The sequence below is a fragment of the Panicum virgatum genome, chromosome 5N (assembly GCF_016808335.1).
Source record: "Panicum virgatum strain AP13 chromosome 5N, P.virgatum_v5, whole genome shotgun sequence".
Classification (NCBI taxonomy): domain Eukaryota; kingdom Viridiplantae; phylum Streptophyta; class Magnoliopsida; order Poales; family Poaceae; genus Panicum; species Panicum virgatum.
This window is the reverse complement of record NC_053149.1, coordinates 55,581,337-55,651,385: the sequence shown is the minus strand read 5'-3', so window position 1 is coordinate 55,651,385 and position 70,049 is coordinate 55,581,337. Positions and strand designations below refer to the sequence as shown.

Sequence of the window (70,049 nt, the reverse complement as noted above, 5' to 3'; positions counted from 1 at the left end):
GGCCTCGACGCACTGCGACATGGACCTCGAGCTGGTGTCGTCGGGGTACGTCATTGTGTTCGATCTCAATGCGGACGCCACGTAGGCTGCCATGAATGACGCTGATGCCGCCGTCGAGGAGTTCACCACCGTCTTGGCCAAGAAGTTCGAAGATGACATCCCCCCATTGCCGAATTTGACGTCGTTCAAGATCCGCATGGGGGCGAAAGCAACCTGTAAGAGGTCTGGGCCTTGAGGCCCATGTAAATAAGTTAGTACTTTGTCGTGATTGTACCTCTGGATGAAGAAACTTGTTAACATATTGATGGTGTGGCCAATCGAGGCCTTGTGCGTTTGAGCCCTCGTTTTTTTCTACTTTGCTTCCGTGTTCTCGTATGTATTTTAGATAAGTTTCGGCGAGGGAGTTCGCGTTCACAAACGGCTTAGGCGTAGGGAGGCGAGTGGGGATGCTGTATCCCGGAGGCGTAGGCGATCCCGCGGCTCGGCCGATCCCGTTCCGTAGTCGTTTATGCCTTGCATCTACCTTTCTAAGTATACGAGAAACTTGGATATGAATTTTTTTTTGAAAAAATGTTGGCGTTTTCAGGGACGTTCGGGGGTTCCCCCCGTAGTAGCCCCTGAGGGAGGCTCGGCTTTGTCGAGGGTAAAGCCGAGCGTACCTCAGTGTTCGTGCGCATCCAAGCCCCCGAGGGTTCGGAAAGTTCCCAAAGATAAATAAGTAAAGCATACTCTTTATTGCTTCGGGAAATTTTAAGTACGAGTACAAGCGATGTACAAATAGCTTGGAAATTCAAGGGTAAAAGCGACGTAGCTGCAGAATGTTCCAAGCATTGGTGAAGACTTCGCCGTTTTCGTTTGCCAGCTTGTACGTGCCGGGCTTAAGCACTTCAGCGATGATGTATGGGCCTTCCCATGGCGGTGAGAGCTTGTGGCGCTCCTTGTTGTCTTGTCGAAGCCTCTGCACCAAGTCCCCTTTGTTGAGGTCTCGGCGCCGAACTCTCTGCGCTTGATACCTTCGCAGGGATTGCTGATAACATGCAGAGTGTAGGAGCGCCACGTCTCGAGCTTCGTCCACTTGGTCCAGTGAGTCTTCACGGGCTTGCTGGTTTTGCTGTTCTTAGTAGGTATTGAGCCTCGGCGACCCGTACTCCAAGTCTGTGGGAAGCATGGCCTCGGCGCCATAGACGAGGAAGAACGGAGTGAAGCCCGTGGCTCTGCTTGGGGTCATTCTTAGGCTCCAGATAACCGAGGGTAGCTCGGTGAGCCACCTCCGGCCAAACTTGTTCAGCTTGTTGAAGATCCTTGGCTTCAGGCCTTGTAGGATCATGCCGTTGGCATGCTCTACTTGCCCATTCATCTGTGGGTGCGCCACAGCCAACCAGTCCACGCGTATGTGGTAGTTGTCGCAGAACGCCAAGAATTTCTTGCCCGTGAACTAGGTGCCGTTGTGGGTGATGATCGAATTTGGGACCCCAAACCTGAAGACAATGTCGGTGAAGAATAGAACAGCCTACTCGGACTTGATTTTGCTGATGGGTCGAGTCTCGATCCATTTGGAGAATTTGTCGATCGCCACCAGCAAGTGGGTAAAACCCCCGGGCGCCTTCTGCAGTGGGCCAACGAGGTCCAGTCCCCACACGGTGAACGGCCATGTGATGGGGATGGTCTGCAGAGCGTGGGCCGGGAGGTGTGTCTTCTGGGCGTAGAACTGACCCTCGCAGGTCCGCACGACGTCGGTGGCGTCGGCGGCCGTGGTGGGCCAGTAAAAGCCCTGCCGGAATGCGTTACCCACGAGGGTGCGCGCCGTGGCGTGGTGACCGCAGATGCCAGCGTGGATCAGCGTGGTGACCGCACTATGCTTGTATAGTTTGTCATCGATCAAGACGAAGGACTTGGCTCGCCTGGCGATGCGTTGCGCCTGAGCGCAGTCCGAGGGTAAGACCCCACGGATCATCCAGTCGAGGTACTGGGTACGCCAATCTCGCGGGGGCGGGGCCTCGTCGATCTCCATTGCTTCTGCCTCGTCCACTGAGGAGGTCTCGATTTCAGTGTCCATGGCCTCGGACTCCTCCGTCGAGGGGTCTTTGGCTGATGGCTCCGTGGTCGCAGCCCCCGAGGGTCCGGGTGCTGCTCCGATGGCTTCCGCAGAATTCTTAAAGTCGACGGACGGCTTGGTAAGGTCACAGCCGAAGACATTCGGGGGAACGGTGGTCCGCCCAGACGCGATCTTGGCCCGTTCGTTTGCTTCTTCGTTGTACTTGCGCGCGATGTGGTTAAGCTCGAGCCCGTCGGGTGATGACGTGATGAGATTGCGGATTGAGAGGAGGTGGTGACCCGGCAAGTCCTCGTACGCGCACATGCTGGTGCTGACCGACGAATCGTAGGTAGCAGCCGCATTACGCATCCCGAAGGGAAAAGGCGACGACGCAGTCCCGCCCTCCTAGGGAGGCTCCGGGGCCGCATTCGGTGGTGGTGCCGGCGCGGATAGCGCCGAAGCACGTGGTGACGATGTGGCGACTCCATTTGTCGCGGTGCCGGGCTGCAATGCGCCAGCCTCGACCCACGTGGGGGAGTTGAGGCGTGCCGCCCTGCGCCGCTCCATGCGTGCTTGCCACACACGCTGGCCCGAACGCTTGTTGCGCCGGGCTGGTGGAGTCGGAATGTTGGGGTTGGCCACGGCCGGGAGAAGCTCCATATCGTAACCGTTGCCGGTTGCGATGAAGTTGAGGCTCCCGAACCGAAGCACCGTGCCCGTCGGGAGTGGGCGTGGCTCGTCTGCCATCCAGGAAACAAGAGAGAACGAAGACAAACGTTAAGCAGCGCAGCCCCTACCTGGCGCGCCAACTGTCGGTGTCCAAACCCGGCGGTCCGGCACCCACTAGTAAAGTGCTGCGTGATCCCTCACCTGGATCATTGATGCAAGAGGTAACACAGGAACACACGGATTTATCCTAGTTCCGGCCGCGGGGTCGTACGTCCAGTAAGGGTGTGCGAGTGCACTGTACTATCTTGCACCGGGGGTGCATGTAGTAGGGGGTACAAGCGAGGCGAGAGAGGGAGGGAAGCTCCCAAGTCTCTGCTAGAGGAGGAGATGATTGAGGCAAGTGCCAATATCGAGAGAGTGAGCAAATGAAGCTAAGGGAGTTGGTCGTATGAGGGCATCTGAGCGTATGAGAGGCATGCCTCCTTTTATAGACACAAAGAGGGGCGGGGTACATATACGGTGGGAGGAGGAAGTCGTCGTCTCTCCCCGAATCAGGAGCGCACAGCGAATGTCCACTGTAGAAAGTCCACTGTGGGGTACTGGAAATCATGGCGCTGGACGTCGGCTGCCCTGGGCGTCGTCCTTGGTCTTGCAGAGATCGCGCCGGCGTCCTGACAGCTTCAGCGGGCGGCATGGTGGCTCCTGTAGAGGGTACCGTCCCCTGCGCTTGATGTGGCGGCGTTCCGAGGGTCCTGCAGGCGGGGGTCTTGATCGGGTCAAGGTTCAGTCCACGCCTGAGGGTCGTGCCCATGCCGTTCGAGGGTTCCGCAACAGAGGAGGTACACGGAGTAGGCATCACAGTTGAAGGAGCAGGCATCACGCACATTCGCATAGCGTGCCGCAGGTTCCCACAGTGCCACCACAGCGCGGGGGATGGCTGAGCAGTGACCGGAGTTGGTGGATAGGACCCCGGTCATATCCACTGTGCAGAGTGGTGTCCTGACGCCGGCTGACTCGGGTGTTGCGGTGGAGTTGTTAGCATTTAATGCCTCCGTACGGCGGGAGGGTGAGCGGACGGCCGTTTGTCCTTTACGTCGAGTAGTGGCCTCGAGCGAGGCGGAGATCCGAAGCATTGTCGAGGGTCTCGGCGGAGAGTCCTCGAGCGAGGCGGAGATTGCCTCGCGTGTTTGAGGGGGTTCAGATGGGCCACACTGCGTACTTGGGCCGTGGATTGGGCTTCTTTGATTCCTTTCCTTTCCTTCAGATCGGGAGGAAACTATTGGTCTTGGTGGGTCGGATTTTCCTGACATGTGTTTTGCGTTTTAAGGACGATTTAGTCTCCTGGTTAGGGTGCCCCTAATCATAGTACCCGACAACGGTGGTTCGGAAGGGTAGGGGATGAGGGGGGAGGTGGGATGAGCGGTATGGCGGCAAGTCGTTGCGGCCGCTGCCACCGGTGGAGGCGGGTGGCGGCTAGGTAGCAAGGTTCTCAGAGGTAGAAGAAGACTAGGAAGGAAGAAGAAAATGGATGATAAGACATCGCTTCAACTGTTGCTACTGTAAGCGGTGAATACACGTCTGATGAGAGCTCCGAGTAAGAGCAACTCATGTCCAATTACCTTTAATTTAAGGGTCTAAATAAAAAAATATTTCCAACCGAGTGTACTCTCATCGACTCATCCACATCCTATTCGTGGGCATGCAATTTCTATTATCTATGACAAGTGGGCATGTTGCATGTGACATCATGCATGACTTATTTCCTTCCCTTTCTAAGTCATCCATTGCCGGTGCATGCATGTCTGTCTATTGATTTGTTTTGCACGGCTGTCTCTTGTCCATGTTAGAAAACAACGCCCTCCATTATTTTTCTCATGCCTACAAGTTTTAGCATCAACCTTATTTCTTTCTAGTGAAATTAAACAAACGTTTTTCTCAAACAAAAAGAAGTTAAGCAAACGTTTTTGTGCTAAATTCATCGATATTTCTTTACTTATCGTCAGTGTTTCGAATGGCACTCTTCAGAACTTCATGCGCTGCTACTTCACAATAAAATGTTGTGCATATGAATACCCTTCGTGTGCGCATGCGTTTTTTTTTTTTTTTTGCCTTAGCAGTATCATGGTCAAGCAGGGTAACGAAACAGTAGAGTACACCAGGATTGACAAAAAAAAAAGTTGGAGTGCAGCAAATCCGTCTCCCAGAAGCTACTCTCTCAGGTTCTTAACATCGGACAAGAATTGGAGGAATGCCGCCCGCGACGACCCACCGTCCTCCTGCGCCTCCTCTGCTTCTTTCTTCAGCTCCATCGCTCGTTCCCTAAGCTTCCTCCCCTCCTCGCACTCCAACACCAGCCTCACCTTCGCCTCTATCTCCTCGGCCGTGATGAAACCTTCCTTGTACCCCTCCATCTCCACCCCGACCCTCATGTCGTCGGCCACGAAGACCTCGTTCATCTTCTGCTCTGCTCCGGCCAGCGGCCAGCACAGCATCGGCACCCCCGCCGCGATCGCCTCCAGCGTCGAGTTCCACCCGCAGTGGGTAACGAACGCGCCCGTTGCCGGGTGGTTGAGCACATCGACCTGCGGCGCCCATGACTTGATGACGAGGCCACGGTCCTTGGTCCGCTCCGAGAACCCCTCCGGCAGGAGCGCGTCCAGGTCCGCCTCGCCGCGTCGCTCCCAGTATCTTTTGGGGTCGTCGCTGCCCGCCGGCGTGCGCACGACCCAAAGGAACCGGTGCCCTGAGTTCTCAAGGCCGGCGGCGATCTCCTCGAGCTGCTGCTTGGGTAGCGCGCCCTTGCTCCCCCAGCAGAGGAACACGACGCTGCGCTGTGGCTGCGCGTCGAGCCACGCGAGGCACTCGTGCCCCTCTCTCTCCGTCCCGCCCTTGCCAATCATGGGCCCGATGGCGTAAACCGGGGGCGGAACCAGGCCGGGAACGCACTGGGGATCCCTGAGCGCCCGCAGGGCCCGGCTCTCCAACGACTCGAACGTGTTGACCAGAACGCCCCGCGTGCCCGCGTTGCGCCTCAAGATCTTCATCATGGCCCCGCACAGCTCGTCCTCCGGATGCTCCAGCAGCGGCTTGACGAGATGGGACGCCGGCATGGGCGGGACGCCAAGGAACTCGAGGGGCGCGTCCCCGAGTTCCTTCAAGCCCGTTTGCCTGCCGGCGAGCAGCGCCGGCAGCTGGGTGAAGACGGCCAGAGTCCCGGCGCCCGAGGCGAAGAACTTGTAGACGGGGACGCCCACCTTGGTGGCCACGTCGATGGCGTGGGTGCAGAACAGGTCGATGACAAGGGAGTGCAAGCGCGGCCGCGGGATGGAGCGGAGGAAGCTCTCGAGCTTCCCGTTGTACTGGCGCATCAGCTCCAGTATGAGGAGGAAAGGATGCTTGGGGGAGCTGGCCAGGTCAGGGGTTGGAATCGGCGGCAGGACGTGGAAGGTGATGCACGGGTTGGAGGCGGCGATGCGCTCGATGAAGCCGGCGCCGGAGTCGGTCGACTTGATCGGCGGCTCGATGAGCACCGTGGTGACGTCGTAGCCGTGGCCGAGGAAGATCTTGGCGAGCTGCGTCATGGGGTCGACGTGCCCGACGCCGCCGACGGGGTACAGAACAACGATCTGCTTCACGGATCCGTTGTCCATTTGAGCGATAGATAGTGAACTAGGAGGTAAGAACTAAGAAGAGGGAGTGTCTTGGGCATCAGCCATCAGGGCATGGCTGGCTCTGGCTACGCCATGCTGCTTCTTCTATAGTGGCGAACTGGCTTGCTGCAGGTTGGAGAATGGAGAAGCAGTTGTTGACTCGTTCTTTATACTTCTTGCCCGTCAAACGGATGGGCTGCCTGGCAACGACTTACGGTACTACATTTTTCTTGCTGGAGATGTTCTTCAATCTATAGATTGTGAATACCAGTTTATCAACCGTGCTCCCGCACAAGCTAACTAGAATTAATATAAAGATGAGGTTAATAATTATAATTATCTATGTCACGTCTTTTTTTCATCTATTAAATATTCTAACACATACTCTAAAATATATATATTTATTATCGAGTTACAATTAATTTCATTTTGCATTACAACTCCATATTTATTCGATATATATTTAGTTGAACTATTTGTTTGTAAATTGATATTCTTATCTCTTCCATCATACATGGATATATGCATGGTGACATATATCATGGTAGTATTTTTATATAAACAATAATATAAATAATATATTAATAATGATAGAAATAGTAATTTAGAATTTTATAATGGTGCATTTTAATATTTTATTATATTATATAATTTAGTTAACTTGTAATGATAATGACATAATTGGATAATTTATATACAAATTTAAGGGGTAATTGTATTTTTGTATTTTTGTATTTTAGTATAATTATAGGATTTATATTTATATTTTTAGAGTAATTTAACTTGTAATAATAATAACATAACTGGATAATTTATATGCAAATTTAGAGAGGTATTTGTATTATTTTTATAATAGCATAGGTGGGTAATTTAGGGTTACTTTAGATTTTTTAGAATGGCAGAGGTGGGTAATTTAGACACACATTTAGGGGGTAATTTAGTCTATTTTTATAATGAAAAATGTGGGTAATTTATTAAAAAAAGATAATAGATCCGATAATTATTATGATTAGAGTTGTTGGATTGATTGTTGGATGTTTCTGATTTTTGTGAAAATTTATAGAATTTCTCTATTTGTTTAGAGTTCCAGCAATTGTAAGATGGAGAGAGGTGTTATAGAAAAATAATCTGCCTTGGATAACAGTCCGTTGTGAAGGCAGATCTTCCAATCTGCTTGGCCAGTTGCGATACATGAAGTACTAGGCAAATTGCGCGCTAACGCTGCGCCCGTGTGAAGGAATGGATGAGAAACTGCAGGCCTGGTACTGGCCTTTTTCCTGAGCTGGGCCATTTTTTTCATGGTTGGAGTGTCTCCTGTGGGCTTTGATAGTATCTATGGGCTGAATTGTTTGTAAGAGGTCGGTTTTGGGTACCAATTTTCGTTGCAGCCAAGGCGGGCAGGTCGGTTCCTGCAGTTGGTTTCGTTGGAGCCAAGGCAGGCGCTGCATATTAATGGAGTCTGCTGCTCAGCTGGGCCAGCATCGCTCGCTGCCATTGTCCTTCGTGAAAACCGTAGCGCTGAAAGGCAGAGTGGTGAAGCGATGGCGATGATTCCTGGCTCGTGCAGCAGCCGGTTGGGTCAGCAATCACAAGCTGAAACACTCTGATCTTGTGCTCTGATTTGATCTATTAGCGATCTTATTCTTTATCGGTGTAGGAATTGCTGTTGCGCACGTCTCCTATCATGTGATTCTGAATGCAGTGGTGGAAGCTTTGGGAGGATCAAGTCCTTCTTATTCATTTCGCATGCTTGATGGTTTGTATGTGGCGACAGGTTTTGTGATTGTTCCGTTAGCAGGTCAGATTGATGATTTGGCTCTCCTTGAGGCCACGGGATTAGCATCGACTACGAAGAATGGGGCAGAGGAGGCTGCAGCCAATGCATTGATTGTTGCAGCAGAACGGGATTTTGGTGTCGTGGTGAAGGATTTTAATTTCAGTTCTCTAGAAGTTGTGCGCAAGGAGATGGAAGATTTGCGTAGGATCAATCATATGCTTAGGTCTGGATGGGTTCAGTTACTTGATGATCTCGAGACGCTTCAGAAGACGCTGGAAGAGATCACCATTGATGTTGTGAGCGGTTCTCCTAGGAATTCTATTGCTGTACTTGCTCATGGAGCTGCCGTCTGGGCTGAAGAGAACGTTTGGGATGGCACCGCTGCGCTGGAAAAGCTGTCAAGGGATTTCATGGATGAGAACTGAGACGGAACCTGTGGGCAGGGCCGTTTAGATTTTGTTTACGTGTGTTTGTTAGAGTGTGAGGTGGAGCAATGGCCTGTATATTTCGAAATGGGTAGGCAAGCTTGCTTGTCTCTGTAATGTCGTATAAAAACATGTGTAATGCATCTCTCTTTCTGGTTATATGAAGCAGCACTGTATGTTTTATTTGTTGTCTGTGGTGAGTGGGATGGGTATAAAGGTTACAATTCTATTTTACCAGCTGATCCATGGTCTGATGTTATAGCGTTATATGACTCGCAATTCCATTTAAGTCGATGCACAAGTATTTAACATCATATTGAATAGTAGGTTGTCACGAATTGGAAAACACACAAATAGCATAAATGGCACCTTTCATTGCTAAGGTTCAATGTGGAAGTTCATAAGCAGCATAGAAGTCAGCAACTGGTAGGCTGATCTAACAGGTACACCTGTGCTAATGCACTATATGCGGCAGGAGAAACTACACAGGCTCATTTTTTTAGCAGCAAACCAAACAACACATAGAGAGGTACGAAGCACAAACATTATCACATTTTAAGAACACTATGCGCAGGCAAAGGCATCGCCAACAATCCAGCAGGAACTATCTGTACAACACACAGAAGGGAACTGAGAGTACCGTAGAGTATGCACCTAAAGAACGGCAGCAGGAGAGCAAGAATTCCAACGCGGCTCACAGGCAGGCGGCCTACAAATATCAATCAGAACATTAATAGAGATCAATAAATTAACATGAAGCAACACCCACACAAGAACTGGCACACGGTCAAAGACACCCAAAAGGTACCAAGCAAAGAGGAAAAGAACGGCATCTCCACGCAGGCGCAGAAACGAAGAACACAGGAGGCAAAGAAAAGCCACGAACCTGATTCAGACTAAGACGAAACCGGCTCAGGCAGCAGAGGCAAGCAGGGATCCGCGGGCAACGCATGACAGGACACCGCCTCCGAGACCCCAAGAAAACACCTAGTGGCAGGCCAACTAGGGGAACGGTCAGAGACACCCAAAAGGTACCAAGCAAAGAAGAAAAGAACGACATCTCCACGCAGGCGCAGAAACGAAGAACAGAGGAGGCAAAGAAGAGGCATGAACCTGATTCAGACTAAGACGAAACCGGCTCAGGCAGCAGAGGCAAGCAGGGATCCGAGGGCAACGCACGGCAGGACACCGCCTCCGAGACCCCAAGGAAGCACCTAATGGCGGCCAACCAGGGGAACAATCGGCGGGGTATGTTAATTGGCGAGGACACGAAGGTGCAGAAGAGAGGCATTAGTCACGGAGGAAAGCAAGAATAGCCGAGACGCGCAGATCTAGAACTCACCTCAGCACAGAAGGAAGCAGAGGCAATGCAGGCGGGAGCACATCGGAAGAAGGGGTGCGTCGTCCAATCCCGCCAGCCGGCGCGCCGCCGATGGCTTCCCTCACGGGCGGTCCCCTCCAAGGAGGGTGAGATTCTCCGCTCCCCAAACCGTACACCGCCTCGGCACCGCCTCCGGGAGACGGGAAGGGAAGGGAAGAATCTGCAGCGGGCCGCGGACGAGAGGCAAACGGACCCCAGCGGGCCCCACAGGCAGCGAAGGCGGTGCGCAGCGCAGGCGGGGCCTGGGAATCCACGGGCCGCGTTGGTCCACCCCCTCCCGGGCACGTGTCACCCGCTCGGTAGCGAAGCGCTCACAAGGCTCCCCCTCTAGGGTGCATAGTAAATAGAGTACTAGACCCAGCCACCAGAACTAGAGGCCAGACAGTGCTAACTTTTAAAACAACGAAAACCAAAACTCATCTTGTGTATATATTATATGTAGATCCATATTGCCGAACCAAACGGTGGTCTCTGGTAGACTGAGTTACTGTTACTGCATGGGACCCACGTCATGTGTTGCCTGGCACCACGCCTCGGTCGTCGAATGGTTGGCTCCACGTGGTGCGGAACAAAGGTTGCGTCCGGCCTACGCGAAAGCCTATGCACGTTGTTCTTCACCGCCAAAAAAACAATTAGGTTTCCTTGGATGTTGATCTAATGGTTCATATTGAAATTTTTATAGTTTGCATATGAAAGTGATTTGCATAGCATATATTGCCAAGATCCAGAACCGGAGCCGACTGCTCGCTTGCCGTGCGCTATTTCTCCTGTGTTGATGCCGCGGCCTTCAACTTCCAGGACGCCACCAACAGCGACGCCAGGGCAAGATCCAATCCCGGAGCAGGCCGCCGCCACCAACAGCGCCGTCGGAGCAAGATCCAATTCCGGAGCAAGCCGCCGCCACCAACAGCGCCGCCGTGGCAAGATGCAATCACGGGGCCCTGCCTTCAACTCCCGGCTCCCACACCGCCGCTGCCGCTCCAGCAGTTGTAGCACCGTTGCTGCCTCATCTTGTCACATGGTGATGGTGCCGGGTTGGCGAGGAGAAAGGATGAGAACGTTCCCGCATGAATCTTTGGCGCTATCGCCGGTTTCCTTCGCGTCAAAATAACCTCGCCGCTTGGGATCGGCCGGAGTCGTCGTCAGTTGAAGACGATGCGTACAGCAGAGGGGGTGCTCGTCGATTCCGCCTAGGAGCACGGGCCTTCACTGTTGCCTCGCGAGACGACGGCGCGGCCGTCTCCAAGGATTTTTTTTTTTTTTGTAAAAAGACCATCTCACATACGGCAAAAAGACACTTATTGTACATGCTCTTAGGTTGTCACACCCCGCTGGCCTCGCCTCCAGCCATCTGGCCATCCAACGCATCCGCCATCGCCGCGGCCTGTCTCCGTGGAGCCGTTTGTCATTCGTGGCCGTCCTCTGCCGCCTGCTAACCCCACCACAACAGCTCCGGGTCCCTCGCTTCATCGGCTCCTCCACCAAAGGTTAACCCGTCGCTCTCATTGCCGGCGTCGGTGCCTCCATCTCCGTCCAAATCGAACTCTCCGTCCGTGGCGAAGCTCTACGTCCTACTGCAGAGGAAGGACCCGTCCGGCTGGACGGACACACAGAAGACAAATGCGTGGGTCGTGATGAAGCAGGCTTCCGCAGCTGCATTTCCCCTTTCACTCTAAAGCAACTACAATGTTGCAGCAAAGTAGTCCATAGCAATTTTAATATTGTGTATCAGCTAGCTGAAACACTGTGGATGTAGTCTATAGAGCAGTCTATAACTAAAACTACCCATAGTCCTATAGGCTGCCCATAAAAAATAAAAAATATTTCTTCTCTCTACTGGCTCTCTCTCTTTCCTCTCACATATGGACTATCCAGTCTATATATATTGTGAAGACAACAATACTATTGACACAAAAGGTATCTATGTAAACTACTTGGTCCATATATACAGTTTCGCTCTACATATGCTCTGCATAATGATGGACCAGTCTCTAGTAGGCGAGCCATCTGCTGCAACCCTAGCGTTGCCTATTCCTGTTGCCTTATGCGTCGTCTCCTTTTCCACATAGGCCTTGTTTAGATGCACTCAAAATTTCAAAACTTTACAAGATTTCACATCACATCGAATTTTTGAATGCATGTATGAAGTATTAAATATAGCTAAATAAAATAACAAATTACACAGTTTGACTATAATTTGCGAGATGAATTTTTTGTAATCTATGACGGGACAATAATTACCAAATACAAACAAAAGTGCTACAGTACTTTGCACTCAAAACTTTTCGCATCTAAATAAGGCCATAGAGCTGGATTCACTAGCATTGCTAGACAGTACTAGATTACTTGTTTAAAACATTGGATTTGGAATTTTGCTAGAGGCGCCCTACAGGGCAACAATCATATCTCGCGATGCACCTTTATTCATACTAATTATTAAACCAATGCAAAGTGTTATAAATCATGAGTTTTAAAAGAAAATGATGCAATTAGTATTTCACTGTAGACGTGCGCAGATATTTTACTAGTATGTATTAATATACTTGTATACATATTGTTATTGAAAACTAAAAAAAAATTCTATCCTTAGCGACCATATTTTGCAAACGGCATAATTACAAATAGCAGCACATGGGGACAAAAAGCATCCATTAGATGAACCGAGTTAGTCCTAAAATGTGACAATTACCGCCGTTTGCGAACAGGTCTCTTGCTGAATTGTATAGATGGCTCTAGTAGTACTTCTTAGATTTTAGGTTCGACTTCCGGTAGGTAGGGGTGAATTTCAGATTTGAGTTAAAAAAAATCTCCCTCGTTGGCGTGATCTGCAGGTTCTAGGAGTTTTATCGACTACGTGAAATACGATGGGAACATGTCACCGTCGTACCCCTCCGGTTAAGTTTTTTCATACAACTGCGGCCGTCTCACGCAACCTTTTTTTCCCCATCTCTATCCTCCACTAAAAGGTAGACCATAATTATTATTTTTAAAAATAGACCATAATTATTATTTTTAAAAAAATAGACCATAATATTCCCTCCCAACTTCAGTACGAGAAAAACAATACTATCATACTACTACCAGGGTTTTAAATCCCGATTGGAACCGGTCCGGAAACCACGGTTACCGGTCAAACCGGTTCAGACCGATTCCGGTTCCGGCCGGTTTCAAACCGTCCAAATTTAAAAAAATGAAAAATTCTCAAAAAATTCCTAAAAATACTTCAAGTTGCGACGAATCTAATGGTGCCAAATTTTTTCAAATATTCATTCATTTAGTATACTTTGCGAGCATTTGAAGTTAAACAAAAAAAAACGTGCATACAAAAATATACAAATACAATGTAAAAGTAGTACAAAAGAGGGTTAGATAGTTCATTTAGGCGATAACATGTTATATAAACATTCATTTAGTATACTTTGCGGGCATTTGAATTTAAACCAAAAAAGAAAAAAAATTGAATTTGACCGGTTACCACTCAAACCGGACCGGTTTACCGGCCTAACCGGTTGGCTAACCGGTTGAACTACCGTTTTTTGTTTGAAATTTGAATTTGGCCAATTTTTTCGGTAACCGGTCAAACCGGTCAGATTTATCGTAACCAATGGGCGGCGGTTTGATCCCACCGGTCGGTAAAAAAAACTCTGACTGCTGCTAGTATACTATTGTAGCGTAGTCTCAGCCAGGGTTAATAATCTGACCGGTCCGGTCAAACCGCCGCCCTCCGGTAGCGGTTTACCGGACCGGTTTACCAAGTGGGCCTTAATGGACCGTCTCATTTTTTTCCTTTTCTTTTTTGGTTTAACTTTAAATGCCTGAAAAGTATGTTAAATGAACGAATTTTTAAGAAAATTTGACACCATTAGATTGGTCGTACCTTGAAGTATTTTTAGGAATTTTTTGGGAATTTTTCATTTTTTAATTCAAATTCAAATTTTGAATTTGGGACAGTTAGATACCGGTCCAAACCGAAACCGGACCGAACCGGTTAGCCGGTCAAACCGGACCGGTTCCCACCGGTTTTGTAAACCCTCGTCTCAGCCAATCAATATCTCTGGGCATCGCACGCAGCGGCCGCAGATATTGCAGGTTGTATCATTGTACCAATTTTGGCAGCTTGCACCGCGCTGCAGGGCGGCGATCTGCAGACGAAGGTACAGCAACTGCAACAGCGACCGGCCGAGAGGAGAAGCGGATCACGGCGGTTGAGCGAGGTGACTCGTGGGCGCTAGGTGCCGGCTCCGTTTCGCAGATATCTGTTTCCAGGATACCCTCAATAGTAGTTGGCATCCTGGCAAAATTTTCATTTTTGTGAATCGAAACAAAGGTCATTATATGTGTTCATACGTGTATTTAGTATGTTTTGGGCGCTCCCAGATTCATGGTAAAAGCTCAACCACACTATGCTAGTCAATATCGTCATCGTTTCCTTTTTATTCTAGGAAAGACAGCAGAAGCAGTACAATAGAATTGACAAAGGGAGGACAAGACTAGTATGCAAGAAAACAAACATAAACAGCAAGGCTGGTTACAATTTCGTCAATCTCACGCTCTAAGATTCTCAACATCCGACAAGAACCGGAGGAACGCCGCCCGCGACGAGCCGCCGTCCTTCAGCGCCTCCTCTGCTTCTTTCTTCCGTTCCGCCGCTCGTTCCCCGAGCCCCCTCCCCTCCTCCGACTCCAACACCAGCTTCACCTTGGCCTCAATCTCCTCGGCCTTGACGAGGCCTGCGTTGTACCCCTCCAGCTCCACGCCGACGCCCATGTCCGCGGTCATGAGCACCTTGTTTATCTTCTGCTCCGCGCCCAGCGGCCAGCACAGCATCGGCACGCCCGCGGCAATGGCCTCCAGCGTCGAGTTCCACCCGCAGTGGGTCACGAAAGCGCCCGTGGCCGGGTGCGTGAGGATGTCCGCCTGCGGCGCCCATGACTTGAGGACGAATCCGCGGCCCTTGGTCCGCTCCAAGAACCCCTCCGGCAGGAGCGCGTCGAGGTCTGGCTCGGGGCGTTGCTCCAGGTACCTCTTGGTGTCGTAGCTGCCGGCCGGCGTGCGCACGACCCAGAGGAAACGTTGCCCGGACCTCTCTAGGCCAGCGGCGATCTCCTTGATCTGCTCCTCCGGCAGCGAGCCTTTGCTCCCCCAGCAGAGGAACACGACGCTGCGCTCCGGCTGCGCGTCAAGCCATGCGAGGCACTCGGGCCTCTCCGCTCCCTCCTCGTCCTCCCCGCTCCCGCCCTTGGCGACCAACGGCCCGATGGAGTAGACTGGAGGCAGCACCCGGCCGGGGACGCACAGGGGATCCCTGAACGCCTGCAGGGCCCGGCTCTCCAACGAGCAGAACGTGTTGACCAGAACGCCATGGGTGTCCGTGTTGCGCTTCCAGGTGTTCATCATGGTCCGGCATAGCTCGTCCTCCGGGTCCTCGAGCAGCTCCCTGACGAGATGGGACGCCGGCATCGGCGGAACGCCTAGGAACTCGAGGGGCGTGTCTCCGAGCTCCTTCAACCCCGTTCGCCTGCCGGCGAGCAGCGCCGGCAGCTGGGTGAAGACGGCGAGAACCCCGGCGCCCGACGCGAAGAACGTGTAGACGGGGACGCCCAGCTTCGCGGCCACATCGATGGCGTGGGTGCAGAACATGTCGACGACAAGGGAGTGCAAGCGCGCCCGCGGGATGGAGCAGAGGAAGCTCTCGAGCTTCTCGTTGTACTGTCGCATGAACTCAATCATGAGGAGGAAAGGGTGCTTGGGGGAGCTAGCGAAGTCAGGGGGCGGGATCGGCGGCAGGACGTGGAAGGTGATGGACGGGTTGGAGGCGGCGACGCGCTCGATGAAGCCGGCGCCGGAGTCAGTCGACTTGATCGGCGGCTCGATGAGCACCATGGTGACGTCGTAGCCGTGGCCGAGGAAGACCTTGGCGAGCTGCGTCATGGGCCCGACGTGCCCGACGCCGCCGCCGGGGAAAAGAACAACGGTCTGCTTCGTGGATCCGTTGTCCATGGGAGCGGTGGCTGCTCAACCTGAGGGTAAGGAAGATAGGAAAACAAAGTACAGAGCTGTGGCTTCAGAGGTCAGAGCTGCCGTGGAAATGGGTGGCTGGAGTACCTACTTTTATATCTGCGCTGCTGCGCACTGCCTTGCCGGCGAAGCAGAGGACTTTTGTTTGTTGTTCTTGGTGGTCAAAGAAAGGGGTTGATGCTCATTACGCTTTCTATAAAAGTGGGACATAGGTCGTGTTTGGATCAATGATTAGAGCTATTTGGGTTGGAACTGATTAACTCAAGCAAATAGCCCTCCATTAAATACAAGAGCTATTTAGGCTTTAAATCACATTTTCTCAATCATTGGAGCTATATTACCTCTCTTGCTACAGTGGAACCTATCTGAAATAGCCCAAATAATTACACTTTGGGTGGGATAGTTTTTTTGAGGTAGGTTATTTGCAAATAGCCAAGAACTAGCCCTTATGTTTGGGAATCTTGGACTATTTTGAGCTAAAAAAAGGATGGGCTAGAAATAATCTTTAGGATCAAAACATGACCATAATGCTTTTGGTGGAGAAAAAAGAAGTTTTCTTTTCATCCTTTTACATCTCCGTACGCTGCGAATTGGGATATCAAATATACGCGCACATCTATCTATTATCTATGTATGTATAAAGAGAGCTGCCGTCATTTCAAAAAATAAAATCCGGTGCTTTTATGATGAGCAACATACCGTGATGTTAATCTAGATGACTGGCACTAAGATAGAGCTGGCTTACCAGCGCATCACTAATGATTGTGATGTATACAAGTTAAATTATATTTACTTGCAAAAGAGTTAAGATAAATTCAAATTCTATGTATTATATGGTGTATAAAAATTCTACTTTTCTAGTCCCCCTTCATTCCAAACTATAAAATATTTTAGTTTCTGAATTAAACTTCTCTATGTGTTGAGTAGAAAAAAAATATAAACATCTACAATATTAAACTAGATTCGCTGGATAGGTGATAGACTAAAATATGTCTCGGTCTCAAAATTAGATGAATTTTATTTGGGGTAAGATAAAACAAACAATAATTTAAAATGGAGGGGGTGTTAACTAGGGACACATAACTATACTTGCTGTGCAATTGCAAGGGTTGGTAGGCTAGTTAATATAGTTAGCCTATTGTTGCCCAAAAAAAAAATTTAGCCTATTTTCCACCGAAGGAAGCCCAGACGGTTGAAGCTGGTTTTACCCCAGATCATTATTAGCAGGTTGATTAGAGCATCTCCAAATGAGTCTGTAAAATAAGTTGAATAGCTAAAATTAGCAAAATGAGAATAAAATTTGCACCCAACAGTCTTTGTATAATGCTCCATTCCGTATCCCGTTCGCTATCCGCACCTTCCCGGTCAGCATCTATACCGAACGGGCACCGCTCGGCATCCGCCTCCCGTCTTTCCCGCTCGCCCGCCCCGCCTCCATCCACCGGCACCACCTCCATCGAGCTCTGTTGGCCCCGTGCCCCCACCGGCGACCTCGCCTGCTGGCTCCACCTCGCCCCCACCGCGCTCCCCTGCTCGCGGACCGCGTGCTCCGTCGACCCTGTGCCTCGCCGGCGACCTCACCCGTCGGCTCCGCCTCAGCCCCGCCGCGCTCCCCTGCCCACGTATTGCGAGCTCCGCCGGCCCCGCGCCCCCACCGGCAACCTCGCCCGCTGGCTCCTCTTCGCCCCCGTCGTGTTCTCCTGCTCGCGGACCGTGAGCTCCACCGGCCCCGCGCCCTCGCCGGCTCCGCCTTGCCTCCGCTACCAATCGGCATTCAAGATACACCTGCCCATCCACTTAAAGATATAGATGAAGAGTATACCGTAGAAATCACCTCTTAGACTTCTCCAATACCCCTGGTATTTTGTCTGCTCGTTCTTGCTCACAGATTTATCGATGTCGCCTAATATGTACATTTTCTTTGACCAGATTCAACATGTCACCTCCAATCGAGCCAGGACAGTCTCCTCGTCAGCTCAGGTAATGTAGCTATTTTCTCTTCCTAATTCAATATTATATCTGATCCGATTTCATCATCCAGCAAACATCGATCGTCATGCAAGAACCACCAATCATTCCACAAGATGCTCTCCCCGACTCCGGTGTTCCAGCACTGCTACTTGCATCTTCTTCTGCGCCAGATACTGATGAATCCTTCTGAAACAGGTAAGGCATTCATTCAATCTTTCAAAAACCTAAAAGCAATAATCGGCTAACATCCCCCATCTCCCTTATCAGGCGCAGGACAGTCCAGACAACAGTCTGTTCTCCTGCCAACTTGGAATAACCAGTGCAGAAGATGAAGCCATATCATAATCGGCTCCACTATCAGAGGATACAAAGGCCAAGCTTCAATAAATTCTGCAATTTCTGAATCAAGATATTGGCCAGCTGGTCCAAGATGCCGAGCTGATCCATATCAACCTGAAATCTCTGAAAGGCAATCTCTCGGAATCACTTGAGGAGGCACTGAACCCTGCTGCATACATCGAGAGCCATCAGATTCCAGTCCTCAGAGCCCAGAAGCATCTTTCTGATCAACTTCATCAAGAACAGACAATTAAATAGAGCAACCCCCTTGCCGTTGATAACAAAGAAAGTAGTGGGAAGAGTCTTACTGCCGATTGTCAGATCAACGCATAATGCTCCAACAGCCGGAGATACAACCCCCTCAAAATCCTTGAGCATCATATCTGTCTTAGTCAAATCTTCAATACCTTTTTCAAGTTTGCGCAACATAGCATACGGCATTATTTTCACCGCTGCACCTCCATCCACCAACATCTTCGTGACAGGCTTGCCATCAACAAATCCCTTCAAATATAAAGCTTTGAGATGTTTGCGCTTTTCATCCTCTGGCTTTTCAAAAGTAGACTGTATAGGTTCCAAATTCAGTTGAGCCACAGCTTCCTCCAAACTTTGTCTTTCATCATTATTATCTGGTGCCATGAACTCACTGGGCAACATGAAAACCATATTGACAGGCGCAGCCGATGACCCCGGACCTTGCTGATCATCAGCCTTTGGCTTAACACGCCAAACCTCTGATCTGAATCCTTTCTTCTTAGGAGCCTCCTTTCTTTCCTCTTCCAGCAGCTTTGTCTGACATAGCCTCTGAACTTGCCTTTTCTGTTATCTGGTCAAACCCGCTGGACACCATCGAGACCGATCAATATTATCATGAAAGGCTCTCTTTCTGGATCCCTACGATGTGAGTATTCATCTGAAACCTGAGCATCAGCAGAAATCCTTCCTCCTGCAGGATCACGTAGAATGCTAGAAATCATTGCACTCTGGACAATTATCCACTATCGGCAGAGTTAAGCCTTCCTCCCAACAGTGCACGAAGAAAGGACATCTCCAATATCCTTCATGGCGTCGCGTAGCTTCCTCTCTGTACTGTCGCCTCTCCTGGTCACGCTGAAACTTATTCAGCAGCATCTGGGACGTGACCTTCTTCTTTGGTGCTGCAGACTCTTCAGCCTTCTCTTGCGGCTCCTTACCTTTGGCTTCATCGCCCGTTATCTGAGCTTTAGGATCAACAGCTCCAAATTCCTTGGCCAATTGCGACGGGAGCACCTTGGTCTGCAGTGCATTTATCTTTCCCCCAACATCTACCATATTGGTAGGGAACAGGTGCCCATCGATCTTCATCGGCTTCTTGGGTGCCTCAAACTTAAGTCTACTCTGCTCTATAGCCGATTGTATCTGCTGACGAAATATTTTGCACTCATTTGTGTCATGAGACGTTGCATTGTGCCATTTGCAGTACTTGATATTTTTCAGCTCCTGATCTGTTGGGATCTTATGATACGGCTTCAGCTTAATCTGACCCTCTAACAGCAACAAATCGAAGATCTTGTCAGCCATCAAACCCATACTTTGTCGGGTTCCTTGTTGCCAAACAGGCATGAGATCGACTTCTTGTTGTTCTGAACCCACTCAGCCGATCCCACCATCTAGTCATCATCAGAGTCGGAGGAAACTGGGTAACCAGGAAAGTTAACTTTCTTCTGAAAGTTACCCCTCATATGCTCATAAGGTTTGATTTCCCCCGTCATCCTATAGGCCATCTGACTGATGTTGTAAAACTCTTGGGAAGCATATTTCTCCTTGATGTGTGGCAAGAGTCCTTGGAAAGCAACTTCTGCAAGCTGCTGTTCAGACAGAACCAGACTAAATCACCGGTTCTTGACATCTCTGAACCTCTGAATAAAAGCATCAACCGATTCATCATCCCTTTGCCTCAAGTTGGTCAAATCGGTCAGCTTCATCTCATGTACGCCAGAGTAGAAGAACTGGTGAAACTGTTTCTCTAGATCGGCCCAAAATATTATGGAATTGGCTGGCAACGTTGTGAACCATGTAAAGGCCAATCCTGAGAGAGACATGGAGAACAGACATACCTTCAACGTGTCATTCTGTGCTGCCTCTCCACACTGCATGATAAATCTGTCGATGTGCTCTACTGTGGAGACCTCCTCTTGTCTAGAAAATTTGGTGAAATCTAGAAGCTTGTATTTATGGGGCAGAGGAAGTTGATCATACGCAGCTGGATATGGAGTTCTTTACATCAAATTCTGCTGCTTTGTCCTTAAGCCAAACTGATCTCTCATCACTTCAGCAATATTAGATGCCCAATCAATTTGCTGACCAGCGGATGATGTTGATTGTGCCGCTGGTGAAGCTATCGGCAAGGCTGCCGATGCCAGCTGTGGACTGGGTGTAGCCATCGGCTGAGCAGCCGATGCTGTCTGTGCGACATGCTGAGTACCCTGATTGGATGGTGGTTGATAGAGAACCATCTCATTGCCATGATTAACCTGCGCTGACCTCTGATTAGGTTGTTGTTGTGCCATAGGAGGTGTGTTGGGCACATTCACATGACGCACATAGCTGGTCGCAGGATCATGGAATATCCAAGTAACTCCATTAGTGTGATGGAGTCTTGACACAAGGACCTCTGTAGGAGACTGGAGCTGCTCATCATCGCCAAAATTCTGTTGTTGAGGTGTCGGCCTAGAAGCCGACACGTTGCCTGGACTTGCTGGCGATGGTGCTGACGCATTTGTAACTGACGGCTGTGGAGTCGGTGCGGCGTCTTAAGACTGGGTCAGCTGTGGAGCCGACGCATTAGCTTGTTGATCCATCGGCTGTGAAGCCGATGAGCTTGGTTGCCCTGTTGCAGAAGACATCATGTACTCTGGAGGCATACCATAACCAGTAGCAGGATTCCATCCAACTGGGAACTCTGTCATGAAGCTTCCCTGTGCATGCGTAGCCATTGGCGTGGAGTTGGTATACACAGGAGCGAACTGAGATGACATTGTCGTACCAATCGGCTATGTGGCCCCAATATCCCCCTCTGCCTGAGCCTGAGGGTCAATCAGAGGCGATGCAGTAGCCAATCCGGTAGGGGCGAAAATCATTTGACTAGCCTGCTGATAGGCTGGTCCCATGAAGCCAAGCGATCCCCTTTCTTGCAGCATCTTGAGCACAGCAATGTGAACAGAATTGGCCATGATCGAGGCATGGTTTATGAAAGCCTACCCGACCGCCTGATTCACCATATGCACCATCATATCCTCTTTTTGTGCTTCATCATAGGGTGGAAGAGTAGGAAAATCATACTTCTTGATTACCTCTCCACTCCTATTCGTACTGAAGGATAGGAGGCACCGCTGCTCGAAAGCTTCAGTAGCCGCCTTGAGTTCTGCTTTATGCTCTTCCTTCAGCTTGTCCTTGTCGATCAGGATCTGGTTGCCTGTTGAAACCTTGTCCTTCTCTTCAGACATCTTGATTCTTCCGGTCCCACTGGGCGTGCCAAAAGATGTGTTGACACGAAACGATCACACACCAAAGCCCGAGAGCCTCGTACGCCAAACTCGGACTGCACTTGATTCGAACCAAGACATGCCAGTCAATTTGACCTGTAAATTGACAAGGAAACAGAAAACCTTCAAATACAAGAGCGTATCAGCTGGATTTCCGAATCACCTTTACGTAGCGTATCGGTAAGGCTCTACCGATACAGAAAACGACAACAGATCGGGTGATAAAAGTGTGTAATAAAAGCAATCTGAGAGGAATCGGCAAGAAGCTGCCGATGCCGATACGCAGCTAGATGGATAGATCTAAAGCCGATACGTGCCAGATAACAATGTGCAAACCCACGAATGTATGGATCTGTACAAGGCTAAGCTTACAACCAATCTTATCAGCTTTTCAAGATCTAATACTAAAACAATGGAACTGATAGCCGATTAAATAGATTGCTAAGCCATATAAATTATGAATAAATCTAAACAAGAAAACAGCGATGCGTGAATGCGTCTGAGATCAAAACTTAGATAAATTTGATAACTTTTGAATAGATCTAAACGAAGCCACAGCGATGTGTCCGGAAGCTAAAGCTCAGATTTACTCGGTAAACGAAAATTTACCAGCAAACCAAATCACTCGAATGTGAGGCGTCCTTGATCAGCTTGAAAGAACTCGCAAAAAAGAAAAAGATGGAGAAGCCACCGACAGAAAAGTAAATTGCGAAAAGAGTAAAGTTTTGTTGTTTGGATGTGTATCAATCTTCTTCAATATCTGGGGGCTCACATTTATACCCCATGCTAACAAAGTCCTAGCAGATTACGGCAAAGCACGATCTTTAAGAAACTACTCTAACAAACAAAAATACCACCTTCCAAACCGAGACCACCTTAGATCAGATCTGTCCATCTACCACTGAGACATCCGATCGGTACCAAATCGTGACCGATTCCCTTCCTCTGTATACCACCGCCGTTCCTTAAACTGGCATCTCCATCCTTCAGTATTATCCTTTTGACGCGTGTCAAAAAAACGACGTCAACACATCTTCAATGGTATTATCCCCATCCACCAGAGTAATGATAGTGTTTCTTCTTTTCCTTCCATTTGCCACTCTATGGAAAAAACTCAGTATTGTTATCCCCCTCAAGCAGCAATTTTTATCTCTTGAACCAATATAATTCTTCCTCCTCATTAATTTTGATAATATCATGGAGTAACTGAGATTTTCTCAGCATTTGATCAAGAGACAGAAGCCCCTCCTCTTCAAGTTGTTCAAGGAATAGTAACTCATCATGTATCTCAAACTTGTATTTCCTGAGCATCCTTGTCTGTTAAAACCCCATCCCTTGAAATGCTGCTTGAATCTTTTGAGCTTTGCTTGCATTTGGTCCAGAGGTGTTTAGGCATAGCAAGGTCTCTCCCAAAGTCTTTTGACTGTAGGGATAAAATCTGGATTCTTTAGCCAGGCTAGTTCAAACTTAAAAGAGAGCTTGGTGAGAGGTACATTGTTTTGGGTAGTCAGGATGAGTGGGTTGTGATCTAAGAGCTCCCTAGGAAGCATATAAATTTCCTTTTTATTCTAGAAGATAATCTTTATCGTTTACTTAGGAAAGACAGCATAAAAAGTACAATAGGATTGACAAAGGGTGGACAGTACTTAGTATGCAAGAAAACAAACATAACCACCAAGGCTGGTTGCAATTTTGTCAATCTTACGCTCTAAGATTCTCAACATCTGACAAGAACCGGAGGAACGCCGCCCGTGACGAGCCGCCGTCCTTCAGCGCCTCCTCTGCTTCTTTCTTCCGTTCCCCCGCTCGTTCCCTAAGCCCCCTCCCCTCAGACTCCAACACCAGCTTCACCTTCGCCTCAATCTCCTCGGCCTTGATGACACCTGCGTTGTACCCCTCCAGCTCCACGCCGACGCCCATGTCCGCGGTCATGAGCACCTTGTTCATCTTCTGCTCCGCGCCCAGCGGCCAGCACAGCATCGGCACGCCCGCGGCAATGGCCTCCAGCGTCGAGTTCCACCCGCAGTGAGTCACAAAAGCGCCCGTGGCCGGGTGCGTGAGGATGTCCGCCTGCGGCGCCCATGACTTGAGGACGAATCCGCGGCCCTTGGTCCGCTCCAAGAACCCCTCCGGCAGGAGCGCGTCGAGGTCTGGCTCGGGGCGTTGCTCCAGGTACCTCTTGGGGTCGTCGCTGCCGGCCGGCGTGCGCACGACCCAGAGGAAACGTTGCCCGGACTTCTCTAGGCCAACGGCGATCTCCTTGATCTGCTCCTCCGGCAGCGAGCCTTTGCTCCCCCAGCAGAGGAACACGACGCTGCGCTCCGGCTGCGCGTCAAGCCATGCGAGGCACTCGGGCCTCCCCGCTCCCTCCTCGTCCGCCCAGCTCCCGCCCTTGGCGACCAACGGCCCGATGGAGTAGACTGGAGGCAGCACCCGGCCGGGGATGCACAGGGGATCCCTGAACGCCTGCAGGGCCCGGCTCTCCAACGAGCAGAACGTGTTGACCAGAACGCCATGGGTGTCCGTGTTGCGCTTCCATGTGTTCATCATGGTCCGGCATGGCTCGTCCTCCGGGTCCTCGAGCAGCTCCCTGACGAGATGGGACGCCGGCATCGGTGGAACTCCAAGGAACTCGAGGGGTGTGTCTCCGAGCTCCTTCAACCCCGTTCGCCTGCCGGCGAGCAGCGCCGGCAGCTGGGTGAAGACGGCGAGAACCCCGGCGCCCGACGCGAAGAACGTGTAGACGGGGACGCCCAGCTTCGCGGCCACGTCGATGGCGTGGCTGCAGAACATGTCGATGACAAGGGAGTGCAAGCGCGCCCGCGGGATGGAGCAGAGGAAGCTCTCGAGCTTCTCGTTGTACTGGCGCATCAAATCCAGTACGAGGAGGAAAGGGTGCTCCGGGGAGCTTGCGAAGTCAGGGGGTGGGATCGGAGGCAGGACGTGGAAGGTGATGGACGGGTTGGAGGCAGCGACACGCTCGATAAAGCCGGCGCCGGAGTCGGTCGACTTGATAGGCGGCTCCATGAGCACCATGGTGACGTCGAAGCCGTGGCCGAGGAAGACCTTGGCGAGCTGCGTCATGGGCCCGAGGTGCCCGGCGCCGCCGGCAGGGAAAAGAACAACGGTCTGCTTGGCGGATCCGTTGTCCATGGGAGCAGTGGCTGCTCAACAGCCTCAACCTGAGGGTAAGGAAGATGTAGGAAAAGAAAGTACAGAGCTGTGGCTGCCGTGGAAATGGGTGGCTGGACGCCGGTGTACCCAACTTTTATATCTGCGCTATGCCAAATTTTTACAATAAAAAACATCACATGATGAAAGGACCGGTAACGCGCTCTAACCTAAGAGGGGGAGGGGGTGAATTAGGCAAACTAAAACTTTGACCTATAGCTCCAACTAATTGCACAATATTAAACTAAAACATGCTATCTAGATGTGCAACTATGGTTGTTCTAGTGTAAAACCCCTATCCCAAAAGAGTTTAGCAGCCTATAGCCCTTCCTATCAAGAAACTACTCTATGAAAGTAAAGACATACAAATTGCTAGTATCAAATGCGGAAGCTTAAAGAGCGGGATAGGAGAAAGCAAATTCTCGACGCGGGTGTTTATCCCGTGGTTCGGTTAGCCACAAAGGCACATTTACATCCACGTTGTTGTAACACTCACTAAGAGTATTGCTACTCGGCCACCAAGTCTCTTCCGTGAACACAATCACCGTGTTCGGCTGGAGGCTGGTGCCTCCAGCCCTACAGTATTCCTCTCTCACATTTCTCAAGCACCAGCCTCCAGCCACCAGCCAGGTAGCAGTGTTTTTCTCTCACACCACTCCAGCTCTAGCCTCCAGCTTCAGCCTGCCGAACACGGTGAATCACGGTCATCTTGGCCCCGGGTTCCATTAAGGAGCTTCTCCACAAATGATGGGGGTCTTCACGTCCCCCACACAAAATTGCCGTCGCCGCTCCACACCAAGTCGGAGGGTCGATGACGTTGCCGGTGAGCTTCACAGCTCCAAGGGCCGGCGCACCAATCTCTTCTTTTGGTTCACTAGAGAACCACAGCACAAAGGCTCAAGGGCTTGCAATCTCACTCACTAAGAGCTAATCTAGCACTCACACTTTACAAAGCTAGTGCTAAAACCTAAGGATATGATCAATGATCACTTGTATGGCTTGGAGGTGTTCTTGAATTTGTATGAGATGTCTTGGGACTCCAGCAAACTTCAAATGGCCGGGAGAGCTCATATATATAGGCCTCCAATACAAACTAGCCGTTTGGAGCCGTTGGACACATTTCTGCGTAGGCATCGGAACTTCCGGTGCAGGCCGTCGGATCTTCCGGTCACTCACAGCAACTGAAGTAGCCGTTGGCTTCTCTGACACAGTTGCAGCGTCTCCAGGGACCATATGTTAAACCAATGCATGGGGCGTCGGTTAAACCGGTCACACACAGCAACTGGACTAGCCGTTGGGCCTCCCTCTTCTGTTGACGTCATTGCTCCGATGGTATGCTCCGATGCACCGTCGGTTGAACCGGTGCTGAAAGCTTGGCTCTTGGGCGCTTGACATAGTCTCTGGAACATGATACGCCCAATGCGCCGACGCTCCTTTGTATACCGTCGGTTCAACCGGTGCTCTACTTGATCTTCACTTGTTCTTCATTTGGCGCTCAGACTTGCACTGAAGCTAGGGCGTCGTAACTTCCGACAACCATCGGATGCACCTTCTTCATCCCATTGATTGCGTTGTCATTCAGTGTTTTTTTGAGTTCTTTCTTCGTGTTTTGCTTTGCATGACCTTTATACTTCATCCCTAGGATATAGAAATATTCACTTAACAAAACCATTAGTCCCATTGATTGCGTTGTCATTCGATCACCAAAATCACTCGAAATAGCATAAAAGGTGTCATGTTCGTTACACATGAATATTTGGACACATACATGGAGTACTAAATTAGGTCTATTTATAAAACTTTTTGCACCGATGGGCCGTAAATCACGAGACGAATTTAATGAGCCTACTTAATCCATGATTTGCAACATTGATGCTACAGTAACTGCCCACTAATTATGAATTAATCATGGATTAATTAGGCTCATTAGAATCGTCTTGCGATTTACAATCCATCACTGCAAAAAGTTTTATAAATAGACTTTATTTAGTACTCCGAAATAGCAAAGATTCCGTTTCAAAAAAATTGGCCAAAAGAACTAAACAAAGCCAGGCAGATGACTTTTGTTTGCTGTTCGTCAAAGGAATGGGTTGATTCATTTTTTTGCCACTACATCTCCTTATAGTTACGAATTGGTATCTCAAAGTTTTGTCAAAACAGATTTGTTAAACACGTTTGGAACCTCACGAGTCACAACCTGAAATTCTGTTGGCTGCTGTACATGTGAGGTTTACTAGCTGCATGTTATTCCAACCAAACGTGGTGTCCAAACAGCATGATTTGCTAATTCGCTTTAGGGAAAGGACACTGTTACACGCTAGCGTTCTCCTAAATTGTCTCATATAGTTCCACGTAGGATGTTTTATGAAATGAAGGAGATGAGAGTGAACGAAGCGGTTTTTTCACGAAGCAACCACCTCATGAGCTTAAATTAAAGATTATGAGACTGCTTTCTTATCATTGGACAAGTTGATGTGGTCATGCTACTTTCAATATTCTTTTTTTTATTCCACAAATTTAGAAATATAGCAATACTATGAGTTGTCTGTTAAGTATGACGTGTCAGTATATGTGACCACCTATTAGATAGCTTCAATGTACTTACCCATATGTTCCTAAATGTTTGGGACTATTATTTTTTTATTTAAAAATTTATTGCACAAGAAAAGCAAAATTCATCTTAAAATACCTCTATTGGTTAAGCAAGCCATATAAAAAATATGATATTTATTACCTTGAATAAAATGAATGGTCAAATGTCTAAAAGTTAATGGTGACTGACACCGAGAGAGTAATAATTAAAACCCAGTTGCAAAAGGGCCTGTAGTCTAGTGGTTACAAGAGCCTCGGTAGGATATCTAACGGCGTTGTGCTTTCAGTGGTAGGTAGCGTTCCTGTTGACAGCGAGCCACCTATAGTGACGTCGTCAATCTCGAGAATTTATCGGCTCAGTCTTCAGAGATGCTTATAGGTAGGATTTGTCTAAGTGCGCTCAAAGCGGTCAGTGTATGTGCGTTGTGAGTGTCTAAACTGTATTGTTGTATTGTGTAATCTGAAAAACTATATTTCAGTTTTTCTAAAAAAGAAGAATAATAATCCTCACTATTTTTACATACGGAAAATATTCTGTGCACCGAACGATACGTGCAGACCTTGGAGCCGTTGCTGACATTTGTAGATATCAATACTTTAGGATCAAGGCAATGTCACAGTTATCCTTGATAGTTTAGTACCAAAGCACAGCGCTTTGGATTTATATGCCCACCATTCGAAGGGACGTATCAAAGATCAAGTGGATGGAAAGAGGATGCATGCAAGGACGCGGGCAGTTGGACTTTTGCTTCACAGGATTTGATGCTGCAAGGGATTCTAGGTACGAGTTTTGATCAGATTGTGTGCGTTTCAGAGGTACTATGTGTTTCCGTCGACACGTACTTGCGGCCTAGGGGTTGGGTGGACGTATAGTTGTTATAGGTCTGTTGGGGCACCATACAAGCAACAAGCGTAGGAAGCATACCTTGTCACAGCGTGCTTTTCCGGCGCCACTTCTCGAACTTGGCTGGGTCATAGTATTATCAAGGTCCCTAAAATTTTAAATTGCACATTCAGATTCTCATTCTTGCTATTTGTGTTATGTAAAGTTCTAATTACCATTTTTATATGTAATAAAACGGAAGTATTTTTACTGATGTGGATCTTACATGTTGGCTCATATTTTATTTTTAAATTTATATGATCAACTCTTATATTCTCAAAATTTCGTCCAAAATTTATTTCAAACCTTTATATCCGAAATTTTTTTCCAATGTTTCCTCCAAAATTTATCTTTTCTATTTTCTAATTGTTTACAAACTTTGTCATATAATTTTTTATTTTTATATGATTTTCTATATATATCTTTGCTATTTGAACATATTTGTACAAGTAAATTTGCTATGATTTTTTATATATCTTATATATAATTTCATACCTGAACAAATTATACAGCTTGCGGTTTAGCTTAAGCAACTATAATTTAGACCTCAAGTGATAAGATTAGCATGTTTAAGGACTTGAATGCACATTTTGAAAGTTCGGGACCAAAATGACACTACCGGCCGTGCGTTTGAATTATTCTTTCCAGGGAGAGGTGGTCACAACCAGGGTTTAACTTACCGACCGGTCCGGCCAAACCGGCGGGGTCCGGTTCTGGTATACCGGTCCAGTTTGGCCGGAAACAGGTGGAAACCGGTCAAATTCAAAATCAAATTCAAAATCGCATGTTCAATCGGTTCCGACCGGCTTACCGGTCGGTTTGACTGGTAATCGGCCAAATTCAATTTTTTTTCTTTTTTGGTTTAAATTCAAATGCCCGCAAAGTATACTAAATAAATATTTGTATAACATATTTTAGCTTAAATGAACCCTCCAACCCTCTTTTGTACTACTTTTACATTGTATTTGTATACTTTTATATGCACGTTTTTTTTGTTTAACTTCAAATCCCCGCAAACTATAATGAACGAATTTTTGAGAAAATTTGACATCATTAAATTCGTCGCACCTTGAAGTATTTTTACGATTTTTTTGAAAATTTTTCATTTTTGTGAATTCAAATTTGAATTTTGAATTTGAGCCGGTTTGGTGAACCCTGGTCACAACATCCTCGATCCATGACCATTACCGCCTGACCGGGTTAAGTGGAACCAAACTGAACATCGGATTAGGATGGACAATCATCGCTCGATCTATGCTGATATACTGCCGCCTTCAGATATGGATCCATGGATTCCCCTTATCTGCAGAGTTGGACATGGATATGTACGCGCACAGGCTACTATGTGCATGTGAATCGATTGAGGGGGCAGAGCATCCTGCAGTTGGCGTGTTCTATCGATGTGACGAGAGAGAAGTACGAATTATACCATCGAACTATGACATGACAGAAGTTCGATTTTTAATTTTTAACTATAAAAGCGGATAACATAGGTCATTCAACTGTCGAAACCGGACAAACCGGACAAATGTAGCCTTTGGGTGGTTTCTATTGTGGTTTTGTATTTTTCTTAAAAAGCTAAAGAATTATAATTAGATTTAAAAAATCAAAACTAATTTATTATAAATCAGAAGAATATGAAACTAGTACCGAAATATTTCTAAAAATGTAACCTATCTATTATTGCTCTATTTGAATCTTAGTTATTTAAAAATAAAAGACATAACTACAAGTAATAAAATATTACAAAAATAAAACATTGGACCTAAATAACTGAAAAATATCGGACCAATAGATAGGTTATATTTTTTTAGAAAACTTTTGATACATATTTCGTATTTTTTTATTTAAAATGAATTACTTATGAATTTTTAGTTTAAATTTGAATATTTTTAATTCCCACAAAATGAAAAACCATCTGGTCAAATTTGCCTGGTTTCAACAGTTACTTGAATGGTCTTTGTTATCTGGTTTTGTGGTTACATTAAAGGTTGAAAATCAAACTTTTGTGGTAGTTCAAGGGTGTAAAACGAATTTTTCCCATGTGACAACACATGTAGAGTGTGTTTAGTTCACTTTGCACTTTGCGTTTTTGCAAGGGAATCTTCAACATTTGAAGTATTAAATGTAGACTAATCGCAAAACTAATTACAGATCTCGGCGGTAAACTACGAGACGAATCTAATGAGGTTAAGCAATCTATCATTACAGCATGTTTACTGTAGCATTACTGTAGCAATTTGGTGTCCAATCACGTCCTGATTAGGCTCATTAGATTCATCTCGCGATTTACAGTCTATATGTGAAATGCGATTTATTTTTCGACTATATTTAGTACACCATGCAAGCGATTTAAATTTTTTTTTATGTTTTGTCTTTACAGCATCTAAACACGGCCGTCGTTAGAAAGTAGGCGCGCTGACGAGAAAAAAAGATTAATGGAGTCGTCGGTAGATTATTAGAGCCAGGTGAATGCAGACAATTCGCTGCCACATATCGGTAGATTAATGGTAGACGGGCAGCTTGAGCTCGGCCGCGACGTTAAGGACTTCGACGCAGAACATGTCGATGACGAGCGCGTCGACGGCGGCGGCACGCGAGCGGAGGAAGTCGCGGAGAGGCGTGTTCATGGCGCCGAGGCGGCGGAGAAGTCGGGGGCCTTGACGTGCGGCTCGACGAGCGCGACGGACCGACAGTGAGGGCGACGCCGTGCTAGAGGAACAGCTCGGCCAGCTGAACCACGGTCTTTGTCACCCATGGCTCGACGACTCGGGAGTCTCCAGCCGGTGTCGCAATCTAGCTAGACGTGAAATGTCGAGGGAGTCTGGGTATAAGATGTGCACGAATGACAAATTCAGGATGCATACTTGTGCTTCAAGTCCTCTAGATCCTCACGAATGACCAAACACTCGGGTAAATGTAGTTATATGTATGGTAGTAATAGATTATGGCTCTAATGGTCTCTTTACAGTCTAATTCGGCTATTATAAATTTTTAGCTCAAAATAATACAAGATTAGAGTCTGGCTCTTAGATTATCTAAATCAAATTTTAAGACTCTTTACCGCCCCTAGTAGTAGGATAAAGCTACTTGTGCATTTGTAATTTTTCAGCTCCTTCATTATCAACACTGGTCCAATTCTAAGGGCTGCTAGGACCTTTTTGTTGTAATGCTTTCTTCTTCTTAAGGGGAAAGATAATAAGGCAGCAACAAGCAAAGAATTACTCGCTCCCTCCATCGTAAATTATTAGTCATTTTAGCTTTTCTTCAAGATACAAACAAAGATAGTGAAGTGGCTAAAAGAAAAGACAAGCAAAGAATTGGCAAAGATAGTGATATGGCAGTGCTTTGCTAAAAGGAAAGACAAGCAAAGAATTGGCAGTGCTTTGCTGTAATGCTGTTGGTTGGGGATTTGTTGGATGGTTCCCCCAACACGCGCCACTCAGAACACGCACGTCACCCATGACGCTTCCACGGATGTGGGGATGTGGGGCTCCGAGGAGAAAATACCCCACTTGCCCAGTGAAGTGAAGCTTCCAAACTACGAGCCCGCAACACAAGTACTTCTTCGGTTCCAAAAAAACAATATAAATTTTATTTCTCGAGGAGGTAAATAATTACAAATTTTATCAAATTTATATAAAATATTTAATTTTTATATCTTCAAATAAATTAAGTATGAAAATATAATATATGGTTAATCAAATGATATTTCTTTTCTAACACAAATATTAATATTATTTTCTATAGATTTGATTAAATTTAATATTGTTTGACTCCTTGGGATGTGAGATTTATATCGTTTTAGGACCGAGAAAGTATTTTCAAAGTGGCTTTGTCACCGTCGACCGCCTCAGGTCGTGATTCCTGAAGCAGTGTCGAAGAAGACAAAGAAGCATGGAGACTTGCGTTATGTACTAGGATACGGCGTGGATACCATCGTAGAGAAGCGCCTCCATGGGGTTTCTTTCCATTAGATTGTATCATCATCCTTTATATTCAGGAAAAGAAATATATATAATTTATCCGGACCGGATAGCTAAAAATCCACCATCCAAATCGGACCATAGAAGCATGGTATTTTATCTCTTAGTTTTTTAACTTTTGTTTATTTTCTAATACTAATATTACTTTGTGTTCTTATATCGTGTCGTGTACAAAAGCCAAACATTTTGAAAACAGATCCTTCCAGTGAAGCCCTTCAACATGCAGGCAACAGTCACTCAACAGTCACTCACCAGAACCCTGCTCCTACCCAGTATCAAAAGGTATAAAAAGGGAGTTGGATAATTTACAGCGGGCCGTAAATTATGTTGGTCGTACGGCCACTCCTGTTTTGAAAAAAAGAAAAATCATATACAGATAATTTTTTTCTAGTAAAAAGTTGTAATCAACAGAAGCAGATGGATGTTCTATATATAATTTCTCTCGCTAGAACTAGGCCCACACCATCACCGTCCTAATCTGCCTGAATTCCTAATCACCTTGTACAGCTTTAGCAATATTTCAGAAAAGCTGCACATAGTTTACATCTATAGGTTAGAAAACTCTAGCAAATTATTGGTTGTATTATTATCGTAGCACTTGTTTACAGTACTGCAAGATACAACATTTGTTTCCTTGCTTAATACTTGAACATACTGCACATCATATTTTCTTCAAAGAACATTATCGTACTTCATATTTGCATTCATGTTGAACTACTTATGACTTGTCATAAAAAGAGGAAAATACGTCCAGCAGCATGCAGTGGAAAATAAGGGAGATAAAGATTGGATGAACTGAAGAACTAGCTTTTCTCATACAGTACTAAGCATTTTGGTTAAAAGTTGTAGGCATGTTATTTTGAACTATCGAGCACCCTATATAAATAAATGTGCAAGCAACATAAAAAAACTTAGAATAAATGTGCAAGCAAATAAAAACAGTGTTATGTCTGAGAGAGAAGAGAGCAACCCTTTTTCCTAACTAGTAACAACTTTGACTAACACGAAACCATAATGAAAGCCATATTACTGTCTAGTGAAAACCATATTATTGCTTAATGAAAATCATATTATTGTGTAGTGAGAAACATGTTGCGGCATTTATCAACGAGAGGCAATCATCATTTAACATGCAGGTATATCTCTACCAAGCACAACTACATTAGCAGAACCATATGGCACATAATCCCATAAAGCACCTTAGTCATGTAAAGAGACATGCTGCTCGCACCGGGTCCGGGATAGCTTGCGCTATCCCACCCTGCAGAATAGCCATTAGCCATTAACTTAACTCTAAAAAACAAAGATTTACTATGTTTCAATACGCTAATCACCTACACAACATCTCCATAGTGTACTCTTCATGTTTCATACAAAATAAAAGTACTACAGGCTGCTAAATACAATAAAGTTGAAGACTGGAATTGCTACGAATGATAAGCCATAAGGGGTAAACAAACGGCACAGGTAAGAAGATGTAACAGTAATACTACATCCGTTCCAAAATATAAGTCATTCCAAAAATCTTGGAGAGTCAAACCATCTCAAAGTTTGACCAAAATTATAGAGAGAAACACAAAGATTTATGACATCAAATAGGTATACTATGAAAATATAGCTAACAAAGAATCTAATGATACTTAATTGGTATCATGAATGTTATTATTTTGTTATATAAATTTGGTCAAATTTGAAAAACTTTGACTCTCCAAGATTCTTGGAATGACTTATAATTTGGAACGGAGGGAGTATTATCTTTTGATGGCATCCATGTCCAACCAATAGGAGAGTCCGCTGGGGATGGAGTGACCATCAAAGACATTCCTGCGACCCCTGTCAGTGGTGCACCCTTCTTCCTCTTCATTGATATAGATTGCGGTCGAATTCAGCACCTTGTTCCTCATGTTGACTTCAATTATCCAGTAAGTGGTGTGGTCCTCCTTCAACAGGAAGCAGATTTCATCTGGATTTACCAAGCTAACCAGAGGATACATCGGCTTCACCTGTGGAAGACTCTGACCATTGTAAAGACCCCAGAACTCAGCTGCCTCAATGGTGTCACCTTTTAGCCATCCCCTTGGGTGGATGACAGACAATGTCCATGATCTTATCAAGAAAGCAGACCGCGCCTGACTGGCTTTAGACTGACTTCAACAGAGAAGGTAGTAGCATTTTTGCCTCTTCGGGAGTCACTGTGCATGCGAGGAAACGCTTCCAACAGACGACGCATCCATGGAAGGCAGATTGCCTTCGAGGAGAGAGGGGATGCAAAATTGCATCACCTCTCTCCTCGAACCCATCCGCAGGGCCCTCGGAGTCCAACCACCTCGCCTTCGCGCCACAGCTCGGAGTCCACCGTCCCCGCCATGGCCGGCGCCACAGCTCGGAGTCCACAAGAGGAGGAGAGAGGGAGGGCGCGGAGGTGGCCGGCGCGCCATGGCCTTCGCGCGGCGGAGGGGGAGGTGGCCGCCGCCTTGCTGCGCGACCGCCTCCTGGAGCTCCTTGCCCGCGTCCCCGCACCGGCCCCTGGCAGGATGGGGAGGAGGCGGCGGCAGAGGTCAAGGCCTGCGACGGCGGAGCCTCCTGCCCCTCCTCGCCCGCTGCGCAGGCGCAGCAGCAGCCGCCCTCGATGCCGCCGCAGCCTCCTCGCCGGCGGCGCCACCAGCGCGCCAGGCTCTGGGCTAGCCGCCGCGCCAGGAGCGCGGTGGAGGAGCAGGAGCAGCCTGCGGAGGTGGAGGCGGAGCATGTAGTCCGCAAGGATGGCCGCGGCGACGGCAACGAAGGCGAGGTTCCATAGCACGTCGAGCACGACGACGGGCTTGGAGTAGGCCCAAGTCGGTCTAGCGCTCCTCGAGGTGCTCGGCGACCGTCTCCCGCACCACCACGGAGGGCTCCCGCATCAGGCGCCGGCTCCCCGTGCGGCGGATGAACCGCGCCGCGCCGCAGAGGCCCGTGAGCCGCCCGAGCGGGCCGCCGGAGGACGACGGGGAGGCCGGCGAGGGAAGGAGCGGCGAGGACGGCGAGGACGGGTCCCCGCCGGTGGAGCAACACAGGGAGGGCGACACCATGGCGGGAGCAGGGGGCGGTGGGATCCGCCCGCACCGGCCCCGTGTAGACCTGGGCAAACGTCGGGTCGGGTCGGGTTCGGGTCGGGTCAAGGTCGGGTCACGGGTCGCATAGGACGGCCCGCGCCCGACCCGCACCTATCACCGGGTCGGGTCGGGTTGGCCCGTGCACCCTGCGCGGGCGTGTCGGGTCGGGTTTTTTTCGGGTTGGGTCGGGTTTTTTGGCCTTTGGGTCGGGTTTTTCGGGTTGGGTCGGGTTTTGGGTCAAAAATCACGGCCCGTGCCCGGCCCGTTGATTGTTGCGGGTCAAAAAATACGGCCCGCGCCCACCCGCCACGTAGCTCGGGTCGGGTCGGGTCGGGTTTTTTTCGGGCGGGTTGGGTCGGGTTGTTCGGGTCGGGTGACCCATGCCCAGGTCTAGCCCCGTGGCGGGATGGGGAGCAGGCCGCGGTGGCGGGATCCGCCCGCACCTGGCCCGCGGCGGGATGGGGAGCAAGGGGCGGCGGGATGGGGTGCAGGCCGCGTGTGGGATGGGGAGGAGGGGGCAGCGGCGAGCTCCAGGGGAGGGAGCAGAGGAGGTCCGCGTGCAGGGGGAGGGAGGACCGGAGGAGAGTGAGGGACGGAGCGGCAGATTTTTTTTTGCCTGTGCTGCTGGAGATCGGTGTTTTTGCGATGGCGATGCAATTTCTGTACGCGAGGCAAATCCAGGAATGCCTCTCTCATTTTGCATTGCATTGTTGGAGTCAGTCTTACCTGTGGTAATGCAGACAAGCTTGAGCATGCCGTTGGGAGTGACGCTGACACACCGAGCTGAGTCAGGGGCTCAGGGCAGTCTCCATCGGGATCTGGCCGGTCAGATTGCAAAGCCTCCTCAGGCAGCGGGATGTAATGGAGCCGCTGAACTGGGCTTCCGTTGCCCTTAGCTTGGAGGACGTCATTACGTCAATAACAAGTATACCCTAGTAGTAGTCAACCCAGAACAGGAAGTTGCCTTGGACAGGGATGATAGCGTCAGTAATCCAATAGTGAGCACTGGGGCCCTTGGGAAACTCCACCTTCTTAATCATCCAGTCTGTTTCAATGTTCTTCTGCGAGCCAGAGGCAGAAGCATGGTGGTGAAGCAGGCAGAGCTCGCCCTCTGGGCCAAAGTTGGTGAAATCGACCACCGTGAACTCGCCTTTGCCTCCATGGCACAGGAGGCCGATCTCTTCATCCAGCATGGCTCTCTGCTGCCGACGACGGTGCGGCTTGAAGTAGATATCCTCATCTGGGGTGCTGACGCCACCGGTGAAACAAGTGCGAAGTCGATGAAGCGACGGTGGCGACGAGAAGGCCGAGTAGACGAACATGTCGATGGGGAACAGGTAGGTGTCCTTGCAGCACATTGGTACATTGGGTCCTCGAAGGGTACGATCGCCATGAAGAGGATGGAGTGGTCGTGGGCGGCAATCACGCGTGGCTCCGGCAGGCCTCTGAACTCCGGCCTGCCCGGCCAATGGAGGTAGAGACGGGACACTGCGGGAGAGTCGGCGACCCTGAGGGAGACGCGGATGGGCCTGTTGGTGCAGGTGTAGGAGGTCTCCGATGCTGTGCCGTCCCCTTCGTCCTCCAGGTCCTGGTCGCTGCGATGGATGAAGCGGTCCAAGACTAGCCAGGAGGGGCCAAAGAGCTTCCTCAAGACGGGACCGACACGGGGCGGCGCCGGGCATGGATCCATGCCGCACGCGCAGCAAGGGAAGGCGACGAAGTTGGGATCTAGGGTTCCTCTATCGGCGCCGACGGCGGCGGCGGCTGTGGGGAAGGGATGAGAAAAGTGGACGAGGCCACGCCGTATGTACCATTCACTCCATTAGCTGGGCTGGAGTTGGAGCTGGTGACTAGTGATGTGAGAGAAAAATACTGTTAGCTGGCTGGAGCTGGAGCTGGTGGCTGGTGCGAGAGGAAAATACTGTTGGGCTGGAGCTGGAGCTGACTGCCGAACGGAATATCTATCCATCTATCTATACACATATCATCATTTCATCTATCTATATAAAAAGTTGAAACAATTAAAACCCTTTCTCATCAAAATTAGACTCAACATACCTCTCAAGGAGGCTCCACTTGTCAATCCAAAAAGTTTGACGAAAGAAAAGGGTAAATTGGTTCAGATTGGTTTTGTCAATGTTTCAGTTGAAACAATTGAAATTCTTTCTCATCAAAATTAGGCCCACTGTACACCTCACAGAGGCCCTACTTGTCAGTCTAAAATGTTTGACAAGAGAGAGGGGGAGATTGGTTTCGTTAATGTTACACACAAAATCTTAATACTTTTTACATCAGTAATTTTCTATACCCACCTCTTAACCGCATATTACTTCTTTAGCACATACTTTTACTTTTCTAGCCACATGCATTCACCCATAATTTGTGTCATTATTTATTTTGGAAGGATAATAATTGACATAATTGTTTATGGAATGAAAAGAAAGACGCGTGTTATTTTTGAAAGGAATTCGTGTAATTATTTATTTTAGAAGGATAATAATTGACATCATTGTTTATGGAATGAAAAGAAAAATGTGTATTATTTTTGAATGGAAAATAAATAACATCATTGCTTGATGGAAGGAAAATTAAATATTCCCTCAGTTCCAAACTATAAGTCATTCCAAGAATTTTGGAGAGTCAAACAATCTCAAAGTTTGACCAAAATTATAGAAAAAAACACAAAGATTTATGACATCAAATAGGAATACTATGAAAATATAGCTAACAAAGAATCTAATGATACTTAATTAGTATCATAAATATTATTATCTTTTTATATAAATTTAGTCAAACTTAAAAAAATTTGACTCTCTAAAATTCTTGGAATGACTTATAATTTGGAACGGAGGGAGTGTTTTTGGCACGTACATATCCGCTAGTTCTAATAATAATCATGTATTATGAAAATAATTAGGTTGCATTAATCTATACCTATATTTATATATATTTCTAAAGCGAGTAAGGTTTCCATCCAAATTTTATATTTGGTACATTGGTTTGATCCGTCTGTGTGTATTGACAGGTGGACCTTTAGTCCATCCCATATGCGAGTCGGACCAACCTCCTCCGTCTACGACTCGATCATGTAGATCCCTTCAAATTAACATACAGCCATCAATATATATCCGATACTTATACCAACTTTGTTCATAGCAAAGCACATACATAATTGCCTAGTAAGACTACTAAAGCGAGTAAGGTTTTCACCCAAATTTTTGGTTTGGTACATTGATTTGGTCTGTATGTGTTATTGACAGGTGGGCCTTAGTTAATTCTGTATGTGAGTCGAACAAATCCCCTCTACCCACAAATTACGTAGATTATTACAAATTAACACATGAACCTCAATACGTATTCAATACTTATACCAACATTGTCCGTAGCGACGCACGAACATAATTATCTAGTCTATTTCTAAATCAAGCAAAGTTTCCACCTAATTTTTTTATTCATCTTATGAGATGGATATGTCGGTCTTAGTCCATCCCATGTGCGAGTCGGACAAGTCCTCCGTTGACAACTTAATCATATAAATCCTTATACATTAACGTATGGACAACTACATATATCTGATATCTATACCAACTTTGTCCGTAGCGCACATGGGCAGATTTGCCATCAGAATCCTAGTTGGAATCTGAACAATTTTCTATTCTATATATGATTTGCGCATGGCTAAGTAGTCCACGTAGGTAAAAAAAAATTACATCATCGGATGGTAAATCGACGGCAAACAAAGTTACTATAGATGTAAATATCTTCGCTTTCCTCCTTCCTCCCGACACCTCCCCAATGCTCCATCCGGCACCGCCATCCTCCCCGTCCTCTCCGTCTCCCGTCTAGCGCTCCGCTTTCGCGTTTGCCCTCCGACCGACCGCCTCCGCCGCGCCGCCGGGCCGTCTCGTTCAAAAAAAATCGCCCCCCTCTCCGCGTCCCTGCTCCGTCGCCGCCACTCTGTGTCATCCCTGGCCGCCGTCCACCGCTTTGAGGCATCCCCGCCCGCTTCCACCGCGCCGTCCCCCTGCTCCATGCCCGGTGTCGCGCCGCCACTCCGCATTGTCCCTAGTGCCGCAGATCCGTGCCACCCTGCCACGGTGATGCCGCGCCGTCCCCCCTGTCGCACGCGCTGGAGCTCGGTGGATCTCGGCAGCGGCGCTCGAGCTTTCTGACCTCGAGCCCGACAGATCACATCGGGGGCGCTCGAGCTCTCCGGCCTGGAACTTGGCGGATCTCGGCGGTGCAACTCGGCCTGGCTTGGCAGCAGCCCCGCCGGCCGCCTGCCTCCCAAAAACTGCCTCGCCGGCCATGTCGCACGCCGGTTCCAGCCCTCCTTGGTCGTGCCCTCCTCCTCCCTGCTCTCCTCGGCCTCGCGCACAGGAAGTAACGATGGCAGCGGCACCGCGGTGCGAGGGACCGGGAGGCTAGGAGCGGATGACCCGGCCACGATGGCTAGCGGTGGATGTGAGGCCGACCACGTCCGCACCTCCACTGTCACGCGCCCGCCGACCACCATTGCAGCTCCGCCCTCGTCAAGCACATCAAGGCGCTTGTCCGTCTCGTAAGATCCATTCCATCCTCCTTGCTGCGGTGGTTGGATAGAAAAAGTACTACTACTACGGGATCCGTCCGCTTTAGGCTTCCGCTGTTGTTCCCCCGGCAGTGCTGGCCCTGAGCCAGTGCAGGCGGTGCGACCGCACCGGGCCTCTTAAAATTAGAGGCCACCAAAATTTGCTATGCTAATGGACCTGTCAAGTTACAAGTGTTAATAAATCTTAGTATGTGCAGCTACATAGTCTAGGATATATAACTATATAGCCGAGTTCATTAATGACAATGAGTTTTTCAATATTACTCTCTCCATTCAGTTATGATAGCTATATTTTCACATGTCACAGTGACCAAAGACATCAAGTATGCTTATCAATCCATTAATCACGTTAACCATCCTCTCTTCATTTCTGCAATTTCTTCTTGGTGAGAAGGAACCTGAAAAGGCATACGATCAACCGCAAGGAGTTTATCGCATCCCTGAGGAACTAGAGGCACCAAAGAAGTTCCGCACCAACTCTAGAATATTCTGCAACAACATTGATAATGGTTCCTCAGGGAGGCCTGTATACAGTTCTGCGCGGTTAAACCTCTTTTGAAAATATGCAAAACTCCGAGTTGTTCAGTCCTTCAACTGCTCAGGACCAAGGGATGAAATGCGAACAAGCCCCATCCTCCATAACCTTAGGTATGAGCCAACTTATTCATAGTACATACGGAAAAAGTAATATGCTGTGCACAAGGTACCTACAGGGTGTGAACATTGACGCAACTCCTAATCCACCAAGTCTCAGTTTGAGCTTTGCTCGAGGACGACGGGGGAGAGGGAAAGAGACCGCACCAAGCTGAAGAAGTTGCGGAGGAGCGCCACCGACGGGCTCACCCCCATGAACGCTTCACACGCGTACGCGAAACGAGCTAGCGTGAGGATGGCGTTGGGGGTGAGATGCACCATGTGGAGGCCGAACTCTTCTAGCGCCGCCATGAAGAACGGTGAGAAGGGAGGGATCAACCCCACCAGAAGGAATGGGAGGAAGGTCACTACCTCCCGGGTATGGTGGAGCACCAGGAAGGCATCGCCCGGTGCAGCACGGTGCCCGCGGGCACCAACTTTTCCGCCAGCCCGACGGCGACGTCGTTGTCGGCCGTGGAAGGAGCGAAATCAAGGACACGAGGATCGCTCGCTTGCACACCCCGGCGAGCCATGGCCAGAGCTTGGAAAGCTGGAGGCGAGAACAAGGAAGAAGAAGGAGTCCGAGGGCAAGAAGAGAGCGTAGCGGCCAGCTGTGCCCTCCCCTTCGCTTATATACTTACGGGCTGGAGGGACGCAAGAGGATCAGCTGCCGCGGCGCCTCGACTCCCCCGACGGATTCGGCACGACCCCCCACGATGGCGACGTGGGAAGTTGAACGGCCGCGACATTAAAGGGGCTCTTGGCCCCACCACCAACCTACTCCGTGGGTTGATGGTGGGCTCGGGGACTACTATCAGCGTAATGAGGAGGGGGGTCCCCATGACCCCGGACTTATGCTCGATTAAGAAAGAAGGGACCCACCAGCCGCGTCAGCCGGTGACGTCAGCCAAGCGCGGATGTGGGCCCCCACCAGGGACGTCCGCCCATGGAGGTGGGCACCCACATGGAGCGGGCCGGGCCTGACCTGGCACGTGAAGCCCGGAAGGACATTTCCTTCCCCTAGAAGACACCCGCCCGGTAAAAAGGTCTTTTACCAGGCGGTTACAATGCCTCGTCGCTGGGCTCGACGCAGAGCCCGAGAGGGTGCCGCGGCTTCCTCGTAAGAATATCATGATTACCGGGGGGGCGCCATGCACTCAGAAGATAAGACGATAGGTGGCGGATAGCTTATCTATGGACGATGGCCGGGACCCACTGTCATTTACCGCGCCCCCTGCCGTGGTAAAAATCAGACCCACCCCGGGCGACGCCTCGGGGTTGAACGGGGTCACCCTGGACCAGGAGTCCGCAGGACGACCCCGGAAATCGCCACGCGGCTACCTCACGCCATCCAGGATGTCCTTTGGGACACCCTAGGGCTCGAGAGCCGGCCTGACAACCTCGGATCACCCCAGGACGTAGGGGACCACCCGTTAGCGCCTGCGGCCACCCCAGAGCACCCCGGGACGCCCCAAGGTCGTCCTGGAGTGCCCTTGACACCGGTGGGTCCCCTAAAGGCCTACTACAGCGGGCCTGACAAGCCGCTTGCCCGCTTGACAAAGGCAGGGCAGCCTAGATGACGGCGGCCGCCATGCAAAGAGTGCGTTCATACAAGTTAGAGAGCAACAGAGAAGTCAGATATAGTCTATAAATAGAAGGGTCCTAAGACATGTAAAGGAACCGCTCTTTTGGGACCTAACTCATACATTTCGGGCTTGGGCGCTCCAACTCAGGATCAGTAAAGAACCAATCACAACACACTGGACGTATGGTATTACGCCTCCGAGTGGTCTGAACCTGTCTAAAAACCACAGTCTCCACTCGCTTTCTTAAGGGAGATCCTTGTGCGGTTTATACCGCTGGCCGAATATCTAAACAGAGTTTCCTCGAATCTCTGTTCGCGGTACTCACCCACCATCAATTTTCGTACAGGTCTCGATTTCCATGTTTATTTGGGCTAACAGTGTGACACTGCCATTTTTCTCTTCAGCACGTGTCACGAGCGGTGGAGAACATCTTGGTACAGCTTGTCCAATAAGCAACGAGTATTTTAATCTTTTCGTATTTCAATCTCAGCTCTTATCTCCTTCCCTTCGCCATGTACTGCAAATCCACCATTCTGACGGACGACGATAATCATGGGAGCCAGGGATCCCAAGTTCCCCGTTGCTCCTTTTTCCGATCTCATCTGACTCATGTTCCGCGGGCTCCCAACTTACTAACCGTCGATCGCATTCTCTTTCGGTTTCTAAAAATTTGGGTGCTACAGTAATTGACAATGTTTGACCACTAATTAGAAGTATTAAATGTGAATAACTGACAAAACTCATTCCACAACCCCGGGTGAAATTGTGAGACGAATCTTTTAAGTCTAATTAGACTACAATTGGAAAATATCGTTCTACAGTAACCAACTTCTAATAATAAATTAATTAGTCTTAATAGATTCGTCTCGTGATTTCCGATCCATCCATGTAATTAGTTTTATAATTAATATATATTTAATATTTTTAATTAGTGGTCAAACGTTATCTAAAACTTTTTCACCCAAAAATTTTTGAGAACTAAGGCCGTGTTTAGTTTGAGTGCAAAAATTTTTTCGTTGGAATCTTAGTAATTTGAAGTATTAAATGAAGTCTATTTACAAAACTTTTTGCACAGATGGGTTGTAAATCGCGAGACGAATCTAATGATGCTAATTAATCCATGATTATTCAATAATTAGCGGATAGTTACTGTAGCATCCCTGTTGCAAATCATGAATTAAGTAGGCTTATTAGATTCGTCTCGCGGTTTACAGCCCATTTATATAAAAAATTTTGTAAATAGACTTCATTTAGTATTCCATACATATATCGAAATATTCGATGTGACTCTTTTTTCGTTTAAACCCGGATAAAGATCTAAACAGGCCTAAACTACCCCTTCTCGCTTTTACCCCCGAGCAAGCAAGCTGTAAAAATAATCGGTCAGTGAGTAGTGGTTTATGGGAAACCGTGCAAGAGAGCAATGATGACCTGTTCAGCTGACACAACGACGCAGGGAGTAATGATGAGCTGCGCCCGCACTATGAATGATTGGAGCGACATAGGGAGATAGATATTTTAGTTAAATCATCTTGAGTTTTTTTAATAATAATCTTGAGTTGTACTCTCTGATCCCCATCCCATATTTTAGAGGCACGGTTCAACATGTTGAACGTTAATACTATACATATTCTTAATTTTTATACGCAAAAATATGTGCATCACAATATTTTTGCTGGGTATTTTTAAATGCATATGTACTCCGTAAATAATTGTCGCTATTGTTGAATGCATTTTTGAGTCCTTAGAAGAAAATTGTGCATCTCTGTTAATTTATTTTTTTTATTTTGCTTGGGTACATCTTGAGGATTTGAATAAAAATAAATATCCTAAATATTTTCATATGTACATTCTTATTATTTACGTGAAAAATTATACATTCTAATATGTTACACTATCTCTTAATTTATTTTATGATTTATAAAAAGAAAGTGCATCAAAACGTTTGTTGGACATTCTTGGATGGATACAAATATGTGTATCTAGTACGCTCAGGTTTTTATGTTTTTCATGCAAAAAATATGTGCATCCCATCCGTGAATAGTCAAGATAATTTCTTGTTATCTAACAAAACTTATTTATTTTTATAGGGCATCAGGATATGCAAGTATTTGTGCATCTTGACGTGAATATAATTCTTTTGTTTTTATTTACATATCATATTAGATTTGTCCTTAATTAAACTTAACTAATTTTGAGCAAGTTTATAGAAAAACCATCATATGCACTATCAACATTTATACTTCATGGTGGATCAACTAAACAAATTTGGTATTGTAAATATTATTATTTTTTTATAAGTATTTGTCAAATTCAACTTAGGACAAACATAATACAACATGTAAATAAAAATTAGAGGAAGTATTAATTTTCATGTACTAATGTGCCTCTGATTATTGATAAAAATATAAAAATAAAATATACCCATGCTGTGCTGCTACTAGCTGAATTATTTGGGTTAGTAAAAAAATAGTAAAAACATTATGTGGAGTGCAGGCTCGCAGCTACGCCAGGAGCTCAGGTATGCGTGTAGATCTCAATTTCCGTGTTTATTTGGGCCGACAGTCTGACACTGTCATCTTTCTCTTCAGCACGTGTCACAAGCGGCAAAGAACATCTTGGTACAGCTAAGGATGGATCTAAACATCCGAATTCTTAGAATAAATTTGATATTTTAAAATAGATATGCTTAAAATTTTATGCTAATCTTTTTTTATATTATCAAGCATATTATTACACATAAGAATAAAATTTTTGTATAAATTTTTTATGTATTATTTGCTCCCTACAATTAAAAAGGTGAAAAAAGATTCGTATTCGTATCCGATCCGTATTCGAATTTTTATATCTATTATTTGAGAATATATATGATAAATTTGAGGTTTAGTTTTTTTGAATCTTTACAAGATCAATGTTAAATACAATGCTATGAATTTAAATAGTAAATTTTATATCTTATTTGTCCATAATCGAAGAAAAATGACCAAAAATCTGACATTCGAATATACATCCGAATCCATCCTTAGGTACAGCTGGTCCAATCAACAACGAGTATATTAATCTTTTTCTATTTCTCTCTCAGTTCTTATCTCCTTCCTTTCACCACGTGTTGCAAATCCACCATTCTAACGGACGACGATAATCATGAGAGTCGAATTACCGAGTAGGTGGAACGATTTCTGGACTGATTCCTAAGTAACCGAACAGATCCAGATATGTTTCTTTTCTTGCTTGAAAAATATGTGTAGATGATTCCTAGCCGGATAAGTTTCCTCCGCAGTAATGCAGATGCAAAGGACTCATAGCAATAAGATGATGTAACTATGTATGTAGGCTGTAAGAGTTGCCACATCATTTTTGCCTTGTCCACTTGTGGGACGAGCGACGGCGGCGTCATTGGCGTCGCTACCTTTTTGGAGGCGTCGTTGTGGAGACCCATCTTGGTTAGCCGGTGGATACGGTGGCTTGGCGGAGCAGCTCGTGCAAGTGACAAGCTCAAAGGGGGTTGTTGAATTCAGTGGTGGCGACCGAAATCATGTTGAAGGCCAGGAGTTATCGTATGGACGTTGGTTTTGGACTGCTTGCAGCGGACCGCGGCGGCTGGCATTGCCTGGCAATCGTCAGTGCGGCGTGGGACTGCTTCAAAGGACGGTGCTTGCAACACCAACGTCATAGGACAGCTTGGCTTGCCATGGACTACGGCGGGTCGTTCTACCTTGCTCGGCGACTCCGGTGTGATACATCGTCGGAAGACGGTGCTAGCGACAACTTGGTTTGGTACCATGGCGGCGGTGGCTGGTACACGGGCTTCGCAACGAGATGCTGTCATTCGAAGGGTGTGGTTCGGCTGTCGAGATGCATCATTGTTCTTCATCCTGGTGGCGACATTATAAACGAATCCGCGACTCGGAGTACTGTGGCGGAAGTGGCGAGGCCCCCGCGTGCGGTGTCTTCGGCGAGGCGACGAGAGCGAGGAGGAGTCCAACGACGGATGTGGCGAGACCCCGCTCGTTGTGTTTTCGTGGCGACTACTGCGAGGTGGCCTGCGTGCAGTCCGCGTTCGGTGGTTCTACTTTGCCAGATGATGTACGATGTTGCAACGGCACTACGACAGCAGGTCCCGCATGGCGGTGGTTGTCGGTGCGGTGTTATCCGTTTCTCTCGTTTCCCTTCGACTTGGGGCCATGACTCGACGGCGACTTCAGAAGATGTGAAAGGTTGTTTGCCGCAGCGGCTATGCTTCTTTTCTGCCTCTGTTGCCCTGTATATTGTCCGCGTCGATGTCCCATTCCGACCGGACTGAGTTGTCTCGTTTGAGACATGTGGTGTGGCTTGTGTCGACGTCCCAATCCGACCAGCCTGAGTTGAGTCGAGTTGAGTTTGGCGTGTGTTGATGCCCCAATCCAACCCGCCAGTGTTGTTACTGTGATGTTTTTCTTTTTTTTGATCATGGCCTTCTAGGGACATAATCTTGTATTTTTTCTGTTGTATCAATAGAAACACACTCGTCGAGTGTTGTTCGTTCATTAAAAAAGAGAAGAGGAGAGAAGAAAAATGGGTGCTCCAACGGGCATCGATTTGCCGTCGGTTTGGAGGTCGATTTGCAAAAAATCCCCTCCTATCACAAGCAGAAGGCCACACTGTCACGTGGGGAGGCGATGGTTTGAGCGCGAGCTCCAAGGAATTGCCAGCAGGAGGCACACGCGTTGTAGCTCCGTTCCCAAGCAGTCGTCGGCAGAGACGGATCCGCTGCGAGCGGGGGATTTTTGGCGCGTGCCGTGGTAGCAGAGAAGGAGAAAGCGCGGAAGGAGGAAGCCGGCCGCCGCGGCACCGCCTGCGTCACGCAGCCGGCGCGGAAGGCAGGTACGGCGGCAGCTGGAAATTCATCCCGACGGTGTTGGTTTGCAGAGGCGCATCGCCGGCGGATTCCATTCCCGTTGATGCGTCGCCGCCGTCAAGCTCCCCCGCCGCACCGGTGGTCAATTCACCGCGTATCTTATCTTACAATACGATTCGCGCACCAAAAGACGGGCAGCGGATCGGGCCACGTCACCCGCTAACCTTCGAGCCGTCGGATCCAGCCAAGACACAATATGTGCCGTCCGATCGGGTCATAGCGGGCCACTCACCCGTTAAGCTGTCAACCGGATGGTCCCGAACCCGCAGGCAGGATTGTGGGCGAAAACCACAACCCCAGGCGCTCCAGCCCCGGCGATGGCGGGGTCCGGGGCGGACGCGGAGCAGGCGCAGAAGCGGGCGGCGGCGGCGGTGTACGACTACGAGGGCGACGCGCGCTGGTCCGGCTACTGGTCCAACATCCTCGTGCCGCCGAACCTTGCCTCCCGCCCCGACGTCATCGACCACTACAAGCGCAAGTTCTACCAGCGATACATCGTGAGTACCCACCGACCCACTCGATAGCTGCTGCCTGCTGCCTGCTGCCGTCGCCCTTGCCCACGGCTCTCCTCTCCTAGCTTCGATTCCTCAATTCCTTCCCCTGCTGCCGCTGTTCCTCGAGCCGTCCTTCCGCGTTGGGTACTAGTAGGATCTGACGCGCTTTCCGTACGGAAGCGCGGTCGTTCTGGGTACATATGCTGGGGTTGTTTAAGCTTGTTGAATTGAGCTTGTTCGGTACTAGGAACTAGGATCTGCCGCGGCACGCTGCTTGCTTCACTGGCGACGGCAGTATTGCAGATGGGTTGCCCGTTGCGACCTGATTGCTTAATGTAGGCTGTCCTTCCTTGAAGGCCACATGTTCGTTTCGATGCAGTCCTTGCTTCGAACCCTGGATGTTATTTCCACTTGATAGTAAGCTATGATGTGCAATGAACTTGGTGCCACAACTAGGTTTCCAGTAATTTGTTCGTCCTGTTACAGACAGTCTAGCAAGCATTTTGAAACTTGAACTTCATCTCCTTCAAGTTTTTTTATTCCTGATGACGGATGTGCAACATGTCCATTCTTACTTTCTTAGTTTATGCTGTATATACAAGCCATCTATGAGTTCAATCAGGATATTCTTATACAACCATTCAGGCAGAGCCATAGAAGAAGCTTGTTTGTACATAAAGCTAACAAAATGAGCACACAAATTCTTGCCATTGTGTTTGCTTATCATTTTAGTTAATATTACCACTTGTGTGACACTAAAGAATGAATCAATACAGTGGTTCATGCATTTTATTTCTTCTTTTATTTTCACAGGACCGTGATCTGGTGGTTGAGCCAATGTCATTCACCGGTTCCACTCAACAGAACAGGCCAGATGTAAGGTCTTCATCATCGCCATCCAATGAGAATCTCAGGGCTCGTAACTCAGGTAAAGCATGTACTTTTTGAGCTTTTTACTGACCATAGGATCCATCATTCACATCTATCTGTTAGCTGAGTCCATTTCATGTGCAGGATCTACTTCGAGGTCAGCACCACCGCGGCCACCGCCAACACAAACGGATAGTGCTGTCAACCCTTTACGGTTTGATGCACGGACTATACATTTCTCCATCAATGCCTGGGTAAGCAATAAGCCACCTTTCCTTTTTGGTAACGGGTTTTTATGTATGCCTAAAAGACCTGCTGGTAGAACCGTAGAAGATGTTCCATTGTTCTGTTTGATTCTATAATTTCGCCTATTTCGGTAATCCTTGTGGACATGGCATCAATCTCTGAGCCATCAACCTGTCACGTTTTTATTTATTTTTGGTATCTTGGTCCTGCTACTCTTTTTTGGACATTAACCTTGCACGTGCTATATACTTGGGCGTGATCAAATTATTATTTTCAGGTACTTGTAGTTGCTGGTCTGGGAATGCTTCCAATTCTTCCAAAACACCTTGCTGACAGAACTTGCAAACTTTCATTACTGGGAACAATATTATCCTCGGGATATTCTCTATACAGTACTTATGGGGTAAGTGCCTGCCTATCTGAAGAATGAATATTTTTTTTACCTGGAGGGACTTTGATCAGATGTTCCTTTTTGTGTAAAGAAACCAAGAGCATGGAACATGCCAGCAATTCAGGCTTGGTTACAGTCTGTACTTGCAACCAAGGATTTTATCCATTTAATGTTCTCTTCTATGCTCTTCACATCTCAATTGCACTTAAAGAGTAAGATGCACTTTTTCTCTTGCAAGTTCGTGACCCCGATATCTCCTTTTTTGTTGCTTTATGCTTCTGCTTATAATTTTATATTTGTAACAGTTGCTGCACTACCTGTGCTCTGCTGGGCACTTGATCATGTAGCCAGATTCCTAAAGCATAATTTCGCTCGATCCTCTTTCTACACGTAACTGCATGCTCCACTAGCTGTGAAGTTTGTTTCTATATCCTCACAAGTTGCAACCGGTACCCAGTGTCCATTTCTCAATGCTGTATTGATTTCTTTTTCAGGAGATACTTGGAAGAACCTTGTCTTTGGGTAGAGACAAACAATACTACACTGAGCCTCCTTAGTTCAAATGCTGAAATCGCCTTGGACTTTCTCCTGATCATATCATTGTTCTCGTACGTTTATTCAGTTATCCAGATAATTCTGAAATTTTAATTTTGTCTGAATAATTGCAGATTTTGACCTGTACTTTTTTTTAATGTTGCAGGTGGCGCCGTAGCATAATTCAGACGTTCATGTACTGGCAGGTGAGTTATCCTCCAAACATTCAGCCTTCCCTTTTTGCATTTCATCTCTTATTTCCATGCACTGGATAGCTGAGGGATTAGTACGACGTCACCTGTGCTGTTTCACTGCATGTAATAATTCCTAACCTCTGTGTACCTCAGGCCATATGTAGTGATTTACATTGTTTTCTGTATCATTCTAATCCAAGAAATTCAATATATATATCTTCTGCCCTGCTTTTTGTCCATCAACAACTGGTTACCATCTGGTTGGCAATAGCAAGTAGGTTATTATTTAGCTATCAGCTTTCAGGTGCATTGCTGCTCCTTTCTAAGCTACTTATATCAACAGTCAGCACCCGCTGCATTTTTTATTGCATCACTTACCAGTGTCTTCCACATGGTTGTATAATGTGCAGGTGTTGAAGCTGATGTACCATGCTCCAGTGACATCCAGCTATCACCAGAGCGCCTGGGCGAAAATTGGGAGGATTGTAAATCCATACATCCACCGCTATTGCCCATTCCTCCAGACACCCATTTCTGCGATCCAGAGATGGTGGTTCAGGCAGTGAGATAGGCGGGGAAATTACATATGCTGCTTAATCATTGAGCCACTCCGGTCTTTTGAGATGGTTAAACAAACATAGCGTGTTGTTGATTTCCTGTAATGCAGCTGCGCACTGTAACCTTTGCAAGTTTGGACTTGCTGGATGACTGATATCCCAGAATTATGGAGGGTGCTCATCGTAGCCTGTAAACTCAGAGAGGCGGTGTACATTGGTGCAGGAATGAGTGGATGACCATGTGTGCTGAATACAATCTCAGCCTGGTTAAGGTAACTTAATTTCGTCCTGCCCTTTGCGTTATCCACTGGTAGTTTCTGTTCATATTTGGATTGACGATGTTTATGTAGAGCACGCGAATTTGCTTAATATCTATGCTTTGCAGCGTTTTCGAAGTAGTCACTGGTGTGTGTTTAAGTTACAAACCCAAGTCGTGTCATTTTCATTTCGTAATTTTTTGTGACCACCATGTGTGGTTTACAGACATAAAAGGACGGCCCAATATTAAGGAGGAGGCACAGTGGCACACTTGTCCCTAACTAGTGATACTGATGCAATTTTTTTAAAAAATAATACTAATGCTAATACCCAAATACTGTACATAGCACAGGAGCCGCATAATAGTCTACACAAATGATATTTATGGTTGCTCATGGGTTAGATTTCAAGCATTAAACAGTCAAATAGACAGCAGCTGTCTGTGGATTGGAGAAACTATCTGCTAAGTTGTCTGTGTTGCTAATTACCAAAACTTACAGACAATAGATGTATGTGGGTTGGAGATGCCCTTAGCTTGTAGCCAGCTGATGCATATGTTTCAAAAAAAACTTTGTGAAAGAAAGAAGTGGGCCTAACATTAATAATTTATTCTGTGTTTTAGTTAAATTATTATACCTGTGAGCTATTTGTTGGTTGTACATAATGCGGTAAAATTAGACAGCTCATTTGTAGGCCGTTGTTCAACCTCTGCTCTCAACCGCTCATCTCTTCCACCATGCTCTCAACCGCTCATGTCTAGACTCTAGACCCAGTGGATAACATGTGGGAACTACTCCCTTGCCAGGCTGCGACCCCCAGTCCCCCACCAGCCACCAAAACAAATCCACCACCGCACCACTCGAGACACGAGACAAAAACGCAAACCGTCACCAACCAAGGCTGTGTTTAGTTCCCCAGCTCCAAACTTTTTAAATTTTCCATCACATCGAAATCATATCGAAATATTAAATATAGCAAATGACTCATGCATGAAGTACTAAATATAGGTAAATAAAAAAACTAATTGCATAGTTTTGATGTACGTTGCGAGATGAATCTTTTGAGCCTAATTAACCTATGGTAGAACAATATTTATCATATACAAATGAAAAATACTACAGTGCTTTTCGCAGATATTTTTCGCATACTTTTCGCAACACACAGCCCAAACGTTCTAGCGTCTTCCCTGCTCCATCACCTCTGACCTCTCTCACGCACGCACGACTCGAGAAGCAGGCCGTTCGGCGATGGACAAGGCGACCGTGGTTCTCTACTCGGGTCTCGGCGGCATCGGCCACCTCACGCCGATGGTCCAGCTGTCCCAGCTGTTCGTCCAGCACGGCGTCGCCGTCACCGTCGCCCTCGTCAAGCCGCAGGAAGAGCCGGCCACCAGCTTCTCCGCCGAGGTCGCCCGCGCCGCCGCCGCCAACCCGTCCATCACCTTCCACGTGCTGCTGCCGCCGCCCTGTCCGGCCGAAGAGGAAGCCCCGCGCGACATGTTCGACCGCCACCGCCTCATTGACGCGCCGCTCCGCGACTTCCTCCGCTCGCTCCCGGCGGTCCGCGCGCTCGTGCTCGACATGTTCTGCGCCGGATCGCTGGACGTCGCCACCGAACTCGGCATACCTGCCTACTTCTTCTTCGCCTCCGGCGCCACTATCCTTGCAATCTACCTCAACCTTTCCAGCGTGGTCGCCAACATGGGCAGGAGCTTCGCGGAGCTCGGAGACTCGCCGCTCAGCCTCCCAGGCGCGCCTCCATTTAGAGCTGCGGATCTCCCAAAAATTGTACTCGACGACGACGACGCCACCCGGGTCTTTGTTCGCCTGTTCGAGAGGATGCCAGAGTCCAATGGGATTCTTGTCAACACGTACGAGTCGCTGGGAGCGCGTGCAGTGCACGCCCTCAGGGACGGGGCGTGCGTCCCCGGCCGCCCGACACCACCGGTCTACTGTGTTGGGCCGCTGGTCACGGAGGGCGGAGACGAGAAGCACGAGTGCCTCGAGTGGCTGGACGCGCAACCGGACAGCAGCGTCGTGTTCCTCTCATTCGGGAGCAGGGGCACGTTCCCCAAGAAGCAGCTCCAGGAGATCGCCGTCGGCCTGGAGAAGTCGGAGCAGAGGTTCCTCTGGGTCGTGCGGAGCCCGCGCAGCGAGGAGCAGAATTTTGGCGACCCGCTCCCTGGCCCTGAGCCAGACCTCGACGCGCTCCTCCCCGAAGGATTCTTGGAAAGGACGAAGCACCAGGGGCTCGTCGTCAGGTCCTGGGCGCCGCAGGTGGAGGTGCTCGGCCACAGGACGACTGGTGCCTTCATGCCCACTGCGGGTGGAACTCGACGCTGGAAGGGATCACGGCGGGGCTGCCGCTGCTGTGTTGGCCGTTGTACGCGGAACAGAGGCTGAACAAGGTGCTCATCGTGGAAGAGATGAAGCTTGGAGTTGTGCTGAGGGGCTACGACGAAGAGGTAGTGAAGGCAGAGGCAGTGGAGGCGAAGGTCAGGTGGGTCGTGGAATCCGAGGGAGGAAGGACCCTTCGGGAGCGTGCCACGGCGGAGAAGCGCAGTGCGGTCTAAGCTTTGAGCGAAGGAGGCTCATCTCGTGCTGCTTTTGTTGAATTCCTGAATAGTTTGTAAAACTCTATCGATATACGGTATGGTAGTATCTAAGGGTGGAAACGAATTCAGATATTACAGATATTCGTTTTTCTATTTTCTTCCAGTTTTCATCCCCTACGATGAAAACGGACCGTGATATTCGAGATATCCAAATCCGTTTCCATACCTAGTAGTAGCGCATAGGATTTTGTTTGCTTTGTACCCTTGTCACATTGAAATGTGTGTTTTGCATCACTACTGTAGAACACCCATTTGTACCAGCAATCTTTAGGCAAAAAATAAAACCAGTTCAATTGTGTGAATGTTAATTATCGATAACTAGCCTATCAACCCGTGCTCCTGCACGGGCTAATTAAAATTAATATAAGAATAAGGTCAATAATTATAATTACGTATCTCACGTTCTTTTTCATCAATTAAATACTCTAACACATACTCTAAAATATCTATCTATCACTATTTAGTTACAATAGATTTTATTTTGCATCCCAGCTCAACATGTATTCGATATATATATTTAGTTGAACTATTTGTTTGTAAACTGGTAGTCTTATCTCTTCCATCGTACATAAAGACATAGTGACACATCGTGGTTAGTATTTTTATATAAACAATAATATTAGTAATGATAAGAATTGTAATTTAGATTTTTATATTTATACTTTAATATTTATTATAATTCTATAATTTAAATTCAGATTTTAGGAGTCATTTAACTTCTAATAATGATACAATTGGATAATTTATATGCAAATTTAGGGGCTATTTGTATTATAATAGCATATGTGGATAATTTACACGAAGATTAGGGAGTTACTTTAGTTTTTTTAATAATAGCATAGGTGGGTAAATTAGATACATATTTAAGGGTTACTTTAGTCTATTTTCATAATAACAGATGTGTGTAATTTATAAGGAAAGATAACAGATCTGATGGCTATTATAATTAGAGTTGTTAGATTGATGGTTAGATGTTTATGATTTTTGTGAGAATTTATAGAATTTCTCTATTTTTTAGATAGTCCACCTAGGATCCTGGCTTCACGTGAAGACTTTAAAAGAGCATCTAATTAGTAATAGTAAGATTGAATGCTTCCTGCTAGCTACACATGTTGATCTCTTTGAACTGTGAATGGTTCGAATATGTTAGAGAGCCCAATTGTACATCATGTTAATCAATTCAAACATCATCTACTAACGTGGCACTAATTTGTTGGTTAGATACTCATCGTGGGACCCAGCATCATAGGAAGAACTGCACCAACGGGATCCTCTGTGGCTGTAACTTGAGCTATACTGGCGAAGCAGGCCGTTGATCAGGAATCAGGATCGACCGTCAGGCGTGCACAAATTAGCCTCCAATCCTCCAGAGAGGATCAGATGGACCCCCCCCCCCCCCCCCCCCGGACCTGGGTTGACGTAACCAGCGACATTGCTAGTGTCCGGTCTCCAGCACGAGTGCCCGGAATGGCAGCGGTACCCGAAACTCAAAATTTGATGGGTTTGTGCTCTATTAGGATATGTTTCTGGATTAATATCTCGACGTGATCTGCTTATGGGCAAAATGTCAGACCAATCGAATTTGTAGGCACGGATCTGGGAATATAAAATCCGAACATGTAGACCCATGGTTTCTAAAATCCAATCCATCAAGTAAACATGCTTCTAATTTTATATCTCCGCCCAACTAATTGGGTCTAGCTACTCAAGTATATAAGATCAGAATCACACCCAAACCCTAATCTAACCTCCCTTCCCCTCAGATTCGGTCTAGCGCTGGCTCGCCTGCCCGGCCGCACGCTCGTGCTTCGCACTAGCTCGCCTGCCAGGCCGCTCGCTCGCGCTCTGCGCTTGCTCACCCACCCGACCGCACATGCCTCGTAGCCACACGTGTGCCCGCGCTTGCTCGCCCGCCTGGCACCCTAGCAGCGTTCGTGCGCCTTCCTCGCACGTACCCTGCGCGAGCGCTCCGCGCTAGCCCACCACGTTCGGCGGATGGCTGCGTGCTCGCTCGTCCGCCTTGGCGCCTTCATGCACAGCGCGGACGACCTCTCGGCTCGATCTCCACCCCACTACCAACACCGCCGGCCAGTGGTCCTTTCAGGCAAGGGCGACCCGCGGGTCGCTCAAAACCCTAGCGAGCAGGGTTTGGATGCAAAATCATGCCCATGACAGGTCGTGGGTTTCTTAACAGCCAGATTTTTTATCCACGGATATGGGTTTGGGATTGGTAAACCCAATGAGTTCGTACCGTTACTATCCCTAGACGAGATTCACTAAAAAGAGATGCTTCTAGTTAGAGAGAGCGCAGGCTCAAGGGCTGCCCAAGCGGCACAAGAGCAGACAGAGAGTGGATTTGGTGTTGCTCGGAGGCTGCCGCTCCGTGAATTTGGAGGGCCAGGATCCAAGAAGCAGATTGGTGAACACCTGTATTTTTTTATTAAACAACCTTTCGACATCGTATATTTACTGGTGGACAGATAAAATAAGAGTAATGAGAACAGAAAGTTTTGAGAAAAGCTACAAGCCTAGGGACTTGTGTTGCTCTTTCAATCCCCAATGGTGGACATGGACCTTGTGGATGCGCATGCACTATTATCCTTTTGGGGTCAATTATTTTTTGTGAATTACTCTCTATAATTTCATTTACATGTCGTATTTAGAGTCTGCTCGCTTCAGCTAAATCCACCAGCTGCAGCTGCAGGTGCACAGCCTAGCCGCTCGGCTGTAGGCCCAAGAAGCTGCAGTGGCTTCCCAGCCGCTCGGTTGCAGCTAGCTGTCATTTATGTGGAACACTGCAGATTTGATTGGCGTCAATTGATTGGAGCTGCAGATTTGAAATTGGATCCTTATTTTACTGCTACTATTTGTTATTGCAACAAGTTAGCGCCATTTTTTCTGGTTGCATGGCTGCTGCAGCACTGGCTGTGAAAGGATCGAGGCAAAGGGGTTGAATTGAGACTTTTTTTAATTTTTTGGTAGTCTTTAACCTAGACTAGTATTGCCCAATCTACAAATTTAAAATCTAATGACTAGAGCACACTAGCAAAGAGTCCTTAGGTAGGAGAACATACTAACATAATCATCTTTCCTAGAAAGAATCACACTAGTAAGAACAAGTTCTAGTCAAGAGGTCAAACTATTATGCCATTGTCCTAGTCAAACAAACAAGCAAGGAAGAGTAAGATCACAATAAAGAAAATTTAATGCTTGAATGTAAATGCGAAGGACACGAGACAACTTGATTTTTTCCCGTGGTATCGAGAAGTTGACGCTCCCCCCTAATCCACGTTGGAGCACCCACACAAGGGTATCGCTCCCTTGCTTCACTAAGGAGCAAGTAATCACTAAGAATGTTTCTTCTCCATCTCCGGAACGGCGAGCTTCACACCGTGTACAAACTTCTTGTCTTGGGGCTCCCACAAACTGCAAGAGCTCATCAAGAACCTCCCGATCACCGAGACCGGCTAGGTGCCGTCAAACACCAAGAGTAACAAGCTCCTAAGCCTTCACTTGACCTACACTCAGTTGGCCCTACCTCAAGCACACTTGCTACACTTGCAGATGTTGAATTCTTCAAGGTTGGAGCACAATCAATGCACTAGATCTTCACCCTTTTGCTCAAAGCACTCTCTTCTTCTCTAGGGTGGCCTCAGGTATTCAATGCGTCAAAGGCAGTTAAAATGAGCAAGGGGGTGCCCTTATATGTAGTGGAGAGGGTCACATAGCCGTTGGAAGTCCACTGCAGAAAAATCGTGACCATCGGAAGAACCGACGGGTGAGAAATTGAAATGTCGGTTCAACCGGTCTCTCTGTGTCCAAATAGTAGCCGTTGGGGGTTCTGACACAGTATCCAGGCTTGCGTCATTGCACCGGTGCATGCTCTGTAGGGTCATCGGTTCAACCGGTGCTGAAGAGGTTCACTGATGAACTAAAACAAGCTTTCTGGAACATACTACATCCAATGCACCGATGGTTGATTCTGAAGCGTCGGTTCAACCGGTGCTGAAGACGAGTTGACGTCCACCAAATATGCTCTCTAGAACAAAGTACATCTAATGCACTGGTGCTTTACTTGGGAGTTGGGACCATCGGTTCAACCGGTGCTATAAAGATTGTTGACTTGATTTCCCCTTGTATCCAGAGAAGATAGACCGACAGGGGCGTCGGAACTTCCGCCAAACGTCGGATGCACAGATGATAAGGCATCGATTAAACCGGTGCTGCAGTTTTTCTTGATTTTCAGCTGAATTGACTTGGAGTTGAATGTAACTTCGATTGTTTCTTCTTCCAAGTGTTGTGTCAACTTCTTTTGACTATCTTGGGCAGTTTTTGAGCGAGTGTGCAAGATTTCTAAGGCCAACTCAATTTTGGTCAAGCTACTAACTTACGAACCCCTCTTAGTAGTACGGTCAAGAACTAGAAACTATAAAACCTAGCTAAAACAAGTGTCTTTCATCTCCTTGTGACACATGAGACTATAAAGATCCTTAATCTTTGAAATTGAGTCCTTGGCACACATGATTGTTTCGAATTGAGGGGTCTCATTTCATATTTCATATGAGACTAATCTAATCATTGTTTTTTCCTTCAAAACACATGTTAGTCGCATACGGTTGTCATTAATCACCGAAACTTACCATTAGCATCTATCGGCCTAGATGCGCTTCAATCTTCTCCTTTTTGGTGATTGGTGACAAAACAAAGTAGAGATACAAAAATATGAAATTGAAACGCAATAAACAAGCATGCATTACTAGAAATAAAACACATGTAGGGACATGTCAACACAGAGCAATCACAATATCCAAAAGGCATGTCCATACACAAAATCCATGAAGATCCAAACACGCCACAAACCATAAAGCTCCCCCTATCTCTACTCCCCTACCTATCTCCCCCTTTGGCAACAAAGCACCAAAAAGGAAGGCGATCTAGTCCTGAGCTGGAGAAGACGGGGTCTTCATGCTCGGTCCGGTGGAGAACTGAGTGGCGGAGTCGTCGGCGTTGTCGTCCATCTAGTCTTCGTCGGCCGAAGAGGACTTCTGCTCGACCGGAGTCATCGGAGCAGCAGAAGTAGCCGGAGTAAAGGTAGCAGCTTGCTCGGTGACGACCGTGGAGTCCGTCGGAGGAGCAGACGTGACGGGAGTCATGTCTAGCTGAGTAGGGCGAACAGCAGACGGACGGAGCACCTCAGGCTGTGAGGGTGACTCAAACGTGAGGGACTGAGCTGAGGGGTGTTGTAGCTGATGCAGATCCTGCTGCTGCCTGAGGAACTCTGCACGCTGCTCGGCAGTCCAAACACTGGGCTGTGGAGCAGGCGGCGGAGCAGGAGCAGGGCTGGCAAACACCCCGGTCTGAAGAAGAGGTGACATCGGGAAGGACACCGAGGGTGTCTGCACAAAGCCACCAGCAGGTGGAGCAGGAGTAGTGGGGTCTAACTGGAGCTACTGGGTGTAGGGAGCTGAGGCTCAGGCAGTCCAGTGTGACGGTACAGCTGACCGAAGCATCCCGAGAAAAATGTGAACATCTGCTGCTGAATCTGGGACTGCTGCTGAAGCTGTAACCTCATGGCCTCCTGCTGCTGCTGGATCCTCTCAAGTACATGTGTCTAGGCCTCCTGCTGGCGAGCCTGCTCGGCTTGCATGCTCAGCTGAGCTTCAGCAAATCTGTCCTGCTGATCAGAGAGCCTCTAAAGAATAGCAGCGAGTGAATCAGACTGAGTGACCTGAGCAGCTGTAATTGGAGGAGCAGGGGTGCGGGCTGCGCCAGAGGATCCTGCCTCATCATCATGAGCACCTCGAGGGACGGTAACAGTGGGTATGTAGTCCTCGTCATCCTCAGAGTCCTTAGAGTCAGTGTCCAAGTAGTGCAGGAGCTGGGCCTCTGCTGCTGCGAGTGAGGCATCCTCGGCTGCTGTCAGATCATCTGCAACTCTGCCCTCAGCCAAGGCACGCTCATCCAAAACCTGTTGTGCTCTGCGCTGGCCTCTCGGGCCGCGGCGGCCATCTCGAGGAGTAGTAGGTGAGTAAACTGTGAAGTGCGTTCTCGACTGCGCCAGCTCATCCATTTGAGCATTCTGATTGAGCTGGGCAAGAATCCAGCAGATCCAGTGAGCGAAAGGGTGGCGACGGTGAACTGTCATCCCATCCATGATCACGTCCTCTAGCTCGCAGATGAAGAAGTCGACAAGGTCAAAGTCTCGACATGTCATGATGTACAGTAATAGCCACTGCTACAGAGCTGTGATCCCCTCATTGTAGCCTATCCTAAACAACAGACTCTTCCTCAGAGCAAGATGGATAGTGTGTGCCACGGGAGTCAGCCTGTCCGGAGTCCTAGGAGTGCCAGGCAAAAATGGCTGCTGGAAAAGCACACTGACCTCCTCGTCAGACGGGAAGTGGCTCTCTTGAGGGCGATAAGGGGGCACCATGTTGCCATAAGCCTGATAGTGCAAGTAGTGGGGCTCCTCGGCAATCTGAACTCCAAGCAGGGTAGCCAATCTGGCATGAGTCAAACGATAGTGCCTCTCCTGGAACATGAAATCAATAAGCTGCCTGTCCTCTTCCACAAACAAGGTAGCGTAGAACACGCGTACCCACTCGCGGATATATCTGGACCTCTCACTGAGTAGTGCCGGCAGCCCATCGTAGTGCTCGAAGAAGGGGAGTACTGGAACTCCACCGGCTGCCACACGCATAGCCACCCATTGAAACATCTTGTGCTCACTGATCTTGATGTCCATCTGCCAATAAGTGTGGTAAAAGGACTCCTGGAGCAGAGTGTGAAAGTGACGGTCAACTCCAATATCCCTCTGCTCAAGAAACCACGTCTCAGGGGTGACATATCTCAACCTCTTGACCCTAGGTCCTGGAATACCCCTGAGATCCAATAACTCAACCTCGGGCAGCACCTCACCACTATCCTGACCTCCTGCCTCGGTGCCACTGCCGGTGTTCTGTTGCTGTGCACGGCCTGCTCCCCTCTGAGTACAACCACCTCGAGTCCGGGGTCCAGAGCGGGACTGAGGTGTGGTCTGGGTGACCTCAGGTTGACGAGTACGCCTTGAGCGGCGTAACAGCTGTTGTGGCTCCCCCTGAGCCTGAGGATCCCTGATCCTGAGCGAACCCTGCCTGTCTGCTGCATCTGCAACTGCCTCTGCTCTCTCTCGCTCTCGGTCGTCACGAGTGTGCTTCTTCTTCTGCTGCACCACCTGCTTGCCCTTACCCTTCTTGTCACCTGCCATCTGTCAAAGAGAGTCGGTGGAAGATAATAGAGTGAGACAAGGAATTATGCATATACGAGATATACACTAGAGGTGAGAATGTCCTTAAGCAAAGCATGGATTTGATTGAGTCTAAAACATGAGCCTCTAGTGGACAACTGCCGACATATCACACTAAAAGATATATGAAAAGAAGTGTCAAGGGCAAGGTGAGTTGTGCAAGGAAAGAGTACTATATGGACATGTGTGTAAAAGATGAGAAAGCGAAGATGTAACACATGTAAAGGTCATTCAGGTCATACCCTTGCAGAGCAGTGAAGGAACCGTGAAGGAATCAAAGAAAATGCCTAAGGGGCAATTCCTCGAACAACATGAGGGCGCCTGAGCAAGGGGTGTAAAGGATGGGCAGAGATCAGGCTGCTGCGCGTGCGTGGGAGAGAGCGTGAAGCAGGGGAGGTTGCATGCGTGGAGAGGGCACGTTGGCGGCAACGAGCGGCGGCACAGGCGGCGATGAGCGGCGGCGCGGCGAGCGGGCGGAGGTGTGCGGGTGCAGGGCGATGCGCGGGCGTGAGCGCGGTGGTGCGGCGGCGGTCGATGCGTGGCGGTGGTGCAGAGTACTGGCAGCGGCGGCGGCTTGGAGTGGCGGTTGTGCGCGGACTCTGTGCGGCGGCGGCGTACGGGCGGTGGAGCGGGAGCACGGGCACGGCGGTTCGCGTGGAGAAGAGAAGGGCGTGAGACTGACATGCGGGGCCCGCGAGCGGGATAAGTGTAACTGAACGAGCGGGCCCGCAAACCCTAGATTACACCGGAAGAACCGATGGTGCAGATTATAGAGCGTCGGTGTATACATCGGAGTAAGTTTGACCAGATCTGTGCGGGTTTGAACAATGGTCAAGAGGAGGGCACCAGAAAAACTGCTAGCAGGGCACCGGAATATCCGATGGTCATCGGTGCAATGGCCGGAGTATGTTCCAGAGACGCTGCAAGGGCCAAAGTACCATGCAGTAGCACCGGGAGAACTGCTGAATGATCGTCGGTTCATTCGCCAACCATCGGATGCCCTGGTGACCGTCGGTGTATCTGTCGAAGGTTGTTCCAGAGACGATGCAAAAACCAAGCCACGAAGATTTAAGCACCGGTTGAACCGATGAAGACGAAAGCAGGGTGTCGGTTTAACCGGTGGTTAAGAAAAACTTCTGCTGAACTATAAACTCTACTTCTGATCCAAATTTCCAAAACCAAAGCCATAAATACTCAATTTGGACCATTTTCGAGAGACAACCTCACCCCTCAAATACTCATACATATAGTGCTCACAAGCTTTTACATAGACATAGGCAAATTAAGATCCAAGCGAGGTTTAAACACAAAAAAACCAAATGTATGAGCCACTTTGCCTATGAACTTAGAGATTGAAACTTTAAGTTCGATAGGACGTGGCTCAATAGACATGAAAATGCAACATTGATCTTATCACTCTTGTGGAGTTGATATATCATATTTAGCATGAGTACCTTTCTCGAAGTGTGATTTGCTCCCTTGTGATGCTACTAACGTGATGCAATGACAATGCAAAGCGAGAAAATAAACATGAATGCATTCTATATGTCAAGCACATGCATTGCAAAAATTTAAATCTATCTTGTCAAGTTTGAACCCTTGGCAAGCTTCTTCATGATGAACCATTCTTCATGTCATGAGCGAAACCAAGACCACCGGCTCATGCAAGGCCCAAGTTCATCACTATCTTGACAAGGTTAGACAAGCCCCTAGCATATGTACACATGAAATGCATCTATATGACAAGACAATTACATGATGTTAGAAGCATCTAGAATGTTAAGCTCACTTCGCAATCTACAAAAGGTACTCTCATCTAGAGGTTTGGTGAAGATATCTGCCAATTGATCTTCGGAACGAACACCACAAAGTAGTATGTCATTCCTTGCCACATGATCTCTTAGAAAGTGATGGCGAATATCTATGTGCTTGGTGTGAGAGTGTTGAACCGGATTATTAGCAATTTTAACGGCACTCTTGTTATCACAAAGGAGCGGGATCCTATCTAATACTACACCATAGTCCAAGAGGCTTTGCTTTATGTAGAGGATTTGAGCACAACAAGCCCCGGCGGCAATATATTCCGCCTCCGCGGTTGACAAGGCCACATAATTTTGTTTTTTTGACGACCAAGAGACTAAGGAACGCCCTTGCAAGTAGCACCCACCCGATGTACTCTTGCGATCCACACGACATCCGGCAAAGTCCGAATCCGAATATCCCAAGAGTGTAAAACTAGCGTCTTTGGGGTACCACAAGCCTATGCTAGGCGTATGCTTGAGATATCTAAGGATCCGCTTAACGGCACTAAGGTGTGATTCCTTAGGATTAGCTTGAAAGCGGGCACACATGCATATGCTAAACATGATATCGGGCCTAGATGCGGTTAGGTATAGAAGTGACCCAATCATGGAACGATAGAGAGTTTGGTCAACCGATTTACCTCCCTCATCCAAGTCAAGATGTTCATTAGTTGGCATGGAGTCTTGATCGGCTTGCAATCATCCATCTCGAATTTTTTGAGAATATCCTTTGTATACTTTTCTTTATGGATGAATGTCCCTTCCTTCAATTGCTTGATTTGAAACCCAAGGAAGAATTTGAGCTCACCAATCATGGACATCTCGAATTCCCTAGCCATCATTTCTCCAAATTCTTTGCAAAGAGTGGAGTTAGTTGAACCAAAAATGATATCATCAACATAGATTTGACATACGAATAGCTCTTCATTGATGATTCTTGTGAATAGAGTTGTATCCGCCCTCCTGATTTTGAAGCCCTTGTTGAGAATGAAGTTACGAAGGCGTTCATACCAAGCCCTTGGCGCTTGCTTGAGCCTGTAGAGCGCCTTGTGCAACCTATAAACATGATTAGGATATCTAGGGTCCTCAAACCCGGGAGGTTGTTCAACAAACACCAACTCATTAATAAAGCCATTTAAGAACGAACTCTTCACATCCATTTGAAAGAGTTTCATGTTGTGATGTGAAGCATACGCTAAACGGATACAGATGGCTTCAAGTCGTGCAACGGGGGAAAATGTTTCACCAAAATCCAACCCTTCAACTTGTGCAAACTCCTTAGCCACAAGTCTTGCCTTGTTGCGAACCACTACACCATGCTCATCTTGTTTGTTGCGGAAGACCCACTTAGTACCAATGACATTCTTGTCTTGAGGATGTTCTTCACGAACTCAAACTTCATTGCGGGTGAAGTTGTTGAGCTCTTTTTGCATGGCCATCACCCAATCCGGGTCCTCAAGAGCTTCATCTACATTTGTGGGTTCCAAGCAAGAAACAAACTAGTAATGTTCACAAAAAGAGGCATATTGATGTCTACGAGTTCTTACTCCACCGGAGGGGTCATCCATGACCAAGTCAGTGGGATGATTCCTTGAAGTTCTTGTGAGCCTCTCTTGTGATTGAGACGTCGAATCTTCTAGTGGTTCGACATCTTGGGCTTGAGTTTGGGCTTGTTCACTTGTGATGTGTATATCATCAAATGGAAGTTGTTCTTCAACCACTTGTTCATCTGGGGTGTCATGAGGAGGATGTGAGGCGCCATCTTCTTCATCAGATGACTCATAATGGTGATGTGATGGTATACTCTTCTCTTCAACATTGGAGTCATCCTTGTAAGTGGCTTCAACTTGAGTAGATGAACTTGGTAGCTCCTCAACTTCCTCCTTTGCCTTGACTTGCCCAATGGCTATGTTCTTCATGATTTCCCTTAGTGGTTCATCACCTATATTATCACAAGAAAATTCTTCCCCTTGAGAGCCATTAGTCTCATCAAACTCCACATCACAAGTTTCTTCAATCATGCGTGTGGCATTATTGAATACTCGATATGCTTTGAGTTTGATGAATAACCAACAAGAAAACCAACATCACATCTACTTTCAAACTTGCCTAGGTGCTTTCTTTTCTTGTAGATATAGCATTTGCAACCGAAGATCCGGAAGTATGAGATGTTGGGCTTCCTTTCAATGAGAAGTTCATAGGGCGTCTTCTTCAAGAAGCGGTGAAGATAGACCCGGTTGGATGCATAACATGCGGTGTTGATGGCTTCCGCCCAAAATCTTTGTGAGATGCCATAATCATCAAACATTGCTCTTGCAAGAGTGATCAAGGTCCTATTCTTCCTCTCCACCACTCCATTTTGTTGGGTTGTGTAAGTTGATGAGAATTCATGCTTGATGCCAATGTCATTGCAAAACTCTTCAACTTGAGTGTTTCTAAACTCTGTTCCATTGTCACTCCGGACCTTCACAACACTTGACTCAAATTCATTTTGAGCTTGCTTGACAAAAGTCTTGAAGATCCCCATAGTCTTACTCTTGTCCCCTAAAAAGAAAGTCCAAGTATATCTAGAGTAATCATCAACAATTACAAGGCAATAGAGATTACCGCCAAGACTTTTGTAGGTGGTTGGCCCAAAGAGATCCATGTGTAGTAGCTCCAAGCTTCTTGATGTTTACAAATAAGCCTTCATGGGATGTGATGATGCAAATTGCTTCCCGGCTTGACAAGCACTACACAATTTATTTTTGTCAAATGTAACATCTTTGACACCAACCACCATACCTCGTTTGAAGGCCTTCTTGAGATGGCTCATGCCAATATGAGTAATGCGGCGATGCCAAAGCCAACCCATAGAGTTCTTGGAGAAGAGACATGCCACCAAGCTTGCATCATTTGATGAGAAATCAACAAGGTAAATGTTACCATGTCGAAATCCTTTGAATATTAAGCTCTTGTCCTCCTTGCTTGTCACTACAACCTCACTATCACTAAAGCTGCATATTAGTCCTAAATCACAAATTTGAGCAATAGATAACAAATTGAAACTAAATGACTCAACAAGCAACACATTAGAGATAGAAAGATCCTTGGTAATTGCTACCTTACCCAAACCTACCACTTTTCCTTTTGAGTTATCACCAAAAGTGACATGTTCATGATCGCCCACATCTTCATCTAGTGAGGTCAACATCTTTACGTAGCCGGTCATGTGTTGTGTACATCCGCTATGAAGCACCCAATGCTTTCCACCAGCTTTGTAGTTCACCTACACACAAATGAATCACTTTTGAGGTTTGGGAACCCAAGCAAGTTTGGGTCCTTGACATGAGTTACTAAAGCTTTAGGAACCTATAGTTGGCGTGGTAGCTTTCCTTTCATGAGAGTGCCAATAAATTTTGCCTCAACCTTGCCACTTTTAAGCTTGCTTAACAAGAAATGATGTTCATTGAATTGAGACTTGTAATTAGGAGGCAAGGTAGGAGGTGGGCGAGTAGGAATTGGACACTCCCTTGTATGATGCCCGATGTTTTGATAATGTTGGCAATATGAGCCAACTTCTATGTTGAAGCATGCCTTGAACTCCGGCAACTTGGGACAATTTTCCGAAGGCTTGGGAAATGATCCAAGTCCATTTGTCCCAAAGTGTCTTGCATTGTGGAAGAGAATCTCCTTATGCAAGTATTCTCCCCTTGTCACATTGAACATGCATTTGGTCATACTTTCAAGTTCCTCCTCAAGTTGTTTCTCCCTATCATGGTTAGTCTTTGAACAAGAAGGAGAAGTATGATGACAAGTAGTAGGGTGAGGCAACTCCACAAGATCATTACAAGAAGTAGATATATTGGCTTTGATGACTTCATTTTGAGTTTCTTTTAATTCTTTATCCAAAGCATCAAAGGCAAGGTCAAGTTCTTGATACTTCATACTTAAGTTGGCATAATCAAGCTTAAGTTTCTTATTGCATGAAGTAAGTGACTTATTAAGCACAACTACTTCCTCATGTTTAACATTCAATTCATTGTGCTTAGCAAGTAACTTGCCATGCTCCTCTCTAAGTTGCTTGCTAGAAATAATACATGTATCATGAGTTTCTACTACCTCATTGTGTCTAATAAGTAACTCATTATTCGAGGCCTTAAGCTTAGCATATTTATTTTCAAGAACTTTGCATTTAGATTTGTACTTCTTGATCACTTGTTGGTACTCATCTAGGATGGTTTGTACTTCATTAGGAGATAAACTATGTTCACTTTCATCACTAGAGGAGTTGTCATCATCGCTCACCTTAGAGTTATCTCTTGCCATGAGACACATGGGTGGTGGAGGTAGAGGTGGCTCATCATCACCATCATCATGCATGGCAATCCCCACTATCTTCTTGGATTCATCATCACTTGAATCATCATTTGAGGATTCCCCATCGGTGATCCATTCTCCAAAAAAAGCCTTGATATCTTCTTTTCTCTTGAAAGACCTTTTCTTCTTGAAGTCCTTCTTCTCATGGCTTTTCTTTGAGTGCTTGTTATGATTGTCATCATCATCTTGCTTCTTGTTGAGGTTTGAGGGTTCGGGACAATCATAGGAGAGATGCCCATATTTGCCACAATTGTAGCACATCTTCTTGACATTGTCATTGCTTTTCCAGGTACGAAATTTGTTCTTCTTGGGATCGTAATTGTACCCTTTCTTGTTTAGCCTTGACATCATCTTGGAAGTCTTCCTCATGAGAAGTGCAAGCTCAACATCACCATCCTCATCACTTGAATCTTCACTAGCTTCATCATTACTTGAGCTTGGTGAGGGAGTCTTGCACTTGTTTTTCTTTTTGGACTTGTGATCACTCTTAGCTTTAAGTGCAAGATCCTTCTTGGAATTTGGAGGATCAACTTCACCCATGAGAAATATCTCATGAGACCAAATTTTTCCAATGACCTCACCAACTTCAAGTGTTGCAAGATCCTTCTCATAAAGCAATGCGGTGACAATGTTGTACTTGGGCTTGTGTAGAGAATGTAGGACCTTCCGAATGATGTCACTAGTAGTCAAAGGAGAAATTTCAAGAGAATTAATGTCCTCAATAAGTACATTCAATCTAGCATATATTTGTTCAACTAACTCATTGGGGAACATTTTGAAATCATTGAGTTTTTCCTTAAGCACTTGGTACTTCTCCTCACGAAGCTTTGTAGACCCAACATGAATGGTCTCAAGCTCTTTCCAAACTTCGTGAGCCATTTTCTTGCTATGGACACACGCAAAGATGTCCTCACTAAGAGCATCAAATAAAGCATTCTTGGCTCTAGCATGGTACTTAGCTTGGTCTTCACTCCAATCACCAACAATAGGTTTTTCGGTGACCTCCCAACATATGTCTTGGAGAGCCTCTAGGTAACCCGTCATGCGGGCTTTCCAATAGTTATAGTTTCTCCCATCAAATTTGGGTGGTCCACTACTCCCTAGGGCCATCTCTAGGATTTTAAGCCTATGAAAAGAGAGCCTAAGCTCTGATACCAATTGAAAGGATCGAGGCCCAAGAAGGGGGGGGGTTGAATTGGGACTTTTTCAAATTTCTAGAGAGTCCTTAACCTAGACTAGTATTGCCAAATCTACAAATTTGAAACCTAATGACTAGAGCACACTAGCAAAGGGTCCTTAGGTAGGAGAACATACTAACATGATCATCTTTCCTAGGAAGAATCACACTAGCAAGAACAAGTTCTAGTCAAGAGATCAAACTATCATGCCATTGTCCTAGTCAAACAAATAAGCAAGGAAGAGCAAGATCACAATAAAGGAAATTTAATGCTTGAATGTAAATGCGAAGGACACGAGACAACCGGATTTTTTCCCGTGGTATCGAGGAGTTGACGCTCCCCACTAATCCACGTTGGAGCACCCACACAAGGGTATCGCTCCCTTGCTTCACTAAGGAGCAAGTAATCACTAAGAATGCTCCTTCTCCATCTCCGGAACGGCGAGCTTCACACCGTGCACAAACTTCTTGTCTTGGGGCTCCCACAAACTCCAAGAGCTCACCAAGAACCTCCCGATCACCGAGACCGGCTAGGTGCCGTCAAACACCAAGAGTAACAAGCTCCTAAGCCTTCACTTGACCTACACTCAGTTGGCCCTACCTCAAGCACACTTGCTACACTTGCAAAGATTGAATTCTTCAAGGTTGGAACACAATCAATGCACTAGATCTTCACTCTTTTGCTCAAAGAACTCTCTCTTCTTCTCTAGGGTGGCCTCATGTATTCAATGCGTCAAAGGCATTTCAAATGAGCCAGGGGTGCCCTTATATAGAGTGGAGAGGGTCACATAGCCATTGGAAGTCCACTGCAGAAAAATCGTGACCATCGGAAGAACCGACGGGTGAGAAATTGAAATGTCGGTTCAACCGGTCTCTCTGTGTCCAAATAGTAGCTGTTGGGGGTTCTGACACAGTATCCAGGCTTGCGTCATTGCACCGGTGCATGCTCCGTAGGGTCATCGGTTCAACCGGTGCTGAAGAGGTTCACTGATCAACTCAAACAAGCTTTCTGGAACATACTACATCCAATGCACCGGTTGATTCTAAAGCGTCGGTTCAACCGATGCTGAAGACGAGTTGAGGTCCACCAAACATGCTTTTTGGAACAAAGTATATCTAATACACCAGTGCTTTACTTGGGACCATCGGTTCAACCGGTGCTATTGTCACACCCTGAAATTTTGGATTTCAGGATGTGATTAAAATTAAAAATAAATCATCAATTTTATCATAATTTTAAAATTTTCCCAAGATTTATCTTCTTTACAGAGAATTTAGTGTAAAAGAAAATAAATGTGGGCTGTTTTTCTAAATTAAATGAGGTCCTTTTGTTTGTTAGGCATTCATGATGAAATGTATTGTTTTATTGTTTGTTGTCCAATTTGAATTTGAATTCTCTTGAATTTAAATTTGAATTTGAATTCTCTTGAATTTAAATTTGAATTGAATTGTTTGAATCTCTTTGTTGAAAAAAAAGAAAACCTCTCTCTCTTTCCCTATCGTTTTTGGCCCAACCCACCTCCATCTTCCTTTCTTTCTCTTCTTTCCCCGCGGCCCAAACTCCACCGCCGGCCCAACTCCCTCTCCCTGGCCCAAACTGCGCCCTTCGCCTCTCTGCCACCGACAGGTGGGCCCCACCTGTCGGGGCCATCCCCGAGCTCGGGACGGACAGGACTCTCCCCGAGTCCGGCCGCGCTCCAATTCCGCGCCGCGCCATCCGCGCCTTGGCGCGCACGCTAAGGTGGCCCCGCCCCGCCCTATAAAGTGTCTCCCCGCGCCCCCTTGATCCCCTAGTCGCAACCGTCGCTGCCTCGCGTGAAAACCCTAGCACGCCGCCGCCTTTGGAGCCCGAGAGCTCTGTGCCGCCGCCGATCCACCTCTTCGCTGCCGCTCTTCGCCGGCCAAGCCTTCCCAGAGCTCTGCGTTGAGGTGAGAGAGCTCGCAGACCCGTTTCCCCCTTTCCTCTCACCTTCGCGTGTGCGCTATAGCTCGCCGGCGCCGCCCCTCCGCCTTACGCCGCCGCAAGGCTGCTCCGCTCGCCCCTACCA

The 70,049-nt window shown here is 47.5% G+C and overlaps 6 protein-coding genes across 8 annotated transcripts; 2 read left to right on the top strand and 4 right to left on the bottom strand.

The window, feature by feature from the left end:
- Nucleotides 1–4,826: 4,826 nt before the first annotated feature.
- On the bottom strand, nucleotides 4,827–6,479 carry LOC120676782 (UDP-glycosyltransferase 88A1-like). The gene has a single exon (XM_039958115.1). It carries the CDS (start codon nucleotides 6,352–6,354, stop codon nucleotides 4,912–4,914), a length of 1,443 nt encoding a protein of 480 aa, XP_039814049.1. The 5' UTR covers nucleotides 6,355–6,479; the 3' UTR covers nucleotides 4,827–4,911.
- Nucleotides 6,480–14,341: 7,862 nt separating this feature from the next.
- Nucleotides 14,342–16,149, bottom strand: LOC120675204 (UDP-glycosyltransferase 88A1-like). The gene has a single exon (XM_039956310.1). It carries the CDS (start codon nucleotides 15,935–15,937, stop codon nucleotides 14,483–14,485), a length of 1,455 nt encoding a protein of 484 aa, XP_039812244.1. The 5' UTR covers nucleotides 15,938–16,149; the 3' UTR covers nucleotides 14,342–14,482.
- Nucleotides 16,150–23,318: 7,169 nt separating this feature from the next.
- On the bottom strand, nucleotides 23,319–25,037 carry LOC120676004 (UDP-glycosyltransferase 88B1-like). Its single transcript, XM_039957212.1, has one exon. The coding sequence runs from the start codon at nucleotides 24,940–24,942 to the stop codon at nucleotides 23,491–23,493; it is 1,452 nt and encodes a 483-aa protein (XP_039813146.1). The 5' UTR covers nucleotides 24,943–25,037; the 3' UTR covers nucleotides 23,319–23,490.
- Nucleotides 25,038–36,489: 11,452 nt separating this feature from the next.
- LOC120675870 lies at nucleotides 36,490–37,310 on the bottom strand. The gene has a single exon (XM_039957081.1). The coding sequence runs from the start codon at nucleotides 37,201–37,203 to the stop codon at nucleotides 36,550–36,552; it is 654 nt and encodes a 217-aa protein (XP_039813015.1). The 5' UTR covers nucleotides 37,204–37,310; the 3' UTR covers nucleotides 36,490–36,549.
- A 9,670-nt stretch (nucleotides 37,311–46,980) lies between these two features.
- On the top strand, nucleotides 46,981–50,799 carry LOC120673675. 3 transcript variants are annotated; one of them, XM_039954635.1, is made up of 9 exons: nucleotides 46,981–47,717; nucleotides 48,528–48,642; nucleotides 48,708–48,838; nucleotides 49,108–49,233; nucleotides 49,313–49,433; nucleotides 49,527–49,611; nucleotides 49,716–49,829; nucleotides 49,922–49,961; nucleotides 50,360–50,799. In XM_039954635.1, exons 1-9 carry the CDS (start codon nucleotides 47,472–47,474, stop codon nucleotides 50,513–50,515), a joined length of 1,134 nt encoding a protein of 377 aa, XP_039810569.1. In that variant the 5' UTR covers nucleotides 46,981–47,471; the 3' UTR covers nucleotides 50,516–50,799. The 3 variants fall into 3 exon arrangements, with proteins under 3 accessions (XP_039810569.1, XP_039810571.1, XP_039810570.1); XM_039954637.1 differs by having other exon boundaries at nucleotides 49,922–50,072; XM_039954636.1 differs by having other exon boundaries at nucleotides 48,729–48,838; nucleotides 50,360–50,795.
- Nucleotides 50,800–52,011: 1,212 nt separating this feature from the next.
- LOC120674958 (anthocyanidin 5,3-O-glucosyltransferase-like) lies at nucleotides 52,012–53,336 on the top strand. The gene is made up of 2 exons (XM_039956053.1): nucleotides 52,012–53,068; nucleotides 53,110–53,336. Exons 1-2 carry the CDS (start codon nucleotides 52,012–52,014, stop codon nucleotides 53,334–53,336), a joined length of 1,284 nt encoding a protein of 427 aa, XP_039811987.1.
- The last annotated feature ends 16,713 nt before the right edge of the window (nucleotides 53,337–70,049 follow it).

Excerpts from the sequence above, each read along its gene's own strand:
- LOC120675204 (XM_039956310.1), bottom strand. The coding sequence starts at position 15,937 with ATGGACAACGGATCCACGAAGCAGACCGTTGTTCTTTTCCCCGGCGGC.
- LOC120676004 (XM_039957212.1), bottom strand. The coding sequence starts at position 24,942 with ATGGACAACGGATCCGCCAAGCAGACCGTTGTTCTTTTCCCTGCCGGC.
- LOC120673675 (XM_039954635.1), top strand. The coding sequence starts at position 47,472 with ATGGTCCCGAACCCGCAGGCAGGATTGTGGGCGAAAACCACAACCCCA. Across the intron at positions 49,434-49,526 it reads ATCTCAATTGCACTTAAAGA|TTGCTGCACTACCTGTGCTC; the intron begins GTAAGATGCACT and ends TATTTGTAACAG. Across the intron at positions 49,612-49,715 it reads GCTCGATCCTCTTTCTACAC|GAGATACTTGGAAGAACCTT; the intron begins GTAACTGCATGC and ends TTTCTTTTTCAG.
- LOC120674958 (XM_039956053.1), top strand. The coding sequence starts at position 52,012 with ATGGACAAGGCGACCGTGGTTCTCTACTCGGGTCTCGGCGGCATCGGC. Across the intron at positions 53,069-53,109 it reads GCTCGGCCACAGGACGACTG|GGATCACGGCGGGGCTGCCG; the intron begins GTGCCTTCATGC and ends CGACGCTGGAAG.
- LOC120675870 (XM_039957081.1), bottom strand. The coding sequence starts at position 37,203 with ATGGATCCATGCCCGGCGCCGCCCCGTGTCGGTCCCGTCTTGAGGAAG.
- LOC120676782 (XM_039958115.1), bottom strand. The coding sequence starts at position 6,354 with ATGGACAACGGATCCGTGAAGCAGATCGTTGTTCTGTACCCCGTCGGC.